Source organism: Acinonyx jubatus, chromosome B2, assembly GCF_027475565.1.
Source record: "Acinonyx jubatus isolate Ajub_Pintada_27869175 chromosome B2, VMU_Ajub_asm_v1.0, whole genome shotgun sequence".
NCBI classification, from domain to species: domain Eukaryota; kingdom Metazoa; phylum Chordata; class Mammalia; order Carnivora; family Felidae; genus Acinonyx; species Acinonyx jubatus.
The window spans coordinates 73,945,250-74,017,338 of NC_069385.1; the positions used below are offsets into that span (position 1 = coordinate 73,945,250).

General features: G+C 39.4%; 1 protein-coding gene, 2 long non-coding RNA genes, 2 other non-coding genes and 1 pseudogene across 13 annotated transcripts in view; 4 read left to right on the forward strand and 2 right to left on the reverse strand.

Moving 5' to 3' along the window:
- Positions 1-8,251: 8,251 nt before the first annotated feature.
- LOC128315584 (uncharacterized) lies at positions 8,252-14,235 on the reverse strand. Its single transcript, XR_008298487.1, has 3 exons — positions 13,569-14,235; positions 12,509-12,602; positions 8,252-8,712 (listed from the first exon to the last, which is right to left on the reverse strand). It is a non-coding gene; the product is annotated as an uncharacterized LOC128315584 (long non-coding RNA).
- A 38-nt stretch (positions 14,236-14,273) lies between these two features.
- LOC106970144 (uncharacterized) lies at positions 14,274-26,175 on the forward strand. Of its 2 annotated transcripts, none has more exons than XR_008298485.1 (5): positions 14,274-14,382; positions 14,925-15,148; positions 15,248-15,313; positions 15,622-15,691; positions 15,907-16,302. It is a non-coding gene; the product is annotated as an uncharacterized LOC106970144 (long non-coding RNA). The 2 variants fall into 2 exon arrangements; XR_008298484.1 differs by lacking the exon at positions 14,274-14,382 and adding an exon at positions 20,658-26,175 and having other exon boundaries at positions 14,389-15,148; positions 15,907-16,972.
- Positions 15,430-15,497, forward strand: LOC113598987 (small nucleolar RNA SNORD50). The gene has a single exon (XR_003419742.1). It is a non-coding gene; the product is annotated as a small nucleolar RNA SNORD50 (small nucleolar RNA).
- Positions 15,745-15,814, forward strand: LOC113598986 (small nucleolar RNA SNORD50). Its single transcript, XR_003419741.1, has one exon. It is a non-coding gene; the product is annotated as a small nucleolar RNA SNORD50 (small nucleolar RNA).
- A 22,525-nt stretch (positions 26,176-48,700) lies between the features above and the next one.
- Positions 48,701-48,814, reverse strand: LOC113598940 (uncharacterized; annotated as a pseudogene).
- Positions 48,815-52,885: 4,071 nt separating this feature from the next.
- Positions 52,886-72,089, forward strand: part of SYNCRIP (synaptotagmin binding cytoplasmic RNA interacting protein) — a 31,240-nt gene continuing 12,036 nt past the window's right edge. For 3 of the 8 annotated variants that reach the window (XM_053222495.1, XM_053222496.1, XM_053222494.1), the window contains exons 1-8: positions 52,886-53,012; positions 55,335-55,494; positions 56,171-56,289; positions 56,406-56,513; positions 58,921-59,034; positions 59,135-59,311; positions 69,538-69,673; positions 70,637-70,842. In XM_053222495.1, the coding sequence (XP_053078470.1) occupies positions 55,347-55,494; positions 56,171-56,289; positions 56,406-56,513; positions 58,921-59,034; positions 59,135-59,311; positions 69,538-69,673; positions 70,637-70,842 (1,008 nt within the window). In that variant the 5' untranslated portion in view covers positions 52,886-53,012; positions 55,335-55,346. Of the gene's footprint in view, positions 53,013-53,756; positions 53,972-55,334; positions 55,495-56,170; positions 56,290-56,405; positions 56,514-58,920; positions 59,035-59,134; positions 59,312-69,537; positions 69,674-70,636; positions 70,843-72,089 lie in introns of those variants that run through there. The other 5 variants (XM_053222498.1, XM_027057303.2, XM_053222497.1 and 2 more) reach the window with 4 other exon arrangements.

Below are 72,089 nucleotides of genomic sequence, written 5' to 3' on the forward strand. Positions count from 1 at the left end.
CACTGACAGCACAGAGCCTGCTTGGGATTCTCTCTCTCTCCTCTCTCTCTCTGCACCGCCCCCCCCCCCCCGCTCATGCTCTTCTTCTCTTTAAAAATAAATAAACTTTAATAAAAAATAAAGAAGCTGGAGGAATTCCTATGAACACAGCACAAGAGATAGTTTTGAAAGAAGAAGAATAAAAGGCAAATATACTAGTAGCAATGGGAAAGAAAGAATAACAAATAGAAATAAGACAAATCATAAGCATTAGGGTCCTCCAGAAAAACCAAACCAATAGGAAATATAGGATATAGATAGATTAGATAGATAGATATGTCTATGTCTATACCTATGTCTATATCTATATGTATATCTATCTACACACACACACACACACACACACACACAGAGGGAGAGAGAGATCTATAGAGTGGGTGAGTAGGTTGGAGACTCAGGGGAGTGGTAGTTCTAGCCCAAAGGCAGTTCTTCTGGCAGAATTAGCAGAATTCATTCTTGTTCTGAAGAGGTCAGTTTTTGTTCTATTAAGGCATTCAACTGATTGGGTAAGATTTATCCACATTATAGAGTGTAATCTGCTTTACTCAAAGTCCACTGATGTAAATGTTAATCTCATCCAAAAAACACTTTCAAAGAAACATCCAGAAGAATGTTTGATGAAACATATCAGCACTATGGCCCAGCCAAGTTGACACATAAAATTAACCATTATATCCCCTGAATGCCAGGGCAATTTCCATTTATCTGTGTAAGAGAACTTCAGTTGTAAATACTTGAGAATCTACTTTAGAGATCACTTGCTATGTAAAACAGAAGAGAAGATGTTAGGTTATTGCAAATATTTTGAAGCAATAGATACATCTATACTTAAGGTTCTAATGCAAAAATTTAAAGGATGAAAAATGAAAAACTTTCAAATAGTGGAAAAATCTGAAAGCTGATTTTAAAAGGATGTATCATATAAAGAGCTTGTGTGAATTATTCAATTTTTCCTAAAACTGAGAACAAGGGGCAAGAATGGAGTCAAGGGACCAGCACAATAGAGGTATTTCTCTCCCACCTCACTCTTTTACCAAAAGCTAACTTGGCCCTCTCTTCTCCTCCTCAGCATCTAGAATCTAAGAGTCAGAGGAAATGAAACTAATTCATTGTACTTTACGAAGGCGGCCCCCCAACTGATATTTGACAAGGGCCTTAGAAATATTCTCTGTTGGGTATCATGAGCCAAAGTACTCTCAACTAAGTCCCCAACAAGTGCAGGTCTTGAAATATGGCAAAAACTTGACATATTAAAAAATATAGTGTGACCTTCACTGGCATTATCACACATCTTTGTTCTACTGAATGACTGTAGACTGAGCCAGTAAACTGGCTCTTATTGTGTGAAATACTCTAAGAAATATCTCCATCAGATTTGTCTCCACATGGCTTCCTTGAACTGCCAAAAGTTATAGCTTATATTATTGTTCTTTAGTTTTTCAATCCAGATTTCAGATTGCTCAAGCATATCTGCTAATTCTTAATCAGAATGATAGGTATGCGTTGAAGATCTTTATCTTCAGAGCATGCAATATATACATAGTCTATTCATAATGTATATCATGGTTAATGAATCTTTGAATTTAATCGAACTCTTTCAAGCTGATTTTCAAAGTGTCTTTCCCAAAGGTTATCTTTCATTTTCTATTCTTATACATAAATATCTCTCAGAAATAAACTCTGAGTATCCTTCCAATTCAATACCCTCATTGTATAATCATTTTACAAAGTTGACAAGTTCTAATTACCTACACAATATGAGTTAGGAAAATTCCTTCTCTGACAGGCCATTAAATAAGATTTCCGAGGGGCACCTGGGTGGCTCAATGGTTAAGCTCAGGTCATGATATCTCGGTTCCTGAGTTTGAGCTCTGTGTCAGGTTCTGTGCTGACAGCTTAGAGCTTGGAGCCAGCTTCAGATTCTGTCTCCTTCTCTCTCTGCCCCTCCCCCATCCATTCCTCTCTCTCTCTCTCTCTCTCTCTCTCTCTCTCTCTCAAAAACAAATAAAACATTTTTTAAAATTTTTAAATGAAAAAATAAAATAAAAAATAAGGTTTCTAAGATAAAGGTTTTTGATCCATGGCCTTGCCCTGCAATAGTATATGCATTTCAGGTTCCTCCATACACCTGAAATACAGAACATCACAGAACATTCAGAACATCACAGGAAAGTAACAGTGTGAGGATAGCAAAGTAAACATGTACATCACATGATGTAACCAATTCCCAACTCTAATTGCTCAACCATTTGTGATATTCATGATATTTAATATTTAATAGTTTAAGTACTTACAAAATATAGTCAATCATCACATTGGTTATATGATAAAAGACAATTGGCAAAACTTAGTAGTATGCTGAGAAATTACTTTAACAGGATACAAAACACAGCTATGATTACATCCTTTTGATATATCTTTAAGAAATCTATACTAGTTTTTTGCCACCTAGCTATTTATCATTTAAAGAATCATTAAATTCTCTAAAACCAGAGTTTAAAATACATAACACATGTTATGATTATAAAGCTAAAGGGTAAAAGGGTTGATATAACATCTTACAAACCTGACTTAGAAAATTTATGATTCTAGGACTTTATGTCCCTGAAGTTATCCTAAAATGATAACTAAGAGCAATTGTATACATTTACTGACAAGGTATGAAATTCAGTTATTATAAGATTTTCCAATCAGTTTCCAGGCAATCATTTGTTTGCAGCCATTATAAACAGGGCTTAAGAATTATCTGAACATCTTATTTAATACTAACTATAATGTATTTGTGAGGAACTATAGTAGAATGGGCAGTTGTAATGTGCTTCTCACAGATGCATTGTAAGACAGCTTTCATTTAAACAGTGTTACATTATCTCGGAGAATAAGGTAAAAGAGAGAGAGAGAGAGAGAGAGAGACTAGCCACCAAGTCAAGCTGGTATGCAGAAACCAAAATATTAATTCACTCTGGCAAAGTTGACAAGACTAGAATATCTTTTATTATACACATGAGTACATGTATACATTTAAATATACTTAATCCTACTTAATTAAACCAGGATTTTATACGTAAATATTATTCAGGGTCCCAACAGAAAACATATGGAAAATCTAAGAAAAGTTCAGTAAGTTTAACAAGATGGCAAGATGTAGGAAAACCAAAAAGAACAGTATCCTGGGCCTAGTTGAGCTTTATTACTCTTAGGTCTGAAGGGACAAGGGAAGAAAGAGAACGGTGAAGTGCGACACTTTAAAAGAAGCTATCCCTTTAGTGGAGGCTAACAGCTACTCTCTCTTCCCTCTGATCTCCTGCTCGCGTTCCCTATTGGCCCAAACCAATGGGAAACCAGAGGACACGGGATTCATTGATGGAATCAATTTAGGTCAGCTTCCCAGAGCATAAAGTAGGTGGAGAAGGTTGAAGCGTGGCTCTAGAGTGAGAAATGTAAGATAGTTTGCATAACAAAAAAAATTTTTTTTGGCAGATTTTTTTTTAATGAGATAAAAAAAAATCTTCTTTGGTCCATGAAGGAGCTTCAAGGAATTTAAGAATTAGTAGAAGTAGGTTGTCATGGATTGTTACAGTAATGGCCCGGGCAAATCACACCTCTCAGTATTCACATCTCTCAGTATCCACATGCTTGTTCACCACCCCTTCCATATTGACCTTGGGCTTGGCCATATGACTTGATACGAACAAGAGAAACATCAGCATACATAATACAAGCAAAAAGTTAATAGGCAAATTCTTGGAATACTGCCCTGATATGTCTAGGCCATGAAGATGCCCAGAATGAAATACCATGTGGGAAGAGATGCCCAGCTGTCTTGGATGTCCCAGCTGAGCCTTGCCCTCAGCAGATCACCTCAGCATGAGTAAGCCCATTCAGAAAAACTCCCCAGTCAACCCACAGAATCATGAGAAATAGTAAATGTTTTTGTTGTAAGCACTGAGTTTGGGGTGGTTTATTATGCAGCAATAGATAAATGAACACAACCTGATTTGACTGAGGAATGGCTAACCTCCAGTGCTACAGAAATCAATCATGTTCAAATGATATTCCTACAACCCAATTCTCTCTGCCCCTCAATTCAGCTCTACTCTTTTCCCTTCTGTGTGTTGACTTAATTCTCAGAGAGGTTCTCCTCTTGTGGTCAAAAAGATGGTTGCGGCAGGATGTGGAGAAAAAGGAGCACTCATGCACTGTTAGTGAGAATGTAAATTGGTGCAGCCACTGTGGAAAACAGTGTGGCGGATCCTCAAAAAATTAAAAATAGAAATACCATACGGTCCTGTAATTCCACTACTAGGTATTTACCCAAAGAAAACAAAAACTCTAAATCAAAAAAAATATATGCACTCCAGTTTATTGCAGCATTATTTACAATAGTCAAGATATGGAAGCAAACCAAGTGTCCATCAATAGACGAATGGATAAAGAAAATATGATACACACACACACACACACACACACACACACACACACACACAATGGAATATTACTCAACCGTTAAAAAGAATGAGGTCTTCCTATTTGTGACAACACGGATGGACCTACAGGGTATTATGTTAAGTAAAATAAGTCAGACAGAGAAAGACAAATACCACACAATTTCACTCATAATATGGAATCTAAAAAACAAAATAAATGAACAAACAAAAAGCAGAAACAGAACCATAAATACAGAGAATAAAGTGACAGTTGCCAGAGGGGAGGAAGTTGGGAGACGGGCAAATGGGTGGAATGGGAAGTACAGGCTTCCAGTTATGGAATGAATAAGTCATGAGGATGAAAGGTAACAGCACAGAGGCTACAGTCAATGTTACTATAATAGTGTATGATGACAGATGGTAGCTACATTTGTAGTGAGCATAGTATAATGTATAGACTTGTTGAATCACTATGTTGTACACCCAAATTAATGTAACATTGTGTGTCAGCTATACTTCATTTTTTTTTTTTAAAGAGAGATCATCAGGGCTCCTGGGTGGCTCATTCAGTTAAGTGTCAGACTTAGACTCAGGTCATGATCTCATGGCTCGTGGATTTGAGCCCCACATCAGACTGCTGTCAACACAGAGTCCATTTCTGATCTTCTGCAACCCCTCTCCCTTTCCCTCCCATGCTGGTTCTCTATCTCAAAAAAAATAAATATATAAACTTTTTAAAAAATAAGAGAGATGGTTGTAGCACTCCCAGATTTCACATCCTCTATGTTCAAATGTAATAGGACTTTTTCTCCACAATTGGATGAGACAAATCTGACTCTCCCTAGCTCAAACTGGATTGTTTCTACCTGCAGACCAATCACTATAGCCAGGAGATGATCTACCTATACCCCTCCTGTGATACAAGTGCAGGATCCCCATCTCTCCCTGCCAGGAACAGATATAATAGTGGGGTTGTCCAGGTGCCCTATGATGCACACATTTTAAGCAGAGGAAAGAAGTACATATCAAATCTGGAATAAGGAAAGATACTTCCAAACAATTTTATATGCCAACACAGGGTATGATGGCTCCTTATCTCCATGTGAGGAAATGAACCAGGTCCAAAGAACTGTTATGCAGCCACACAAGGGTCAACAGACTGTGCATGACTGCCTTTCCCAACAGTCCACCATTGTTCAACAGTCCACCAACCATTGTTCAGCTGCTTAAATAGCAGATAAAGTGCATAAAATCTGGTAGGACCACTGTTTGCCCCAAATTTAGAGATAGAGCTGGGTCTAATGGGGCCCTTGAACAATGTATATAGATGCAGTTTGCCTGCAGAGACCTATCATTTTGAGATAGCACTTCATCAGGATCATTAGGAGAACCAGACCCAGGATGATGATCAAGCCTACGCTTGAGGACAGTCTCTAATTAGGAGACCCAAGGGCTTGGAATAAACCAACTAAGGAGTCTGGTGGGGTACTGCAGGTAGACAGTCAATAATCATCCCATCTGAGCATGGATGTTCTTTAGTTTTTGCCTTATCTGAATTCTTGATATATATACAAGAGTTGTTGGCTGTGGGGAATAAGCTTAGGAATTCCCTGAGCTTGCACCAGATGGGTTAACAAGGCATAAAGAATTAGAAAGCCACAGGATGTACACCCCCAAGTTTGGGTAAACAAGACTAGGTAAATAAGATTAGGTAAATGGTGCAAAGACCCCCAGTATAGGACAAAGGTATAAGAACAGGGTATCTCAGGATGAAAACATCCAAAATGAGGTAAACAAGATTAGGTATTCAGGGCAGAAATGCCCCCCAACTTAGTACAACAGCAGAAAGCTGGTTTCACAGGAAGGAAGGACCAAATTAGGTAAACACGTAAATAGGGCGGTGGGGGAGGGTGCCCAGAGCGGAGCCTTGTTGACCCTGAGGTAGCATGCTGTCTTTCTTGTCCCCTAGGCCAGTTTAGGTAAACAGACATGGGGCCTCAAGTCCTCTGTAAACAACCTTCACCAGGAACCAGGATTTTGTTTTGTACTGACCCAAACCCCTAACACCACACATCTTCAAAACCCCCTTTGCCTCATGCCCATGAGTTAATTAATGTTCACGATTTCATTGTCTCTTTGTGCACGTCCATTACCATGTTTCTAAGCCTTCTTATCCTAATAAAAATGGAGCAAGGACCCTTACTCTGGGCTCTTGTCTCCTCCCAGACATTAGCCTCTCGCATTTTTAAATCCTGCATCCCATTTTCTTGCTGGACAAGACAGAACTCCAGACCCAGAGTCTACAACAGTTGGCAATAATACAAATGCCTCACTGTTCTGCCAACAGATAATCAAGGCTATTCAATTATTCATCACCACCTTAGCTAGTGAGTTTGTTGAGTCTTGTTGGTTTTGGATGGCTTGGAGGTCTGAGTGAGACCTGTACCACTCAGGCTATCACATGGGAATATGGAAGTAGGGCCTTAACCCCCAATTTAGAGGGACTTCTCTCTACCACATAGCATGGGTGGAAGTCTTCTGTAGGAATCTCATTACTTTCGTTTATCTATCCAGTTTTACCAATCAAAGCCATATTGCTCTGCGGATCAACCCTATTCTCCTTTTTCCCCCTTTGTAATCTCTTGAATTCACCTTTTGGCCCTCTGGGCATGGCTTCCCCTTGATTGTTTTCTATCTGTTCAGCCCAAGTTGTTGGAAACCATTGAAATCATTTTGTTTTTATCCCAAGCAAGACTTTTCAGTGGAGCTTTTCCATTGCTTCCCTCACAGTCATTTCAGGGTCAACAGCAGTGATAGCGGGGTCTTCCACTGGGAATGGTGCTGTTGCATGAAGGCCTCCAATACATCATCCATGTACCCAGCCACAGGGTCACATAATCAGGTATGGCTTTTACCTGAAATGTAGTTGTGGCTTTATGAATGGCTTTCCAGGGGGTCTTAGTCCTAGGGAAGTCCTCACAGTTAAGAATATTGTTCTCATACTCCTTGCAATCTAGATCAAGAGTGACATGGACTGAAGGGAACCTAGGTGGCTCAGCCAGTTGAATGTCCAACTTCAGCTCAGGTCATGATCTCACAGTTTGTGAGATCAAGCCCTGCATTGAGCTCTCTGCTGTCAGCACAGGGCCCGCTTTAGATCCTGCCTCCCTCTCTCTCTCTCACCCTCTCCTGCTCTCTCTCTCTCTCTCTCAAAAATAATAAACATTAAAACAAAAAAAAAGAGTGACATGCACACTTCGTCCTGTTGGTTGCCCTACTCAATGTAGATTTTTAAAATGCATTGCAGCAAAAGGTCAGTGGTTAGCTTCGACTGCACCAGCCTGGGACATTTGGGTCTGCAAGGCCTTCTTGTCAAACAGGGGCACCAACCAAGCTGCATGAGAATTCCCTGGCCTCTGCCCAAATCTATCTTTCAGTTTTTGTATTTCACTCTCCAAAAAGGATCTCATTTGATCAGTTTCATGTTCAGCAACATCATTGGTGGTTTGCATTTAGTGAAAACAAGTCTTACTTGGGGCTCTTAAGCAACTCGGATCAAACAGAGCTTCCTACACAGGGGCCTTTGACCCCCCTTGGGTGTCATCTGCAGCTCCTGGCATGTGGAAGTTAGAGGACAGTGTAGAAGTATGAAGATGGCCAGAAGCCAGGTTAACTTCCCAATATTTTTAGGGCCCACCTCTTGATTTCTGCCCTCATCCATCACACCAGTTTATCCTTGATGACAGGGAGACTGCCTACGTTTCACTTATTCCCACTCATCCAGAGACAGCACAGTATCTCAGTCAGGCCCTCCTCCCCCCAGGAAGCTGACATCACTCTAGGATGGCTGGACTGAGGAACGCCATGCATCTGCATCATGTACTAACATGGTTGGTGACCTTGCTCACTGCACTAAACTGTGAGCAATTGACACCTGTTACCAAACACCAGGAAAAGCAGTGGCAAGATGTCAACCTACTGCAAGAGTTTTCAGGTATTGGCACTGCCAAGAAAGACAAGACTCACACAGGCACTGGATGGAATAATACTTTATTCACAGAGATAGAGCAAGATCAGCTTCAATACTGAGTATCAGTCCATCATGGCCAGCGCATCTTGCCCCAAAGTTGGCACAGGGAGATAGTCTCTACTCAATCCTCTTATGTAGCAGGTGAAGAACACTCTTCCCTTCCCACCAGAAACAGATATTGCAGTAGGGCTGGTGTGGTGCCTTATGATGCACATGCTTTAAGCAGAACAAAGAGGGACATATGAAATCCTGAATCAGGAAAGATAATCCCAGATAAGTCCATATGCCCAGCAGGCTATCAGGACTCCTTATCTTTGTGAAAGCAAATGTTCCAGGCCCAAGGCATTATCTTCATCTTCATCTCTTCATCATCACTATTTCACTGAGACCATGTTTACAAGATCACCACTAATCTTCATGTTGCCAAACCCAAAGGTTATTTCTGTTATCGTACTTGTCCTTTCAGGAGCATCCCAAATGAATAAATGAATCTCTCTCCCTGTTTACCTCTTTCAGAGATATCACACTTTCCAGTTTTCCCCTTAGGCGGGTTTCCTTTGCTGTCACTTCCTTCTCTACTAAAACCCTAAAGTTAGCAGGGCACCAATGCTCTGCTCTGTCCTGGGCTTTCTCCTCTTTATTTATACTCTTTCCCTGATGACCTCAGTGTCATGTTTTAAATATCTTACTCATGCCAAAGACACTCAAGCCTTGACCTCTCCTCTGAACTTCGGACTCAAGTATCAAACTGTCCTTGATGTTGCCACATATACAAGGCTTTTCCTCTCATTTAAGTTCTTTAATTTTATTCCATGAACTTAACACTTTACTATTTCAGAGTTTTCACAAGATTTTCTTCAAATTACATTTGTCTGTTCTGCCATCAAACCTAGAATTTACTGACGAGTTCAGTTTAGAAACTAGGAAAACAAAAGAACATTGTACTAAGAGAAGATTCTTTAATTCTAATATTGGAAGTCTGATTTTTTTTTTCTGCTTTGGAATAATTATGCTTGCACTATTTAATATGGTATATATACTTCTACCATGATTTAAGAAAAAGTTATAATAGTGAACTTTATTCTCATGAATTATCTACCCAGATCTTTGTGTGTATTGAAATGTTTTCAAAAGCTGTCTACTGCAGTATATCTGATTACACTATGGTACTGGTTCTAGGCTACTGTTGTTGGTGTTTTTTTTCTTTTCTTCCCACACTTGTCTGTGCACAAAACTTCAATCATCCTCTTTACATTCATTTGCTCAATGAGCCTTCTCCAGCCCTGACTTTTCTCTTGGGCTTCATTTCTACATTTCTGATTATCCACTGGACAAATGGAACTCAATGTTCTACCCCATATTTAGCACAAGCAAAAATGAATCTTCTTTTCACTTCTCCCAAATCAGTAACTTCTGACTTACCTCTTCCTCTCAATGGAGCTGTCATTCTCTTGGCTGCCTGGGCTCCATTGTTTTCTCTCTTCTCCCACATTTCATCATCACATCCTACTTTTTCTTCCTTTAACACAGCAATATCATGCCCTCATGACATTATGAATTCGGGGAAAGACTTGAGAATGTGAGTTCACTGAGATATCTATGCCTCTTTTTTTTTTTTTTTTTACCTCTAATACAAGGTTAAAAATACATACCAGGATTGTTTTGAAGATTACATGATCTAATACACATAAGAACTTGACACCACATAAGTTCTGTGTTCTTCTCTTCCCTGCCTTCCATTTCCATTGCCAACATTATAGTGGTGTCCTTCACAATATCTCATCTAAATGACTGCACTAATTTCTAAACTGTGCTTTTAATCTTTCCTCCAAACACTTCCTAAAACACTATTTGGTTCACATTATGATCTCATCAAAAAGACTTTAATGATTTTAATTTTTAAAGCAGAGATATCTAAAATTAAGTTTACAGACTTCTTATTAAACTATAAACTCTTTCAGGAAGGACAAGGACTTCTGTGTATTTGTATTAGCTTTCCTTGAAGCACACGGCATGCACCAGAAGCTCAATGAATATTTCCTCCAAAAAATTATTAAAATGATAATCTCATCTAAAAGTATGTTAAGAATATGAGAACTATTTTTAGCATGTTAAGTTCTTCAAGGATACTTTTATTTATTTATTTATTTTTTAAATTTATATCCAAGTTAGTTAGCATATAATGCAGTAATGATTTCAGTAGATTCCAGTGATTCATCCCCTTTGTATAACACCCAGTGCTCATCCCAACAAGTGTCTTCCTTAATGCCTCTTACCCATTTAGCCAATCCCCCCACCCACAATCCCTCCAGCAACCCTCAGTTTGTTCTCTGTATTTAAGAGTCTCATGTTTTGTCCCCCTCCTTGTTTTTATATTATTTTTGCTACCCTTCCTTTATGTTCATCTGTTTTGTATCTGAAAGTCCTCATGAGTGAAGTCATATATTTGTCTTTCTCTGACTAATTTCACTTAGCATAATACCCTCTAGTTCCATCCATGTAGTTGCAAATGGCAAGATTTCATTCTTTATGATTGTTGAGTAATACTCCATTGTATATATATACCACATCTTCTTTATCCATTCATCCATCGATGGACATTTGGGCTCTTTCCATACTTTGGCTATTGATGATAGTGCTGCTATAAACATTGGGGTACATGTGCCCCTTTGAAAGAGCACACCTGTATCCCTTCTTCAAGGACACTTAAATTTCAGTTCTGACCTTTATATGGTCTTTCTTTAATCATTTCAAATATTTGGTAGCAATTTGCTTGACTGTTTTAGGTGTAGGAGCAATGACTGATGGCTTCATCCCTGACTGTTTTTCTGTTTCTTGAAGAGATAAACACCTTGAAGGAGTTGTGTAACAGCTTCAGTCATCACTCATGTTCACTGGAGGGCAGTGCTGTCAATAAGCAAGTTCTGGATTCATTTTATTTTGCATTGCATGTGTTAGTTATTAGTTGGAGTCAAAAGCTAATATGGAAAAAAATTTTTTTTCTTTAAAGACTGGAATATGTTTCAGGTATGCTGTACCACACTTACCCTAAAACAGTGATTCTCAAACTTCTATATGTATATGAATCACCATTGACCTGTGCCATCCAATAAAGTACCCACTAACCATATGGCAATGGGGCACTTGAAATGTGGACAGTCAAACCGAGATATGCTGTGACTGTAAAATACACACTGGATTGCAAGGACTGAGTACAAAAAAGGAATGGAAAATATCTCAATAACTTGTGTTGATCAGATGTTGAAATGAAAATATTTTAGTTATATTGGGTTAAATAAAATGCATTAGAATTAATTATATCCAAATCTTTTTATTTTTTACAATGTGGCTACTATAATATTCAAAGTTACATATGCAATTCTCATTTGTGGTTCATGTTATATTCCTGTTGAACAGCATTGGCTCATATGGTTGTTGAAAAATGTTTCCTGGGTTGGGGTGCTTGGGTGGCTCAGTCGGTTGAGCATCCAACTCTTGATTTTGGCTCAGGTCATGATTCCAGGGACGGGATGGAGACCCTGCACTCAGCCCCACATCAAGCTCATGCTCCGCATGGAGACTGCTTAAGATTCTCCCTCTTCTCTCCCTCTCCCCCACTTGTCAGTTGTCTCTCTCATTAAAAAAAAAAAAAAGTTCCCTGGGTCCCATTTTTAGAGATTCTGCTTTGGTTGTTGCACATTAGGGCCCAAAAATCTGATATTTTTTAGCTCTCCAAGTAATTCAATTGATAAGTCATGGTAGGGAATTACTGTTTTGTACTGCTTTTGATGGTCTTCAACACAGCAGTGATTCAAAGATAACACGGAGAAATAGTTTTCAATTTTGATTGTGTAATAACTGCCATCCCATAAAGTAATATGCATGTTTTTCAATTAGCAAAGCACTCTTCAATATATCGTCACAACATGACTATTTTGTGGTAGTGGAAGGATGGTACAAACAATTAAGCAGTATCTATCACAAACTTAAGTGCACATAACCTTTGACTCACCTTTAGAAATTGATCTTGCAGATCTTCCAACAAGATCCCTATAATATATCTGTAATTCACTTCAGCACAATTTGAAATAGTGAAAAACCGGAAACTGAGGAAATAAATTATGATATATCCAACTGAATACTATGCAGGCTATAAACAAGAATAAGTTCATTTATAAGTACTGGTATGAAAAAATGTTTAGATTTATGAGGGGGCAAGAAAGTTGCAGAAAAGTATGCAGATCTTACCTGTACATATAAAATATTAAAAAATATGTATTTGTATTTGCATAGAAATATTTGTATATGCATATACAATTCAAAAGTTTCAAAAACTGTTAATAGTGGTTACTGCTAACAGTGAGGAGATTCCCAGTGATATGGAAAGGATCTTTTTGCTTTTTATATCCTTTTGTACTGTTTTAGTTTTTTTTACTATGACCAACATGTAAATTTACATTTACATTACAAAATACTGTTAAAATATCTATGTAATACCTAGCCAAGTAAATATTTCATCACTTAGGTTCCTGTTACAGAAATTTGATTTACACTGTTATCCTTTAAGCTGCAATTTGGTCTTCATTTTAATTTTCTAAAAGGCCACCACATATATTCATTTATTCATTCAACCAATAGTTACAGACAACCTACTTTATGCTGGACAGAACACTGTTCTAAGGCCGAATAATAAAAAGTGGACACAAAACCATGTGTTCCTTAGACATGGGGAGGACAATAAACAAACCCAGACATAAATAATAATTAGTAATGAGTGCCATAAAGGCCTGAGTTTTCAAATGCTAGAATGTTCAAATGTCATGTGTGCTTGTGTGTGCATACACATGTATTCACTTACACATATTAATACAATCTTGGCTACTGAATTTTTTAAGAGTCGTTTGTATATAGTATTCTGGGATATTTCTCAAACTAAATTTTCTCTCGCATTCATTATAACGAACTCGGCCAAACAAATTAAAAATAGCAAAGCTTTTCAGTTGTGTCAATTTAGACAAATTACTTAGCTGCTTTAGGACTCAATTTTCTCCTCCACCAAACGGGGTATTTACCTCTCGGGTTGGCTGCGTCGGGGAGAACTCTAAGCGCAGACCACGTAACGCAACAGCAGCGCCTGGCACAATGAAGAACAGGGATGGGGTGGGGCGGGTAGGGCGCGGACGCCCGCACTGGGGCGCAACTGGGCCGCGCGCGGCGCGGCGGGCCGGCTGTCCCGCGGAGGCGCGGTATTCTCGCCATGCACCGCAGGAGAAAGGCAGTGCTTTCACATACTTTTTTCACCTAAGCACTTCTGCACGCCAATTTATCTTTCTGTGAGTGCGGAGACCAGTGCCCGCCAGCTCCTGCGGCGCCCGCTGGGCGTCAACTCCCGCCGCGCCAAGTCAGCCCGACTTTTCGAGATGCTCAAATGCTGAGGCCGTCCTGCGCTACAAAACTCAAGCCCACTCCCGGCCCCAAACCGGCCAATCTGTTCAGGGCGCATTTGGCCCGGGGCAGGCGGTAGACTCGCCTCCAACTGCGGCTGTTAGTTTGAATTCTGGCGCCACTCCCACGCCACGTAGAGCTATACTCGGAAGCGACGGATCTTCGAGCGCAGCGGGCGCGCACCGGGGACTGGGCGGGCGTGCAGCGGGCGGGCGACGCGCGCACCACGCCCCGGAAGCAGCCCCCGAAAGAAAAGAGCCGCCGCGCGCGCTCCCTCTCTCTCCCCTCAGGAAACGGCCACGCCCCCGTCATCTCCCGAGTCCAATAGACGCGAGAGGGTGGGGCGGCCTCGGTCTGACTCAGGGGAGGCTATAAAGGGAACTGCTGGCAGCGCAGCTCGGTCTTTTACGTCTGGATTTGGGAGGCGCTGTGTCTATTTCCGTGAGTGGGCGCTGTGGGCGAGGACCCGAGCGGGCCGTATTGGAATAGACTGAGGTTCGCTGCAGTATTGTGAGAAGATTAGAGATTTGAGTTTAGGGTGCTGTGTGTAGAAAACTTGCACGTGGAAAACACGCAGCCGGGCCGCCACGTGTCCTGAGTGTAGTGGTGGCGGCAGGCTTCGAGCTTAGGCGTGTGGAGGCTGGTGCTGATGGCCACGAGCGCTGTGCGCGGCCTGCTTGCTAAACGCCGACATCCGACTGGCCAAGCCTGAGCGGCGGCGGGAAAACCATATTCCCGGTATTTGGGGCAGGGAGTTTTACGTTGAGCAAGAGGCCTTTAATAAGGAGAGTGTCGTTTTCCCGTCGCGGATCAAAAGGTGATTTGAAAATGGGCAGCCCTGACGTTGCCTGAGATTGAGTTGTATTGTGCCCAGGTGGCGCTGTGTGCAAACCAGATTAGTGATTGGGAAGATTTTAGTACTGAAAACCTTCAACTGTCATTCTGTAAGAATGCTTAGTTTTAAATATTTTGGTCCCCTTCAGGAACAATGGCTCTCAGTGGCATAACGGAGCTGTTACCTGGAGATGTTCACGTAAGTACTGTTGAGCTTAGTTTTTAAACTGAAGAAGTAAACCTGTTGATTTACAGGAAAAGATGGTGCATCATTTGAAATTTGCTTCCTACTAGAGACAAAGGAAAACTAGAAAATACGTGAGGGAATATTTCCTGGGAAATTACTTGGTTGGAACCTGACCATTTTACCCAGGTATGTGTTGGGCTAATAATTTGATTGTTGGGCTACTTTGATTCAGTGCGATTAGTCCATATGTAGATTAAAATGAAAATTTTTTTTGTCCTTGAACAGCATCCTGGGAGTTGATGAATACTAACAGACCTACAAATGTCACTGGCTAGCAATGTAATTTTTAAAGTAAGTTGTGTGACTTACAAGATCAACTGTAGTGTTTCTAATACAGTGCTTACCTCTTAAAGTTGCTTTGGCTTACGGTAAATTTCACTGTAACATAATTTAGTGGATTATGGTCTTATCAATGATGAAATCTATCCCGAAGCTGACCACCTGAAGAAAAACATACGGATTCGGCTTCTGAGATAAGACTGAAGTTTTTATAGTCTGGATTTTATAACTGAGAGGGTTCTGTTAGGTTATAAATCTTGTAGGGGGAGAACTGCTACCTCAAAATGTGTTGTGGGTTTTTTTTTTTCCTCTGCCAACAGTGAGGGTTCGCTGTCTTTCCATTGAAAGAGGCCAGTTTGCTGTGACCTTCCTAAGATGTAACCCGTTTCTGTGAGTAGAGATTTTTTCCCTTAACAGTTCATCAGTACTTTGTCCTTGGTCTTAATCCATGATGATCTTATCCCGAACCTGAATATCTGTTGAGAAAACTTATACGGATCTGGCTTCTGAGATAGACCATTATAAGGACAATGATATTTTTAAAAATTCTTTGGCTCTTTTGATGTTGGTAGTCTTGTAAATCTCAAATGTTTTTCCTTTTCTAGGGTTAATACCACCAGATTTACTTGTGAAAAATCGATAAGGAAAAGCTCTTCATTTAACTGACATGGGAAGAAAACCTACAAATCAAGACAATATTTTTTTATTTCTGTAAACAGGTTATGAAACCGCATCAGATTCAGATTAATGTATTTGTAAGATTTAAGCCATTACTTTTTATGTCCTACTGCCCTAGAGAATCCTAACCTGTTAAGCAGATTACTTTGTAGATCTATTTCTATTTTAAATACAGGAATGCAAAGGAAGGTACATATTTTTAATGGAGAAGTCTTTGATTTCAGTTAACCAGACTTGTAATCAGCTTATTGTGAATGTTTCACCTTTGGCCACCTGTTTGAATTTAAAGTCTACGATTGTAATTAAAGCTGAGTGAAAATTTACACTGAATATTGTGGAAAAGTCCTTGGATTTTTATGGAGAGATGACTCATTTTGGCAGTATCACACGGTACAGATCATGTTGGGTTTTGTAGCGTACTGAATATTACTGGATTAGTGGTGAGCAAAACGGAAAGACTGAGTCTATTACTGGGGGAGGGGAAAATACCAGGTATTACTGGTTCTAATTACTGAATTCTGGAATGTTTGGTCCTAATGAATTATAGTTTGAAAGGATGCTTAAGATGGAAAATGTGAGGGACACCTTGGTGGCTCAGTAAAACATCTCAACTCCTCCATGCTGGGCATGAAACCTACTTTAAAAAAAAAAGATGGGAAAATGTGGAATGCTGAAAATGAAGAGAGCACAGCATGACAACGGGTCATGGGGGAAGTTCACTGATAAAACCAAACATTGCATAGAATGGATTTAGTGTAGACAGTAATAGCATCTGATCTAACCAAGATGGTTTGGCCCCATGCATGATCATTTTCCCTAAATAGCTACATGAATAAATTGTTGCTAAGCCTATACTTCAGTGTTAGTCAAAAGAATATTCTTGTCAGCTTATGATTATGAACTACCTTTTTTCCTAAAATGTTTTCTTAGTGAAAATACAACGTTGGACCCATGTAGTTTAAGAGGCTCAGTGACAACCATGCCATTTAGTGGGTAGGTACATAGTAGATTTGCTCACGTATTGCAATGGTGTACAAAATGCACCTTGGAAAATGTATATTGAAGCCATATTAAAATAGGTATTAATGCTGTCAGACTTCAAATAATCTGGGTCTCCACACACTTGTAGGTGCAAGGAATTCCACAGTGGCCATAAGTCATGAGAACGTGTAGAATGAACTGTAAGTCTGCAGGAAATAACCATGCTTTACATGGATTATTCATAGGAAGCAAGAGCTCCCTAAACTGAGACACCAAGGTGTGGTCCCCTTAATGCAAAGGCCTTAAGGCTTGCTAAAATCCAGCAAAGGGAAAAGCCATTTGGTATAACATTACGTGTGTAATGAGATTTTGCTATATTAACAAAAGAAAAGTGATTGGGGTCTGTACAACCTTTTCAAGAAACTGTCTACCCTTTTTGACAAAGCTGGCACCTCACTTCAAAACAAGTTGTGAAATAGATAAAATTTGCTTTGGAGCACTCTGACCTCTTCCTGCAATTTCTATTGTTGCTCCTTACCCTCTCAATTGATTTGGTAGTATGTCACATGTCTTTATTATAATGTGCATTTTATGGATTGCAGTGTTACTGGGCTCTGCTAAGGAGGTTAGAAGTAAAACACTTACTATGTCCTCATTTTGTTAATAGCGACATGAAATGCCAAGAAAACCAGGCTATAAAGAAAGTGAGAGAAAAAATGTCTTGAGATTGAACAAGTGGATTTGAGTCAAAACCATCTCAGATGAGATGTGAGAAAGATAACATTTTTGGCATAAACACTTGGAGCAAAGATTATATGCTCCAGGACCTCAGAATGATGAATTTGAAATTTAGGTATCAGTTGTGTGGTTAGATGTAGGACAAACAAGGTAGAAGATAGGCTGAAATGTTCTGGGGTGACAGAAAAAACCTATGGTTATTTGAATTCCCTAAAACATTTTTTTCAGGGGGAAGGCACATAGCAGAAAATCATTTAGTCCCTTTGACTCTATACAGAGTGTACACTTGAACAAGTAAGTCAGGTCCAAAAAGGTACGCTTTAGTGGAATTAAGCTTGAAAGCTCAACATGTTATAATTGACGTCAGCTGCCATTAAAATTACTAATTGTTTCAAACCTGTAATATACCTAAATGGTATTTTTCATTCATACAACGTGGTGTGGACTGTCATTCTACTAGCCTTCTGTTTTATGAATGTTAACATACCAGGTATTCCTTTCAAGTCCCTGGCTAAGGGACTTAACCCTCTGAGCATATGTGCAATTTAATAGAGAACTTAATGGAGACAAAGCCTTCAAGACCTGAGGAATAAAAGACTACGGCTATAATAGACTGGGGTCTGCTTCATTAGGACTGATACCAGAAGTTGAAAGTAAAACCTACATGTGTCTGGCTTTAGTGGCTTTAACCAATAGGAATGCTTTATGCCTTCCATCACGCTTCCAGGTTATCTTCAAATACAGTAGGCTCAAGCCTACCATTTGGTGCTTTCTAAAATTCTGTTGCCAGAAATCTAGTATCAACTGCACTTCCCAATCAAGTGCTCTCTGAATTGATAATCCACTTCATAAATCCTTAACTGTTTACCCATCCTGTGTGGAATCTTGGTTGTGCTCAGGTTTTTAACACCCAATTTCCCAGTTAGAATATTTATTTGAATTCCAGTCTTCTAGGATAGTCTGCTTATCTTTTGCTGGTCCTTCCTCCCTTTAGGTGGGGACTCTCTTATCTTTCCTCCCAAAAGCTTGGTTCTGGATCCAAGTAGCACTCACAGCATAGTATAGTAATTACAATTGCCTGACTGAATATTGCCACTGCCTCTGGCCTTGCTGCACCTCACTGATTCTACTTATTTGGATATGTATGAAGATCAGATCAAAGCACAAGTTTGCCATGAGGTGCTGGAAGGTTTACGGACCATCTTGGGGTGGAGGAGAGGGTATCTTTTCAAAATGACAATCGAACTCCTTGGTCTCATTCTTACAAGACCTGGCCTCTTCCCCTTATTACTAGTCCACTGCTAGAGTCCTGTCATGCCATGTGGCTGAGTTACAACAAAATGAGTTAATGTCATTTAAGTGAGACGCCTGAGTACACTATAATCGAACCTTTTTGGGAACTTAATTATGCCCATACAGTTGATTCTAATTCTTTTCAAAATAGTATTAATAATGTAAAAAGCATTTAAGAATACTCAGAAATTAGCATTTGAGGAAAATAACATTTACACATATGTGTTACTTAGGTCAGTAAACTTTTGACACATCCTTGCCTCCTAACTATATAAAGTATAATTGTACATTTTTAAATGTACAGTTTGATGAGTTTTTCCTTTGATACACACCCGTGAAAACATAAGTTTTAGAGAAGTACAGAGTTGAGAGATCTGAGCTGGAAAAATAAAATTGGGAATCATCCACATGTGGATGGTGTATTTAAAGCCATAAGGTTACATGAGATCACCAAAGGAGTGAATATAGATAAAAGGAGTGGTCCAAGAGTTGAGTCCTGGAACATCTAAGAGTAGGGGATTCTGGGTTTAGTTAAAATCCCGGAGATTATTTTGTGCCTGGGACAAAAGTTGAGAAGCAGAAATCTATTGTCAAGTCCAACTGCTATATCAAGAAAAGGAACTAGATGGAAAATCAAGGAGTTTTGGAATAAAAGCAAGGGTGAAAACTAAGCAAATAATTGGGCTATAGGGCTGAAGATAGCCTTGATTTAATGCAGAGCCTTAGCATAGAAATTGAAGGAGTTAATATCTGAGAAAGACTTTCTAAATTATCGGGCAAAGTAGTCTTCAGGAAAGAATAAGATAAGGAATTTAGGAAGTATGATAAGGGTTTTCATCAGACACTGCAGACTTAGAGAAGTGGAGTTAGCTACAGACAAGTTAGAGGTTTGTCTTACAGAGCCAAAGTGCCTGCTGAGGCTAAAAACTACCGATTTTAATAGTTAATCAGCATAATTATTCACTGTTCTCCTATGGGACTTATCTGCCTGGGAGCAGGAAGCAGATCAGTGGATTCATCCAAAATTAGGAATAAAGTGGCCAGGAAGAGCAAAACAATAACAAGCCAAGAGAATTGATTTGGTAAAAGTGTTATTAAAATTATTAACCTTGAGATCCAGTCTGATTAGGGAAAAACACAAAACAAGTGAGGGTCCCAAGTGAGACAAAGATCATATGTACCATGAAAACTTACTGTTGAAAACTAGGTAAAATAAGGCCCTCTCCAGTTATACCACAAAATGACCCATAGTGTGTTGTATTCTGATTGTTGGTTTCTCTCTCTCTGGCCCTAGAATGTGAATCCTTTACAAAAATAAACTGTGCCGTTTAATCTCAAGTTTTGCCTAGAACAATGTAATGACTCCCATAAGAAATTGTCTAAATGGAATTCAATTTGTGTATCTAAGGTGGGCAACAATGATGTGATTTAACCTCTCCAAAAGGGGTAAAAGAAATAAAAGTTGGAAGGTGTTTTGGACAAATACTTGTGTTCCCCCAAATCCATATGTTGAAGCCCTAACCCTAGTGTGGCTATATTTGTAGACAGAGCTCAAAAGAAGTTAACTGAGTTTAAATAAGCTCATAAGGGTAAGGCTCTGATCTGGGAGGAGGAGTGTCCTTATAAAAAAAGACACCAGAGAACTCACTCTCTCCCTCTCCCCTAGCACACCCACAAAGAAGAGGTCACATGAGCACACAGTGTGATGGTGACCACCCACAAGCCAAGACAAGAGGCCTCAGAATGTTGAACTTCCAGCCTCCAGAACTGTGAGAGAAAATTCATTTCTATTGTTTAAGCCACCCAGTCTGTGATATTTTGTTATGGCAGCTCTAACAGACTAAGAAGCAGAGGATAAATGGCCACTGCTATAATTTTGGGAGTTTATATTTAGCTAAAGAATTATGAGTAATAACTATGAAAAAAGCCCATGCAATGTAATCTCTCTGGCTTTATACATTTTCCCTTTAGGTTTCTATTTATTACACTGGAACTAAATCTACAATGTACTTTCTTATTGAATATTAGCAAACACAGCTGCTAGTCACAAAGCTTCCTCTCCACTTGTTTCATCATCAAGTTCAATTATTTGAGAAATAGGTAATTTCTCAATAAAAAATACTAGGGAAGAGGGACACCTGGCTGGCTCAGTCAGTAGAGCATGTGACCCTTGATCCTGGGGTCATGAGTTCAAGCCCCATGTTGGGCATAGAGCTTACTTAAAAAATAAAAATAAAAATAAATCAGTAAAGAAACCAGAAATTGAAATGAAACTATCTTGGATAGAAAGTGAATGTTGTCTGAGGTCTTATGCTTCACAGGAAAAACTTTTTAATATAAATGAAATTACTTCTTTCATAATCACCTCATATAACAAATTATTTAGGCTTACTAAATATTTCAGTCTAAAATTTCCTTTTTCTATGGAAACATTAAGATTGCAGTAAGTTTTGGGGTACCTGGGTGGCTCAGTTGGCTAAGCATCTGATTTTTGGTTTTGGCTCAGGCAATGATTCATAGTTTGTGGGATCAAGCCCCATGTAGGTCTCTGTGCTGACAGAGCAGAGCCTGCTTAGGATTTTCTCTCCCTCTCTCTGCACCTCCCTGCTCACGCTCTCTCTCCCTTCCCCTCCCGCTCTCAAAATAAATGAAATAAACTTAAAAAAAAAAAGATTACAATAAGTTTTAACTTAACATTTTTTATAACTGATAGGTCACACCTATCATGATATTGTTCCCTATTTAATGAAAGATGCTTAATATAAAATAATTACACTTTCGTAGCTCTTTTTATTTTTCACAATACTTTGACATATATTATCTTGGGTTCTCCCCCAGAGAAACCCTGGAAGGTAGATAAGGTAGGCATTATTTAGTATTCATTTATTTTATATGTGATAAACTAAGATTGAGATATTTAAAATATAAGCTGGTTAAGTTCCAGGTCAGTGGAAGGAATGATTTCATCATCTAATGTATTTTGTATTGTTTTTTAGTTTTGGTGCGACATTTAAGAAAACAGTGACAAACTAGGAAATATCAAAAAAAAGAAGACAAAGGTTCTAGAAACCATGTCATTTTGGGTGACCTTTTAAGATCTTGGAAATATTTAACCTGAAGAAATGAAAGTCAAGGGAAAACATGATGACTATTTTAGGGGTGCCTGGGTGACTCAGTCAGTTAAGAATCTGACTTTGGCTCAGATCATGATCTCATGGCTTGTGGGTTTGAGCCCTGCATCAGGCTCTGTGCAGACAGCTCAGAGCCTGAAGCCTGCTTCAGATTCTGTGTCCATCTCTCTCTGCCTCTCCACTGCTTGAGCTCTGCACCCACCCCCCCAAATAATTAAACATCAAAAAAATGAAAAACACGGTGACTAGTTTTAGATCTTTGGAAGTGTATCAGATGGGGTAATAGTAATAATAATAATCCGATGTGATAGGTACTATTAATTTTTTTAAGTTTATTTACTTATTTTGAGGGAGAGCACACAAGAACATGAGCAGAGTTGGGGCAGAGAGAGAAGAGAAAGAATCCTAAGCAGGCTCCATGCCATCAGCACAGAGCCCAATATGGGGCTCAGACTCACAAACTGTGAGATTGTGACCTGAGCTGAAATGAAGGATCGGACGCTTAACCAACTGAGCCATCCAGGCATCAGTAGGTACTATTAGTATACACATTTTACAGATGAGGACATTGAAACTTAGAAAGGTAACCTAATGAAGGTCGCATAGGAAGTGAAGGAATTGGAATTTAAAATCTGGCACTCTAAGTCCAGAGATGGTGTTCTTACCCCACTAAATTCCTTCCCCAAAGGAGTAGTTAAATGTTTCTCTAGAAGGCATAAAGGAGATCAATGAAATAAATAAAAAGAGACCATCCACAAATGAGCCTAAAAATGAGTTCCCAATATGAGAATGTGCAGCCTCCATATCATAGTCTCTTGTCAGTGTGAGTTGGAGGAAGGAGGCTGGCCCTAATCAACTTTGAAGACCCTTCTAAGTCTAAGTTCAGATTTTTGATTTGCCCAAGGTAACCCAGCTACTTAATGTCCAAAATGACAACCAATATCTTCTATCCCTTTTTGAGTCCAGTATTCAGTCCAATAAGTGTAATGTCCCAGTTTTTTCCAGTGGTAATATAAATTTCCTCAAAATTCATTAATCCGTGAGAGTGGGTAAAATCACATTATGTTGTACTGGCTCACTGCCCATCTGTTAACACAGGACCTCTAGCCCGTATAAAATTCCTTCAGAGAGGCCCATTAGAGTATCTCACATGTATTCACAAATAAGTCTCCCAATGCTCTTCCTGATATTCTGCCTATTACTATGGCCCCTTTATTGGGTACCCCCATACATCCAGTGCCTCCCACTAAGCATCAAAGTCTCCTTTCTTGCTGACACTATCATGGTCCAGAGAGTTGTTGTATTCTCATATCCTTCTCCTACTGCTATGCCTCATAAAAGAGAAATCTGTGCAGTTCTTCTTGTTCCTTCTGTCTCACAAAGCCCCTCAAAAAACAGTCCCTTCAGCATTTTTTCATAGATGTTTTTCCATGAGGGGCACCTGGCTGGCTCAGTCTGTAGAGCATGCAACTCTTGGTCACGAGGTCATGAGTTTAAGCCCCACATTGGGAGTAGAGCCTACTTTAAAAAACAAAATAAAAAATAAAAACGTATCCTAGATATTTTTCCATGGCACTAAGACCTGGTGCCTGTAGTCAGGCTTGGGTTTAGAACTTCCCTATCTTTCTCTGCCACATCTCTAATCTCTTCTTAGCAGACTCTCACCCTGCAATTCATCCTAAGAATCTGGAAGGTTCAGCCTCATGAGTCCAGACAAATCTGAATCTCAGATTAAGCTTAACCCTGCTATATCAATAGTAGCCTGAAATCCATATTGTTTTTTTTTTTAATTTAATGTTAATTTAGTTTTGAGAAAGAAAGAAAGAGAAAGAGTGTGAGAGGCAGAGAGGGGGAGATACAGAATCCAAAGCAGGCTCCAGGCTGTGAGCTGTCAGCGCAGAGCCTGATGCGGAGCTCGAACCCACAAACCACATGATCATGACCTGAACTGAAGTCAGATACTTAAACAACTGAGCCACCCAGGCGCCCTTGAAATCCATATTTTTTTAAAGATTTTATTTACTTTTGAAGTAAACTCTATACCCATTGTCGGGCTCAAACTTAAGACCCTGAGATCAAGAGACATGCTCCACCAACTGAGCCATCCAGGCACCCCCAAGTCACTTTAATAAACCATTTTTACAAAAATGTTGCCAATAGTTGATCAATTTAATTACATTAGAACATAGACATTAAGCTCACTAAACTTCTCTGAGGCAATAGTAAGCTATATTCTTTGGTACATCTCAATTCTCATCTTTTAGTTTCATCACTGATGAAGACTTTCAGCTTATATTACATTTCTTTTTCAAAAATGAATGCAATAACATTGCTCAGAGTCTGATCATATACCCAGAAATGTTAGGCTAGTTTTGAAATCAATGGACCTGCCTCTCATGTGGAATCTTATGGATCATTGAAAAGATTTTACTCTAGGGGCGCCTGGGTGGCTCAGTCGGTTAAGTGTCTGACTTTGACTCAGGTCACAATCTCGCAGTTTGTGAGTTCGAGCCCCGCATCAGGCTCTGTGCTGACAGCTCAGAGCCTGGAGCCTGCTTCGGATTCTGTATCTCCTCCTCTCTCTGCCCCTCCCATGCTCATGCTCTGTCTCTCAATAATAAATATATGTTAAAAATTTCAAAAAAAAAAAAAAAAGAAAAGATTTTACTCTGAGTAAATTGGGAACAACTGCAAAAGAAAACAGAGGGGTGCCTGGGTGGCTCAGTCAATTAAGCATCTGACTCTTGATTTCAGCTCAGGTCATGATCCAGGGTTGTAGGATCAAGCCCTGTGATGAGCATGGAGCCTGCAGCCTGCTTGAGATTCTCTCTCTCCCTCCGCCCCTTCCCCTCCCCCCCCCACACTCTCTCTCTCTAAAATAAAGAAGAAAAAAAAAAAAAGGAAACAGAAACTCAAAGGGTGATTCATAGCATCAAAACATGTGAACCCCACCCCCTAGGGCCCAGATTGTAGTCTCTATCATTTACCATTAAAAGGAAACAAGGCGCATTGGAGAAATGACTGATTGCAGATCTGAGGCAAGAAATGTATAAGATGAACCTGGTACACCTTTGCTATAGCAGAGAGCATGAAAGCTGTCAAAGACTGCTAAGATTGTATTAAAAGAACTAAGGAGCCAATCTGGAGTATCTTCTACCATCCGAAGATGTAATGTAGACTATTACAAAGGATAATAACTACAATAGATAGAAACACATAAAATATGTTCAAATCTATGAATTCATAATGATACCAAAACAAAACAAAACTGATTTTGATGCTGTTAGAGGATGTTGGTAAACCAATTTATCAATTTCAGAACTGGCAAATCAAGAGACTTTCCAACACCAACTCTAGTAACAGATAATCAAATAGAAGGTAAGAAAGTTTCTCTTTATTGATGTCTTCTAGTTAATAAATGAAAAAGATTGACATAGTTAGAATGTCACCACTTTGCAAACATCTAATGAGTTAATGTATCTAAGCGATGATCATCAATGGCTGCTAACATCAAGAAAAAGAGAAGCAAACTGAATATAAGTAGTTGATTGGATGTTTTGAGGCATGTCAATGATATACTGATACTTAAAGAGCCACTTTCCACAGGAAATATGCTTTAAATTTTTTTTCCATTAAAAGTGATATATTTACCCTAAGATATTAGCACTCTCCATTCTTTGCAATAATGTCACACATCTGCAAGATGTCTCACCAGTCTCCCCAAAAAGAGTTCCTTGAATGAGTCTAACAAAACTCTAGAAAACTGGTTATTAACATGAATAAAATAGCATGAGATTTATCACTTCAGCTTCAGTTGCATCTTGGGGAGATGAGTTTGTTTCATACACTTTAAACTCTTCTGTCAACTAGTGATAACAGTCCTGACTATAGTATCATTGTCTACCTCAATAAACAGCCATATCTCAGGAAGGGAAATATGCTCAATACCATGGTAATGTTTACTCTAGATAAATGTTTCATAGATGATTCATATTATAGTACCCCAAATTTCTTTGAACATTCTTCTTAATATAGAATAAATACAACCTCTTAAATTTAGATCCAGTGAAATCCAAATATAAGAAACCATCTCCTGGGGCACCTGGGTGGCTCAGTCACTTGAGCATCTGACACTTGATTTCAGCTCAGTTCATGATCCTGGAGTCATGGAACTGAGCCCCACATTGGGCTCTGCACTGAGCATGGAACCTGCTTAAGATTCTCTCTTTCAAAAATTAAAATAAATAAATATCTAAAAATTTAAAAAAATAAACTGTCTCCTATGCAATTTTCTGTTTGCCATTTACTAGAAATTTAAATTACTTATCAATTTTTAACTTGAATGAAGAATGGAGGTGCCTGGGTGGCTCAGTTGGTTGAGCGTCTGACTCTGGATTTTGGCTCAGGTCATGATCCCAGGGTTGTGAGATCAAGCACCACATTGGGCTCTGCACTGAGCGAGGACCCTCCTTGGGGTTCTTTCTTTCTTTCTTTCTTTCTTTCTTTCTTTCTTTCTTTCTTTCTTTCTCTCTCTCTCTCTCTCTCCCTCTGTCCTCTCTCCCACTTCTCCCCTGTATGTGCTCTCATGCCACTTGCTCTCTCTAAAAAAAGAAGAAGAAAAAAAAAGAATGATGTACAGAACACGAACTTCCAGAGTAAGTAAAATATACATTTTCAACTTTAGGCACAGATTCTGGAGTATTTAAATGTATCTAATTTCCTAAAAGTTATATTTTTTTTGTTTTTTACCTATTAAAAAATTATAAAAAGAAAAAATTATAAAATATATAAAAATGTAAAAAGAAGGAAGGTATTAAGAGTAAAATGAAAATAACTAATAATTCCACAAATCCGAGATAACCACTGTAAAAAATGTTTTATTTATTTCTGTATGCAGATATAAATTTTAATAAAATTTGAATTATGCTGTATATGGTTTGTTATCCTAATTTAAAAAAATTTTTTTAATGTTTATTTGTTTTTGAGAGACAGAGAGAGACAGAGTGTGAGTGGGGAAGGGGCAGAGAGAGAGAGAGAAAGACACAGAATCTGAAGAAGCTCCAGGCTCTGAGCTGTCAGCACAGAGCCTGACACCGGGCTTGAACTCACAAGCCATGAGATCATGACCTGAGCCGAAGTCGGACGCTCAACAGACTGAGCCACCCAGGGGTCCCCCTAATTTTTTTTTTTACTTAATATTCTATAGTGACAATTTTCTTTTTTTTTTCTTTTTTTCTTTTTAACGTTTTATTTATTTTTGAGACAGAGAGAGACAGAGCATGAACAGGGGAGGGTCAGAGAGAGAGGGAGACACAGAATCTGAAACAGGCTCCAGGCTCTGAGCAGTCAGCACAGAGCCCGACGCGGGGCTCAAACTCACGGACAGTGAGATCGTGACCTGAGCCGAAGTCGGACGCTTAACCGACTGAACCACCCAGGTGCCCCTATAGTGACAATTTTCAGTGCCTCTAAAAATTCTTCTACTCATTGTTCTCATTGGCAACGTCTAGGAAACTTCATTTTTATGGATATTCAATAACTAACCAATTCCCTAAGACTGAAAATTTCGATTGCTTTGAATTTTGTCATGATGACAAATTTTACAGCAATAAATATTCCGAACAATAATGCTACACTGGTTATTTCTGGATAGTGGGTTTATATTACCATCCATGAATTAAACATTTCTGATAATGTATCTTCTCACATCCATTTGCAGCCATTCTAGTCCATACTGCACCCCATCATGTACCCTCTCTCCCAGTCTTTTACACTGCGCAGTCTATGGGGGTAAGAAACTACCTAACATCCTTAACCATGTTTTTATACATACCTTCCAGCTCCTTGCCTTAAGTAAATTGTGCTTCTCTCCTGAGGGCACCACTTCCCCTTGCATCCTTTTTTTTTTTTTTAAGTAGCCTCCATACCCAAATGGGGCTCAAACTCACAACCCCAAGATCAAGAGTCAAATGCTCTACTACCTGAGCCAGCTAGGTGCCCCCCTTTGCAGACTTCTGAAGCCATATCCCTCATGTGTGGAAGTTAAAATCCAATATCTTCCTTGCACCCTACTGCCACTTCTTGACAATTATTTCTCCATCTTTATGTACAACCCCCTGATTTTTTTCATGTTCATTCCACCTGACTGGCCACCCTGTGTCCTGCCTTAAGGCTATTATTTTCCAACTGTCTAGTTACTTACCCTTATTAAATTTTGAGGAGTTGAGGACCAGCTTTGCTGTGCTATTCTGTATCATCTGTTTCCAATGTCTGCACATCAATGTCTTAACAATTTGGTTTCTCAGTTCTTTGATTTCTTCCATTTTCTCCTCTCTACACCCAGCACTCTTACCTGGGATCTACTGGCCTTCAAGCCATGATGGAAATCAAGGGGTCTATGAACTTGGGTAGGGAAAAAGCTATTATCTTCAGTTTCATGAAGCATCAACTGAAATGTAATGTTTATTTCAATAACAAAAGTAGGCAATATACCAGAGAACTATTAGCAGTATCTATGAATTTATCACCAATAGAAAACACAGCTATTTTTATACACATTGCATTTCAGTTACTATCATATACAAAAAATTTAAAAAAATTTATTTATGCTTATTTCTACCTAGGAATTATGGTCCTTTTTAAGCCTGCCACTAGATCTTGTTTAATGCAAAGAAGCACATTATCTTAGTCCATTCCGGCTGCTATAACAATATACCACATACTAGGTAGCTTATTAACAACAGAAATTTATTTCTCACAGTTATAGGGGCTGGAAGTGCAAGATCCAGTATGCCAGCATGGGTGGGTGAGAGCACTCTTCTGGGTCACAGTTTCTCATTATATCCTCACATAATGGATGGGAGTGAGGGAGCTCTTTGGGGTCTCTCTCTCTCTCTCTCTCTCTCTCTCTCTGTCTCTCTTTTAACATTTATTTATTTTTGAGAGAGTGCACATGAGAGTGGGGGAGGGACAGAGAGAGGCATGAATCCCAAGCAGGCTCTGCACTGTCAGTGCAGAGCCCAATGCGGGGTTTGAACCCATGAACCAAACTGTGAGATCATGACCTGAGCAGAAATCAAGAGATGGACGCTTTGGGAAAGGGTCTATTCATTTCTTCTGCCCATTTCATCACTGGCTTATTTGTTTTGTGTGTACTGGATTTTGGATACTAATCCTTTATCTGATATGTCATTTGCAAATATCTTCTCCCATTCCATTGGTTGCCTTTTAGTTTTGATGATTGTTTCCTTCACTGTGCAGAAGCTTTTTATCTTGATGAGATCCCAATAGTTCATTTTTGCTTTTATTTCCCTTGCCTTCAGAGACATGTCAAATAAATTGCTGTGGCTGAGGTTAAAGAAGTTGCTGCCTGTTTTCTCCTATAGGATTTTGATGGTTTCTTCTCTCACATTTAGGTCCTTCATCCACTTTGAATTTATTTTTGTGTATGGCATAAGAAAGTAGTCCAGGTTCATTCTTCTGAATGTTGCTGGTCTTGACATCACTACATCGTCTGCCACCACCATCAAAATGAGTTTTCTGTGGTCCCTGCTTCATTGCGTCAGTTTCTCCCAATTCAATATTCAGAGCAAATGCATCCAAATGTCAATTCTGAGATTCTTAAAGTGGGAAATCCCCCCAAATAAAGGATTGGGTTTCTGATGCACATAAGTCATGATAATCAAATAATCAAATCTTAAGCAAAATCCCATAATCAAATCTTTTCATTCAGTGTTCTAATTTTACTAACAGCATTATTAATAGCATTGACAACAATATTCTTAATTGGTAGTGATCAGTCTTGAGAAAAAGAGCAGGTTAGGGGCGCCTGGGTGGCTCAGTTGGTTAAGTGTCCAACTTTGGCTCAGGTCATGATCTCACAGTTCGTGGGTTCAAGCCCCGGGACAGGCTCTGTGCTGACAGCTCAGAGCCTGGAGCCTGCTTCGGATTCTGTATCTCCCTCTCTCTCTGCCCTCTCCCCCTACTCGTGTTCTGTCTCTCTGTCTCTTAAAAATAAATAAATGTGAGAAAAATTTATTAAAAGAGAAGGTTAAAAATCATGTTGTCAGTTACTCTTCAATTTGAAAGTAAACTATATATTCATTCACTTTATCCAGATTATGACTCTTTCTGTGATGACGAATTTTCCTCCATGAATAAAAATAAAACTACAGTTCGAAGTGTAAAATTTCTGACCAATGTCTTCTAGTTGCCAAGTTAGCATACATCTGTGTGGTAGAGATAACTTCAAAGATTTTTCCCCATTTCATTAAAAATTGTCCTTAAAAATGAAAACAAGAAAAAAGTTGAATGCCTAACTGATTGAGCCACCCAGGTGCCCCTGGGTCTCTTTTATAAGAGGGGGCTCCACCCTTATGACCTAATCATCTCCCAGAGGTTCAACCTCCTAACACCATCATATTGGTGTGACGATTATAACATTTGGGTTCTGGGGGAACACTAACATTCAGGCCATGGCACACCTACATTACTATAGCATACATTTAATTTGTTTAAATAGTTTTATAACTGTATTTTAATGTAAGACTTTATATGTAATCCTATGTAATTTGTTGTATGCCCTTAAAAATATTTTTTTCAAAAGGGGTCCATAGGCTTCACCAGAGTGGCAAGTAGTCCACGGCACAAATAATTAAGAACCTCTTCATTATACAATAGTCTCCCTGTATCTGCAGAGGGTACTTTCCAAGACCCCCAGTGGATGTCTAAAACCGTGGATAGTACCAAACCCTATATATGCTATGTTTTTTTCTCATACATACATACCTATGTTAAGGTTTAATTTATGAACCAGGCACATTAAGAGATTAACAACAATAACTAAGGGGCGCCTGGCTGGTTCAGTCAGTAAAGCGTGCAACTCTTGATCTTGGGGTTGTGAGTTCGAACCCCACATTGGGTATAGAAATTAGTAAAACTAAAATCTTTTTCAAAATTTTAAAATAACAATAACTAATAATGAAATAGAATAATTATAACAAATACTATGATAAAATTTCTGTGAACATGTTCTTTCTTAAAATATCTTATTGTACTCTATGCACCCTTCTCATGATGATGTGAGATGAAGTGAAGTGAATGATGTAGGCATTGTAAATGAGCCCACAGAAAGTGAAACTGTGGATAAGGGGGAGCTACGGTATATCAAATATACAGTATTTGATGCACCAAATGGCTGACTTGCCCCAGCCATTTGTCCTGCTGCAAAAAATCGCATAGCAGGGCTGGGGACTCTCCCAGGGCACCTGGGTGGCTCAGTCGACTAAGCATCTCACTCTTGATTTTGGCTCAGGTCAAGATCTCACGGTTCATGGGGTCCCATAGGATTCTGAGGACAGTGCAGAGCCTGCTTGAAATTCTCTCTCTCCCTCTCTCTGCCCCACTCCACTGTTCGTGCATGTTCTCTCTCAAAATAAATAAATAAACATTTTTTTTTAAAAAATGATACAGCCAGGCAGATTTATGCCATTATATGTTCATGGCCTTTACTCTCAACCAGCCCCTCAGTGATTCTAGGCAGTCACCCTTTCCCTTGTTAGTTTTCTCCCCCATTTCAGACTTACTTTTTCCTCCAAACCTCCCAACTCCTCACTCCCCTACCTCAACTGTCCCTTCACCTCAGAGATTTCAGCCCTCTCTTCAAGACTTCAGCTGACACGATTTCCTTATGCCAGGCACTGTATGTAGCCAGTTTTTCCTTCCATCTCATTATAATGGAATGGTGTCCCCCTCTGGTCTAAGGCAAATTCTGCCTCCAGTTCTACAAATCACATTCATTCTTGCAATAAATATTGAATCAACACTTCCTATATTTGTTATAAGTTATATCCCTGCCCCCCCAAAAAAGAGACACGTTGAAGACCTAAACCCCAGTACCTCAGAATGTGACCTCACTTGGAAATAGGGTCATTGTAGATGTAATTAGTTAAGATGGGGTGATACTGGAGTAGGGTAGACCCCCTGATCCAATATGACTGGTGTCCTCATAAGAAGATGATCATGTGAAAGCAGAGACACAGAGTGAATGTCATGTTGCAATGAAGGCAGTGATTTAAGTTCTGCAGCTGCAAGCCAAGGAAAGCCAAAGATTATCTGCATACTACCAGAAGCTAGGAAGAGGCAAGGAAAGTTCCAGAGGGAGCATAACCCTGAAAATATCTTGATTTCACACTTCGAGCCTCCAGAGCTGTAAGACATTAAATTTCTATTGTTTTGAGCCACCCAGCTTGCAGTACTTTGTTACATCAGTCCGAGGAAACAAATATACTGCCGTAGGCACAAAACAGTGAACAAAGCAACAATCCCTGGCCTGTTTGTGGAGCTTACCTGCCTTCTTAACAACCTGTATATTAGGGCACCTGGGTGGCTCAGTCGGTTGAACATCCGACTTCGGCTCAGGTCATGATCTCACCATCTGTGAGTTCAAGCCCCGCGTTGGGCTCTGTGCTGACAGCTCAGATCCTGGAGCCTGCTTCCGATTCTGTGTCTCCCTCTCTCTCTGCCCCTCCACCACTCATGCTCTGTCTCTCTGTCTCAGAAAGAAATAAACATTCAAAACCTGCATATCAAAATAATCCCTTCTTTCTCCTCTATCTTTGACTTCTCCCTCTCTCCTGGCTCCTCCCAACTTTAAGTGTCCAGTATCTTTTTATGCAGAAATTAAAATATCCCTGGCCTTTGCGTTCCTTTCTAACTGACCAGTTATTCCTTGCTCCTTGTTTACAGCCAAATTTCTTGAAATAGTCATCTATACTTGCTTTATATATTGATCTTCTACTCACACTTCACCCTTTGTATTCTCACCTTTCTCCTCCCCATTCCACTGAAATTCCCTTTGCCAAGGTCCCCAGATGAACTTGTCATTAAAGCCAGGGGAACCTTAAATCCCTCCTTGCTTGATTTGTCAGCAGTATCTGACCATGTTGACCATTCTATCTTCCTGAAATTCTCTTTTCATTCGGTGTCTGAAAAGCTATTCTTTCCTATATTTTCTCCACATTTTGTGACTGTTCCTTCTCAGATTCTTTTTTTTAATTTTTTTTAATGTTTACTTATTTTTGAAAGAGAGACAGAGCACAAGTGGGGGAGGGGCAGAGAGAGAGGGAGACAGAGAATGGGAAGCAGGCTCCACGCTTTGAGCTGTTGGCACAGAGCCCAATGCAGGGTTCGTCCTTCTCAGATTCTTTTGAAGATGTTTCTTCCATATATATACATGTTGATGTCCCTCAAGATAGTATGCTGGGTCCTTTTCTTTTCTTACTTTGCACACTCTTCCTAAGCAAATCAATAACTATAGTTCCAAGTCAATAACTCTGGTTCATATCTCTCTCCAGAGATTCAGATCTGAATATCCTGTCTATAAACATCACTACCATATGATACATGTACCTCAGACTAACATTTTTAACCTCCTTCCCATCCCTCCATTCCAGTTCTTTCTCTAACATTCCCAGAAAACAACATTTCCATTCTTCCCATTGCCAAAACCATACCATGAACTTATTCCTCACTTCCCTTTCCCTTATCCCTCTACCACCAAGCAATCTACACATGCTACTGGTCTGGGTGTCCAAATATTTCTTGAAACTCTGCTTTCCCTCATTTTCAAGGCTACTCCTTAGGATCAGCCACAATCCTCTCTCATCTCAATTATTACACCATCCTCTTTATTTGTCTCCTTCCTCTGTCGTTGCTCTTAGGGCCAGTGTCGGGGCAGATGACTTGTGCAGTCATGCAGAACCTTCACTCAAAAGAGCCCTTCACTTGGTTTTATGTTCTGAAGTTGCCATCTTGAAATTCTTTTTTTTATGTTTATTTATTTTTGAGAGAAAGGAAGAAAGAAAGAAAGAAAGAAAGAAAGAAAGAAAGAAAGAAAGAAAGAAAGAAAATGGGGGAGGGGCAGAGAGAGAGAGGAACAGAGGATCCAATGTGGGCTTTATGCTGACAGCAGAAACCCCGATGGGGGGCTTGAACTCACAAACTGTGAGATCATGACCTAAGCCGAAGTTGGACACAACCAACTGAACCACCCAGGTGCCCTGCCATCTTGAAATTCTTAATATTTTTATCTTTGAATTTATATTTTATAAGTGAAGTCCAATGGGACAATACAACATGTGTGTGAGCAGAGGAGAAAAAGGCAATATACATGTCTGCCTTTTCTTGTCACTCTCTTTCTATATTGTGGCCACAGTGCCTCATGAGCACAGAATTCCAGTAGACCCACGATGTGTGGGAATTCAGTGAGGCTCAAATGAGTACAAGGCAAGAGTGTTAAGTGTATGTCAGTAGAAGAAAGCCATGGTTTCCACTGGGGAATCAACTTGTTTTGAGGTTAAAAAGAAGGTAATGGTATTCTAAGAAATGCTTGGGATTCTCTCTCTCCCCCTCTCTCTGCCCCTCCCGCTGTTCACACTCCTTTTCTCTCTCTCTCAAAATAAATAAATAAATAAATATTTAAAAGAAAGAAGCAAGAAAGAAAGAAAGAAAGAAAGAAAGAAAGAAAGAAAGAAAGAAAGAAAGAAAGAAAAAGAAAGGAAGGAGGGAAAACCCATACTTACTTTTCCTTCAAGGCCCTCCTGACACAACAGCATGCAAAAGAGTATTGGTAGAAAATGCACCTATCAAAAAGTTAAAGAAAAAGTTGAGCTGGTTTGTACAATGTTTCCACTGTTCTGAAAGAACAAAATACATATGCATGTATCAGTTATGAAATACAAATTATAAAATTTCAACGATTCTTCATGAGTTGACTGTCCTTATATTTGCATCTAAAACTGACTTTGCACAATATAAAGATGAATGGTAAAATTTATGCTAATAATTTAAATTTTTAATTTTTCTCTAGTTAGAATGTTAAATAACAAATAGAAAGTACCATGACAAATGAAGAAAAAGACTGCAAAAGAATGAAAAAAGGTTTATACTTTAGTACCTATAACACATTTCTCCTGCTTTTTTCAACAAGAAGCCCTACATATATATTTTGTCCTAGACCCAGCAAATTATGTAGCCAGCTCAGGTTGCTCTTCACCAATCCATCCTACAGCAAGTATGAACTAAATTATAAACATTATTAAGTCATTTTCTTGTTTAAAGCCTTTCTGAAATTTGTCAAAACCTTACCCTACAGTTGCACTCTACACAAGGATGCTCAAGGAAGAGAAAAGGATCTGAAATCCAGCTTACACCCTACCTGCCCTGCTTTGCCCTGCATACCACACTCTGGCCTGCTTGCTTTGTAGTAGTGTTAAATTTAAAGTGCATGCAAATCAATGGGAGGTCTTGTTAAACCGCAGATTCTGATTTTGTTGGTCTAGGATAAGGCCCAAGATTCTGCATTTAAAAAAAAATTATTTTATTTTATTTTTATTTTAAGTTTTATATTTTTATTTGGGGGGGCAGGTGAGGGAGGGACAGAGAGAGAGGGAGAGACTGAGGATCTGAAGCAGGCTCTGCTCTGACAGCAGAGACCCTGATAAAGGGCTCTAACTCACAAACCGTGAGATCATGACCTGAGCTTAAGTTGGATGCTTAACAGACTGAGCCACCAGGCACCCCAAAGATTTTATTTAAGTAATCTGTACACTCAATGTGGGGCTCAAACTCACAACCCCTAGATAAGAGTTACATACTCTACTGACTGAGTCAGCCAGGTGCCAACCAATATTCTGGATTTTTGCAAGCTTTCATGTGATACTCATGCTGCTGGTGCATGGACCACATTTTGAGTAGCAAGGCTTTAGAGAACCCTACTGTTGGGCTCCTCAGGCAATGCCACTTTCATATAAAAACCCCATTTTGGCTCAGATACCCAGAATTATAGAATTCCCTGTCCAAACAATTCTGAAATTATTTCTAACTGTTTGCTGGGGGATAGGGAAATAGTGAATAGAACTAAGACAAGTGGATCAAGAAGTCCACATGTATACGAATGAGGCCCTTTTTGGTATAGGATGGACTTGGAAGTAGGAAGAGAAGAGGACCAGGATTGAAGTCATATGCCAACATTGAACTCTGATTCTAAGAATTTTGAATTTGAACTTGGTCTTTTAGGTCATTATGAAGTTATAAGTGTCAGGTTAGAAGAATAGAACACATTTAGAATAGAACAACACAATAGTAAATTAGAGTGATCTACAACTTTAAGATGTGGACCTCTAATTGTACTCTTGCCCTAAGCTCTGCAAATGTTAGGGGCAAGTCTGTGGAGTTTCATCCACCATGAGGAAGTGGCATCTTCTTTAGATAATGACACCCTCCACTGCCCTTTTCACTCTCCAAGGCCAGGCCTGGAGTCTCCAAGTTGCAACTGCCCAGAGTGAATGCTTATTTCTAATTCACACAAAGGCTTAGTGTAAGTTCATGGGATGCAAACAGCATTTTTTAAAAGTAAAATTGAGCATGAAATAGAAAATATAGGAGTGTTTGCACATAGTAAAAATATTATCATGAAATATGATTCATGTATACATATCTATGAAATTTGTAAACTGGTGGCATTGTGAATTATATCTTTTTCTTTTAAAAAATTTTTTTCCTCTTTATAATATTCCAGTACTGACAATTTTATTTTTTTTAATTTGTTAGTGTTTATTCATTTTTGAGAGAGAGAGAGAGAGACAGAGAGACAGTTTCAGTGGGGGAGGGGCAGAGAGAGAGGGAGACACAGAATCTGAAGCAGGTTCCAGGCTCTGAGCTGTCAGCATAGAACATGACGCTGGGCTTGAACCCACGAATGGTGAGATCATGAGCTGAAGTCGGACGCTTAACCACATGAGCCACCCAGGCACCCCTCTATCTTTTTCTTTAAGTCATAGTCAAAAAAGTGTGAAAGCCTCAGTTCTAGATGGTAAAGGACTTCATAATCAGGTTGTGGATTATCTCTTCACTATCACATCTTACAATATTAATTTTCCTTTCCCAGACCTGCCTTCTGCCTATCTAAGCACTTTGCTTTTTTTTTAGTTTATTTATAGCTGGAACAGGGGATGGGCAGAGACAGAGACAGAGAGAGAAAATCCCAAGCAGGCTCTGTGCTGTTAGCACAGAGCCCCATGTGGGGCTCGATCTCATGAACAGTGAGATCATGACTTGAACTGAAATCAAGAGTGAGACGCTTAACCGACTGAGCCCCCCAGGTGCCCCAGCACTTTGCATTCTAACTGCAATGAACTTTTCTCAATTTCTAGAAGGCACCATGTTTCTCTTACCCTTGAGTGCTTGCATATGCCTTCTTTCAGCCTGTAATCTTCTTTCTTTATCTCTTCACTTAGATAACACCTACTCAGTCTTGAAGATCTAGTATAGACATCACCTTTTTGGGAATCCTTCTCTGACCCCTAAGTTCAGGTGAGTCACTCTTCTAAGGGCTCCAGTATAATCCTTTCTCCTAGCATTGAATTCATCACCATATTGTATAACTGCTCAACTGACTTTGGTCTTGTGAGGGAAGTGACAATGACTATTTTATTTATCTGATCCTCTATTGTTGAGCACAGAATCTGGCATATAGGAAGTGGTCAATAAATAATGTTGCATTGAATTAAAAACACATTTCCTATTTCCTTTCCTTCCCCTTCCCTTTCTTTTCTTTTCTTTTCTTTTCTTTTCTTTTCTTTTCTTTTCTTTTCTTTTCTTTTCTTTTCTTTTCTTTTCTTTTCTTTTCTTTTCTTTTCTTTTCCTTTAAGTAATATCTACACCCAACATGAGACTCAAACTCACAACCTGTAGATCAAGAGTCAAATGCTCTAGGGCACCTGGGTGGCCGAGTTGGTTAAGCAACCGACTCTTGATCTCAGCTCATGTCATGATCTCATGGTTTGTGAGTTTGAGCCCTGCATTGAGCTCTGCACAAATGGCATGGAGCCTGCTTGGGATTCTGTCTCTCCTTCTCTCTGCCCTTCCCCAGCTCGTGCGCTCTCTCTCTCTCTCTCTCAAAGTAAATAAGTAAACATAAAAAAAATTTGAGGGTTGCCTGCATGGCTCAGTCAGTTAAGCGTCCAACTTCGGCTTGGGTCATGATCTCACAGTTCATGGGTTCGAGCCCCACGTTGGGCCCAGTGCTGACAGACCGGAGCCTGCTTCAGATTCTGTGTCTGCCCCTCTCCTGCTCACGCTCTGTCTCTCTCTCTCAAAAATAAAATAAACATTAAAAAAATTTTTTAATAAAAAATTTTGAGGGGCGCCTAGGTGGCTCAGGTGGTTAAGCGTCTGGCTTCGGCTCAGGTCATGATCTCGAGGTTTGTGAGTTCGAGCCCCGCATTGGGCTCTGTACTGACAGCTCAGAGCCTGGAGCCTGTTTCCAATTCCTGTCTCTCTCTCTCTCTCTGCCCCTTTCCCATTCATAATCTGTCTCTCTCTCAAAAATAAATAAACATTTAAAAAAATTTTTTTTGAAAAAAAAATCAGATGCTCTACTGACTAAGCCAGCCAGGTGCCCCACATATTTTCTATTTTCTAAGTAAAATATATTACACTATTATATATGCATCTCATTGTACTTAAATCTTTTTCAAGGTCTGTGATTATTTTCTTCAGATAAAGCCCTAGAAGCAAAATTGTTACTGGATTAAATAACATACTCCTTTTAAAATCCTCGACATATATTAACTTCATTTCCAGAGGCTTATTGTCCCAAATCTATTTAGGAACTACTGATAATTTTTACAACAGTCGACCTCATTTAGAATATATATCTCTATATCTCTCCATTCATACAAGTCTTATTTTTAGAGCACTGAATATAAGTTTTATAATTTTCCTGATATATGATCTTCACAATCCCTTTAAAGGGATTTTTGTATGTTTTTAAAGGGATGTTTATATGTTTTTATATGTTTTATATTTTTATATGCATTTTATATATGTTTGTGTATGTGTGTGTGAATACACACACATGTGTAAAGTTTTATTATTGTGAATCTGAAGTCTTTCCCACCATATTTTTATTACCAGGTATTGCTGGCATATAGGAAATCTAATAGAATTGGTGATGGCTTTCTTATCTGGCTGCTGTATTGATCTTTTAGTTATAGATGTGCAACCTTATATGTAAATAATAATGTATGTATTTTCTCTTTTCTACAGTTATGCTTCTTGTTTGTTTCACATCTCACTTTATTGCTAGAATTTCCAGAACTTGTTTTTTTCTTTAATTTTTCTTTATTTATTTTGAGAGAGAAATTGAAAGTGCACACACAAGCAGGGAGAGGGGCAGAGAGAGAGGAGAGAGAAAACTGCAAGCAGGCTGTCAGCACAAAATCCGATGTGGGGCTCAAACCCACCAACCTTGAGATCATGACCTGAGCTGAGATCAAGAGTCACGCTCAACCGACTGAGCCACCAAGGCAACCCTCCTAAACTTGTTAAATACTGGTAAGGGCAGGATCCCCTTTGTATTCTGTACTTTAACAGAAACACTAGTATTTCAGTGTTAACTGATATTTCTTATATTTCATGAAAGTATTTTTTATTATCTTAAGGAATTTCTATTCACTTTCTGGTTTATTATTATTAAAACTCAAAAGGCGCCCACTCTGTTAAGCATCTGACTGGCTCAGATCATGATCTCCTAGTTCATAAGTTCGAGCCCCACATCAGGCTCTATGCTGTCAGAGTGGAGTCCCGTTGGGATTCTCTGTCTCCCTTGTCTGTCCCTCCCCTGTGCATGGTCCATCTCTCTCCCTCCCTCTCTCTCTCTCTCTCTCAAATAAACAAACTTTAAAAAGAATTTAAGGAGCATCTGGGTGGCTCAGTTGGTGAAGTGTCTGACTTCGGCTCAGGTCATGATCTCACAACTTGTGAGTTCGAACTCTGCATCAGGCTCTGTGCTTACAGCTCAGAGCCTGGAGCCTGCTTCAGTTTCTGTGTCTCCCTCTCTCTCTGCCACCCCCCCCCCAACTCATGCTCTGTCCCTCTCTCTCTCTCTCTCTCTCTCTCTGTTTCTTTCTCTCTCTCAAAAATAAACATTAAAGCAAATTTTAAAAAAAGAATTTAAAAATAAAAAATAAAACTCAAATATAGGGGGCTCCTGGCTGGCTCAGTTGGTAGTGTGCAACTATTGATCTTGGGGTTGTGACTCTGAACCCCACCCTGGGTACAGAGATTACTTTTTAAAAAGACTCAGGGGCACCTGGGTGGCTCAGTAAGTTAAGCGTCCAACTCTTGATTTCAGCTCAGGTCATGATCTCACAGTTTGGACAATTCCAGCCCCACATGAGGCTCTGCACACTGACTTTGTGGAGCCTGCTTGGGATTCTGTCCCCCTCTCTCTCTTCTCCTCCTCTGCTCATGCTCTCTCTCTTTCTCGCTCAAACCAAACAAAACAAAACTCGAAAGTAGGTTTTATTTTTATCATATGCCTTTTTTAAATGTTAATTTATTTTGAGAGGGAGGGGCAGAAAAAGGGGGACAGGATCCGAAGCAATGGAGCCCAATGCAGGGCTCAAACTTACAAACCGTGAGATCACGACCAGAGCCAAAGTTGGATGCTCAACCAACTGAGCCACCCAGGTGCCCCTTCATATGCCTTTTAGGCATCTGTCGCAATGATCTATTTGACCTCTTGATGTGATGTATTAGATCAGGTGTTTGAGGATAAACTTGACCATGTTTCTAACCAATTGGAGAATTTAACTTGCAAGTACTTGTTTTATTTAGGATTTTTACATTTCTTTAATGGTGGAAATTGTTCTGAATTTGTGTGTGTGTGCTTTGTCAGGTTTTATATCAAAGTTTATGCTGATTTTATAAAATGAACTAAGAGACTTTCTTTTTCCATTCTATGTAACCATTTCTATAACGTATAATTATATTTTTCATGAAAGAATCCACTCTTCAAACTATCTAGGCCCAAAACCCTTTGAGGAGTTAATTCTTTATCTTTTTAATTTCTCCTGTTGTATTTTTTTTAATGTTTATTTGTTTTGAGAAAGAGAGCGAATGCACACTTGAAGGGCAGGGAGGGGAGAAAGAGAGAATCCCATGCAGGCTCGATGCCCATCATGGAGCCTGATGCGGGACTCAATCTGTCCACTGTGCAATCATGACCTGAGCAGAAATCAACTGACTGAGCCACCCAGGCACCCTTCCCTTAGTTTTTAATTCTTTTCTGTCTTCTACTTCACTTATTTGATAACACATTTTCCTAGGAAATGTTCAATTTTATCAAATTTCCAGACTTACAGCGCAGCATTATGTAGTAGTACATAAAGTATTCATGATTAAAAACAAAATCTTGTAAATGTAATTGCATTATCATTCTTAATTTTCTGAATTGTGTTTTTACCCTCTTTCCTCAATTAAGCTGCCTGACTTTAGTCTGTATTACTGGTTCTTTAGAAGGGGTATATAAATGAATTACATTCTTCTCCTATTTTTCAATGAATTTTTTCTGTTTTTCTTCATTTTTCCTTTTTATTTTTTTAATTTTTATTTATGTATTTATTTTTTTAATATGAAATTTATTGCCAAATTGATTTCCATACAACACCCAGTGCTCATCCCAATAGGTGCCCTCCTCAGTGCCCATCACCCTCATTTTTCCTTTTTAAATTTTACCTTATGTTATTTCATAGTTCTTTATTTCTTATTTTATTTTACTTATTTTGAGAGAGAGCACACCAGCAAGAGAGAGCAAGCAGGGGAGGGGCAGAGAGAGAGAGAGAGAGAGAGAAAGAATCCCAACGAAGCAGGCTCTGTGCTGCCAGAATGGAGCTGGACGTGGGGCTCAATCTCATGAACTGTAAGATTGTGACCTAAGCCAAAATCAAGAGTGAGATGCTTAACGAACTGAGCCACCTAGGTGCCCCCATAGTTCTCTATTTCTGATTGGAATGTTATGCTTAGTTCATTTATTATCGTTCTGTATTTTCCCACAGTGGAAATACGTAACATCATAAATTTGCCTATAAGTGAAGCTTTGGCTGCAGCCTACACATTTTGCTATGAATATTACACTGAAATTTGGCTTTGGCTTTGGAATGAGGCTAAAATCTGCTGTTACACTATTACATTTGACCTTTAGCCTGTGGAAGACTAAATTGTCAAATGCTGACTTCAAAAAAATTCAAGACAGCTCTGAACTTGTGTGAAACTAATGACCATGCGGTCATGTATATTACTATGATTTTTAATCAGATTTGGTACATCAGTAATGTGTACGAGGGTCATTTGGATATGTTTTGAATATTTGTTTATAGGACAAGCATTTTAGAGGTTCCTGTAGGAAAAAACCATATGCTTTATATATGGAAATCCTATCAGTCAGCTGAAGTATAATAGTATATTTATTATTGTAAGAGTATAATATTGCAATAATTAGTGATGATGTGAAAAGTAGGTAAAATACACATATTAAGTGAAAAAAGCACTTTATATCAGTTATATATATATATATATATACACACACATACATGGTATGAGACAATTATTGTCAAATATATGAATATAATATTAGTATCTGGAGAGATAAAAATCAGAAAATTGTATTTTTATACAGTAATTGTCCCTGAAAATGAGGTTCTGGACATTTTTAGTTCTATTTTATGTATTTATTTAATGCTTGAATTCTCATTAAGAGCATATATTATTTTTTATAAAAAAAAATAATAAATATATTTAAAATGCAAACAAACCTGAAGATATACAAGTTAGTAGTCTGATAAACTATATGATGATCTTTCTCTTATTGGAAGATTCTGTGACCCAGTTACCTAGGACTTTTATTTCCTCATGCTTCTTTTTTTTTTTTTTAATGTTTATTTATTTATTTTGAGAGAGAGGGAGAGAGAGAATCCCACGCAGGCCCCACACTATTAGCGCAGAGCTGGACTCAGGGCTCCAACTCACAAATCATGAGATCATGATCTGAGCTGAAATTCAGTCAGACGCTCAACGGGCTGACCCACCCAGGCACCCCATATTTCCTCACACTTTTCTTGCTGGCCTTTCTACCACTTCACTAATCACTATGCACAGACAAGGAGAAAAACAACTAGTAAATTATGTCATATTTTACCAGCTATGATGAAGAAATAGACAAAGTAATGCAACGGATTCATATAAAGTGTTAAATCTTAGATAGTATTCAAATAGGGCCCTTTTGTGCTTGATCAAGGAACTCAGTTTAGCCAAATAGATTGTTACATGAAGGATACATGGGAGGGGAATGAGCATTGGGGGCACGGGGTGGAACTGAAGAATCTGAGACTCAGTGATAGACTGATTGTCCAGTCAGCACTCACAAGAAATGGACCTGGGGAGACAACAGGACCCGGAGGCTCAAGGGACTGACAACTCTGTGTCTTCTCTCTTGCTGTGTATGGTCTTTCTTTCTCAGAGTATCTTTTGTCCATCTCTGAATTTTTGGTCTCTTTTCCTCCTGCTTCCCATTGGCCTAATCCCTCCCTTTCTACTATTTATATCTACTGTTTTCACTCTTGTTTTCTCAAAAACCTTACTCCTTTGTTAACTCTTCTCTCTCCTGTATCCTCCATCTTTTTCTTTCTACTGAATTCTATCCACAGGTATATAAATATGCTTCTGCCATCTTAAAAACCAAAACAGGGGCACCTGGGTGGCACAGACTGTGTGTCAGCACAGAGCCCACTTTAGATCTTCTGTCTCCCTCTCACTCTGCCCCTCCCGCACTCTCTCTGTCTCTGTCTCTCTCAAAAATAAATAAACATTTAAAAAGCAAACAAACAAACAAAGGCAAGGGCACCTGGGTGGCTCAGTTGGTTAAGTATCCAACTCTTGATTTCAGCTCAGGTCATGATCTCACAGTTCATGAGATCAAGCTCCACATCAGGCTCTTTGCTGTCAGCGCAGACCTTGCTTCAGATCCTCTGTCCCATTCTCTCTCTGCCCTTCCCCCACTTGCTTTCTCTCTCTCTCTCTCAAAAATAAATAAACATTAAAAGAAAATAAATACTCTTATAACAAGATAATTGAAAATGCGAGTGATTGCTCATAGATTAGTGCTGTCTGATAGAACTTTCTGCAGTGATGGAAATGCTCTGTATCAGTGCTACCCAATATCATAGTCACCAGCCACAAGTAGCTATTGAGCACTTGATAGGAGGCTAGTGTGACTCAGGAACTGAACTTTGGATTTTATTCAATGTTAATTAAGTTGAATAGTCACATGCGGCTAGTAGCTATGGTATTGGACAGTTTTGTTCTAGGTGAAAAGAAACAAAAGAGGGGCACTTGGCTGGCTCAGTCAGTAGAACATGTGACTCTTGATCTTGGGGTAGATTACTTAAAAAAATTTTAGTTGAAAGAAATAAAAAAGCAATAAAATGCAATGTGTGAATTTTGTTAAATGTAGTGAAAAACAGATGCAAAGGTTCTGTTTGGTTTCAGTTTAGTCTCTGCCTCCCCTGGTCTGCATCCAACTCTTTTTCCCAACTGTTAATCCTACTAACCAACAGTGACTCCAGGCCTGCCACAGGCCACAGAACATCCTTCCCTATAGCTCTCCACTAGTTCTCCTTCATGACCCCACTCCAGCAACTGGATGTGCCCAGCTTCCTGTATTCCCCTTCAATGTCTCCCTTATTCACCCAGGCTTCAGGAGGGCTGGTTAGTGACTCAGCCCTCATCCTCCAACTTTCCCTTTTGAACCATTGCTTCCTATTCTTCTCCCATCATATTAATTCTTATTCCTATAATAAACTCCTTACTCCATAATACTCATAGTGCTTCTGCTTCCCTGGTTGATTCTTAACTGATACTCTCCTGAAATCTTATTCTCTCAGAATTCCTCAACTCAGGAAATGGCATCAACATCCATCAATTTTCCCCTTAACTCCCTACTTTCAGTCTACTACTTGGTCCTTGGCAAACTAGTTTCAAAATACACTGTTGAATATGTCCCACCTCTTTCTACTTCTTCTGCAATACCTTCATCCAAGTAACTTCATCCTTAGCTGGTTCCACCTCTATCATCATCCCCCAATATCTATTTTGTTCCTAAACATGTGAAAAAATTTAATGGTGTCCCATTGCACTTACATAGTCCTGCATAATTTAGCTCTGCTCCTATCAACTTCTCAAAATTCATCTTGAGCCATTATCTTCTTTACCAAATATGCTTGGCCACACTGGCTTCCTTTCAGGAAAGACCAAGCTCTTTCTTCTCTCAGAGTTTTCGCACATGCTATTCATTGAAATATTCTTCCAGCTCCCTTTTATTCCTCACTTCCCTTGGTTTACTCTTTCAGATCTTGGTTTATACGTCACTTCCTCTGAAAGGCCTTCCTTGACCAGCCTAAGTAGGTCCTCCTTCCTGTCATTCTGTAACACTATATTATGTTAATTTCTTCTTTGCATTTATCATATTTTATAAATATTTTGTTTCCTTATTTATTCTGTATTTTTCTCACTTAGCTGTGATTTCCATGAAGGCAAGAGGTATATTTCTGCTTTATTCTCCTAGTGCTTAATTTAGTGCCTGGCACATAATTGGTGCCGAAAATGTGTTCGTGGAATGATGAATGTAGTAAGTGGATTCCTCCTACCTTCTGCTTATTTATGGTTTCTGTTTCCTTATAATTTTAGTTTGACATGATCTCCTATAGTTCAGCTCTAACTTCCTCCTCAAGATACTGACTCTATCTTTGGTTTTTCTCTAGAAATGTTCTGGTACCTGATGCTGGTTTAATAAACTGTGGCAAGGCAAGGATGAGTGGTAATACAGAGTAAAACTCTGACAGCCTAGATTGCTCCCTTAGCAGGGACTTTGGGCAAAGTTACCCTTGGAAAGAGCTTTCAGACATACCATGATGGACATGTTCAGTATAAGATTATTACTATATTTTCCTCTTTTGTGCCATGATTCATCATGAAAATCTGAGCCACCAAAGATTGCTTGTATTCTGGGAGTCCATTCAGAATAGAATGGGAATATTTTGATAAAACCATTATGGTTTATGTTTACATAATCCTTGTTCTTTTTGTAGTTACCTGTATAAAGTTTGTGACTTCTTATAATTTAATCAGTCACCTTTCATTGTACAAGTTAAATGCAAACAGCCAAAATGACACTGGGCTCTTTTTTTCTTTAAAGTTTGTTTGTTTGTTTATGTAATATCTATACCCAATGTGGGGCTCGAACTCACACCCCTGAGATCAAGTGTTGCATGTTCTTCCAACTGAGCCAGCCAAGTGCCCCTGAGATTGGACTTCAAATTTAAAAACAAGAAAAAAAGAAAAGGAAGCTAAAGCAATAGAAAGAGGGGCACCTTGGTGACTCAGTTAGTTGAGTGTCCAACTCTTCGTTTCAGCTCAGGTCATGATCCCAGGTCGTGAGATTGAGCCCTGTGTTGGGCGCTAAGCATGGAGCCTTTTTAGGATTCTCTCTCTCTCTCTCTCTCTCTCTCTCTCTCTCTCTTTCACCCCTTCTCCCCTATTCTCACTCTCTCTCTTCCTAAAAAGATTTTTTTAAAGATTTTTAAAAAGCAATGGAAGGAGTGTCTACCATTTCAAATATATTTAAAACATTAGCATTTGGGGGGCGCCTAGGTGGCTCAGTCAGGTAAGTGGCCAAGTTCGACTCAGATCATCATCTCACAGCTTGTAAGTCTGAGCCCCTTGTTGGGCTCTGTGCTGACAGCTCAGAGCCTGGAGCCTGCTTCAGATTCTATGTCTTCCTCTCTCTCTGCCCTTCCCCTGCTAACACTCTGTATCTCTCTCAAAAATAAACACGGAAAAAATTTTTTTAAATACATTAGCATTTTTTAAATTAATAGATTTTTTAAAGAGCATTTTTAGGTTTAAGAAAACTGAGCAGAAAATATAGTTTCCATATACTCCTTTCCCCAGGCCTCCTCTACCCCAGTGTCCCCTATTATTAACATTGTGTGTTAGTTGGTATGTTTGTTACAACTGACAAGTGAATATTGATACATTATTATTAACTAAAGTCCACAGTTTACATTAGTGTTCATTCTTTAGGTAGTTCATTCTGAGTTTTGACAAATGTATAATGACATGTATCCACCATTATAGTATCATAATAGTGTCATTTCACTGCCCTAAAAATTCCCTGTGTTCTACCCGTTTATCTATCCTTCCCTCCCTCTCAACTCCTGACAACCATTGACCTTTTTCTATAGCTTTGCATTTTCTGGAATGTCATACCGTTGAAATCATACAGTTTGCAGCCCTTTCAAATTGGTTTCTTTCACTTAACAAAATGTATTTAAGATTCCTCTGTGTCTTTTCATGGCTTCATAGCTTATTTCTTTATAGCACAGAATAATATTCCATTATATGAATACCAAAGTATGTTTATCCATTCACCTATTGAAGGGCATCTCAGTTCCTTTCAAGATTGCCAATTATAAATAAAGTTGCTGTAAACACCCAGTACATTTTTGGTTTTGGTATGGACTTAAGTTTTCAATTCATTTGAGTAAATACCAAGGAATGCAACTGCTGAATCATATAGCAAGAGTATGTTTAATTTTGTAAGAAACTGCCAAACTGTCTTCCAAAGTGGCTATACCATTTTGCATTCTCACTAGCAATGATTGAAAGTTCCTGTTGCTCTACATCCTTGCCAGCATTTAGTGTCGGTATTTTGGATTTTGGCTCTAATAGGTGTGTGGTAGTATTTCCCTATTTTAATTTGCAACTCCCTAATGATATGTGGTGTTGAGCATCTTTTCATATGTTTAATTGCCATCTGTATAGCTTCTTTGGTGAGGTATTTATTCAGAACTTTTGTTCATCTTTTAATAGAGTTCTTTGCTTTCTTATTGTTGAGTTTTAAATATTCTTTTCACATATGTTTTTAAGATTTTTAATTTTTTTAAAGTAATCTCTACACCTAGTCTGGGGCTCTAACTCACAGCCCTGAGATCAAGAGTCACATGCTCCACTGACTGAGCCAGCCAGGCACTCCAGAGTTCTTTGCATACTTTGGATATTAGTCCTTTAACAAATAACGTGCTTTGCAAAGATTTTCTCCCAGTCTGTAGATTTTCTTTTCATTCTTTTAGCAGTGTCTTTGCAAAGCAGGAATTAATTTTATCACATCAACTCTTTAATTACCATAAAGATAAGATGTCATGGATGTTGCAAAATACTTTCTTTTTTTTAAGGCAAAAATTCTTTTTTAAGGAAAAAATCTATTTTAAGGAAAAAAGCTCCACTTTTTTTTCCAAAAAATTTCTTGATTACTAGGAAGATGGAATTGAATGACTTCCAGTCTCTTTTGGTTCTAGGTTTTTATGGTTCTGTGGAAAGAATGATGGTGTATTGTGGATTTTTCCTATGTTAATTCTGGGATCCCCTCTCCATTAGCACAGTAATATATGGCAATTGAAGGAAGTTTAGAAAATGTAGAAAAAAGAAAATATGATTTTTTTCTAAACAGTGTGGCACTAAATGGAAGAATTTTGGATGACAAAAAATTCAAACAGGCATGCCTATATGCCTGCATTTCATTAACTGTAGTGAAATTAACCCTTTCACTACTTCATGGATAAAAAGACACTCATGAGGCACATAAATAATTAATTTTTAATTTTTAATTTTTTTAATTAAAAAAAATTTTTTTAATATGGGAGCTTCACACATTTGCAGGTCATCCTTGTGCTGGGGCCGTGCTAATCTTCCCTGTATCTTTCCAGTTTAATATATGTGCTGCTGAAGCAAGCACAATGATTAACTCTTTAAAAGCACATATTTGGGGCATCTGGGTGGCTCAGTCAGTTAAGTGTCCAACTTCAGCTCAGGTCATAATTTCACAATTCACGAGTTCAAATCCTGTGTCAGTCTCTGTGCTGACAGCTCAGAGCCTGGAGCCTGCTTTGGATTCTGTGTCTGCCTCTCTTTCCCTGCCCCTCGCCTGCTCATGCTCTGTCTGTCTCTCTCTCTCTCAAAAAGTAAACATTAAAAAAATTAAAAATAAATAAAAATACATATTTATCATAAAAAGTATAACCAAAGTGTATGAAGTAAAAAGTGATGGTCTCCCTCCACCCCATCCTTATCTCTAATTGTAATTATTTTCTATAGAAGCAAAAATCTTTATAGCCATGCTTACCTGGTTATACACATACATACAGACCTGCAAGCTTCATGAGTCAGGGATCACCTATGACTATATCTTGACATACATCATTATAATCCTCATGCATACAATGGAGCTTAGTACAAAGAAGGTGCTCAATTGAATGAATAAATGTCACACTCTACATTATTCTATAGGTGACTTTTTTTTAAGTTTATTTATTTTGAAAGAGAGAGAGAGAGTATGCAAGTGGGGAAGGGGCAGAGAGAGGAGAGAGAGAATCCCAAGCAGGCTCACACCATCAGCGCAGAGCCTGATGTGGCGCTCAAACTCACGAACTGGGGAGATCACTAGGAGAGTGGAAGTCAGATGCTTCACTCACTGAGCCACCCAGGCGCCCTGACTTTTTTTTTTTTTAATTTAAGAATGTAACCTGAATATCTTTACATGTTTGGACATCCATAGCTATTTCATTATTTTCAGTGGCTCCAGAATAATGCACTATGTGAATGCACTACAATTTATTCTGTCAGTCCCCTATTACTGGATGTTTAGGTTATATATATAATAATACACACACACACACACACTTATGTACAGGATTAAAAACAATAGTGCAATAAGCATTATAGGCAAATTACTTTCTATAAGTTATATCAATTTGTCTTCTCACTAACAGTGAGTGTGTTGAGTTCTCCACATCTACAGTAGGGATGATATTCCAATCAGATATTATCAATCTTTGTTGTCTTTGCTGTTTATTTTGTTTGGAAAAGGGGTCCATATAAGAGGAGTAGCAGGCTATTTTGCTATAAAGGGAAGTTGGGATTCAAATGGGGAAGATCCTAAATGGCAGATAGGACATGTGAATATTTTTAAAGCAGTGAGAAGTCAGAGAAAGAGTTTGAGAATTTAAAAAAAGAATTTTTTTAATGTTTATTTTTGAGAGAGACAGAGCATGAGTGGGGTGGGGCAGAGACTGAGACACAGAATCTGAAGCAGTTTCCAGGCTGTGAACTGTCAGCACAGAGCCCAATGTGGGGCTCGAACTCACGAACCAACTGTGAGATCATGAACTGAGCCTAAGTCAGACACTCAACTGCCTGAGCCACCCAGGTGCCCTGGAAATTTTTTTTTTTTATACATTATAAAATGTTTGAGCTAGAAGAGATCTTAAAAAGTATCTGTTTCAATGAACTTCTTTTAATTTTTTTAAATGTTTTATTTATTTTGAGAGAGAGAGAGAGAGAGAGAGAGGAAGCATGCATGAGATGGGGAGGATCAGAGAGACAGGGAGACAGAGAATCCCAAGCAGGCTCTGTGCTGTCAGTTCAGAGCCTGACATGGGGCTGGGTCTCACAAACTTATGAGATCATGGTCTGAGCCTAAATCAAGAGTCAGATGCTTAACTGATGCCACCCAGGTGCCCCTCAATGAACTTCTTTAATAGATGGGGAAATAGAAATTCTGAGAAGTAAAATGATTTATTCAACCTCACTCTCCATGAGTAGCAGATCTGATATTGGAATCAAGGTTGTTTGGGTCTCAGCTTTTATTGTTCTTTGGTTTTATTCAGCAAATATTTAGTAAACATTCTGTGCTAAGTACTAGAGAAGATTCAGCAAGTAGGGAGACATACTTATTGAGCACTTTCTTGTGGCAGATCTTTCATATACATTTTAATCTAGCCCCATGTATCTACTATACCAAATCAATCTAGTAGGTTTTTTGTTTTGCTTTGTTTTATTGTGTTATTTGGTATTATTAGGGATTCCTATGTTTCAGTAGTAGTAATTCTTGGAGTCAAGCCTGGAATAAGTTCTGTAGATCAGGAAGAAAATTACACTATTGCTTCACTGAAAAAGGTGTCAAATGGAGAGCATGGCTGATTGCTTTTTTCTCAGGCCTGGTTAGGGGATCAGTCACTTCTCTGTGTAGGTCCTCAGTGTGTACAAACCTGAAAAGTGTCAGAATCGAAAGAAGGCCAGCCAAAGCTGGAAGAGTGGCTGAAATGTGGCTGAGGAGACAGGTTGAACAGATCATAGAGGGCTTTGTTGATCTAGTTAAAGATTTTTGCTTTTGTTCTAAGTGTAATGGGAAACTAATGAAGGGTTTTAAGCAGATGCTCCACAGGGTCTTATTTGCAATGAAAAGAGAAGTGAGGGTGGGGGAAGACACTTGGGCTTTGAATAGATTAGGAGAGCTGCAAGGTGGATGAACGGATCAAGAAGCTATAGATCATTAGTCCAGGTGGTAGTTGATGGTGACTTGTCCTCTGGATGCAATATATAGAGAAGTGGAGATACATTAGAATACAAAACTGGCAAGATTTTGGTTAACTGACAAGGCTTTGAGAGGGAGAAAGTGGTGTCTTGGATTTCTCTTTAGTTTCCAGCTAATGCTGCTGGATGCAAATGATCGATGTTCATGAAGATGGGAACTCTGGAGATAGAAGATTGGGTGGGTGGCTGGGGGGAGAACATGTGCTCAGTTTTGAAATGTTTTGGAGGGCCTGAAAACCCACATAAAGGTCCAGGGGTGGTTAGACAAAGTAATCAGAGGTCAGAGAAGAGCTAGAGATTTTAATTTGGGCGTCTTGGTTATTTGGTAGAGCACATTGCCTAGGTAAAGGCTTTTTTTTTTTTTTTTTTTAAGGACTGTCCATCACCAGGAAGGTCTAAAAAAAGCGTTGGATGGTTCAGATGCATTATTTTCATTCTTTAATTCCTAAGATTACTCATTTTTTTATTTTTGTAGTAAATATGTGGGTTGTTTTTCATTTATAAGATTATCTACCTTTGGATTAGGAGCTAAAATCCTTGTTGCTGAATTAGCTGCATACCATAGCAGATATGTTTAATAGTAAGGGATTTTTAGGTAGCGGAGATGTCAGATCCTTGCTGAACAGATAGGCTAGATAGTACTTTGGTCAAATATTTACTATTTCCAGCTACCTATGGAAAATAATCTAGCATTTTATGTGCTTAATCACTTTGAGGAGTATTCATCTAACTTTTCCTCGAACCACTGATTTGTTGTCACAGCATAGAGCTTATTTCGGGAACCAGTGAGCTCTTAAAAAGCTTTTCAATAAAAAGGACACTATTAGATTACAGTTGAATTGGATAAAGTTAGTATCCATACCGCGACTGAAATTCTAACGTCTTTGTCTTGTCTTTCTTGTACTAGTAAACGGCTACAAAGGAAATGTCACTCCACGTAACATTTAGTTGCTAAGATTTTTAAAAAGAAACACAGATATGTTCCTCACAGTTGCCCTAACCACACAGCTTTGTGCTACTTCAAGTTGCTCAAACTGTGCTATGAGGAAGCCCTTAACTGCTTAAAAGGCCAGGGACTGAAACAGACTATTGCACAACTCTTCACCACCGGGCGGTTTCGCTTCCAAATCTGGCCTTCGTATCATCCCACGGCCGGAGTCGCTTCTGGGTCCGCTGGAACGAGCCCCGTTCCTCCTAAAAGCAGCCAGGGTTTCCTCCTCCGAGCCACGGGAACCCCTCCCTCCGCCCAAGGTTTTCGCGAAAGTGAAGCTGCGCGGGCGCGGGGCCCCGGGAGGTCCCATTGTCCGGCCAGGGAGAGAACCGCTCTCCCCGCAGCGACTCCCGTACTCGAGTCCCACCGGCTAGGTTAACCAGAGGTCTGCGGGTCTCGGCGCCACTCCCCTCCCCCCGCCGCCCCATTGTCTGCCTCGCCCCGCCCCGGGGGACACGTGCGCCTGCAGCTTCCCGAGCGAGAAGAGCGCCGGGCGGCGGCGGCGTGGACACCGCCGCGAACGGCTACGCGGCCGCGGCGCCGGGGGCGGCGGCCGGGCGCGCACGGATCGGTGGGTGTCCTCAAGCAGCTGCGGTAGCGTTCCGCGCCCCTCGCCCCGTGCCTCGCGGGCCCGGGACGGGGCGGGGGTTGGGACGGGCAGGAGCTCGGTGGGGGTGGCGTGCGCGTGGTGCTGCGGTGGGGGTGGGGTGGGGCGGGGTGGGGAGATGCCTGTCTCCTGACAAAGGAGAACGAGTGGGACACGCTGAGCCGGCCCGCCCCGCCTGGAGGAGAGCGGGAGGGGGAGTGTCGGGAAGGGAAGGGGCGGGTCTTTCATTCACTCTCGGCCCCTCCGTCGCCGCCGGAGCGGAAGGGCGGGGTCTTGCGTCCCCCTCCCCCGGGAGGTGAGGAGCAAGGGAGGTGGCGGGGCGTGGGGGCGGAGCCCGCGGGCGCGCGTCCCGAGGCGTAGGCTACGTCGTCACGTCAGCGCGGGAGAGAGAAAGAGAGGAGCCGACTCGGCTGGGACTGGGGGACGGAGTCGAGAGAGCGAGCGAGGGAGGGTGTGAGCGAGCGTTCGAGCGAGGAGGGGAAAGGCGGTCACTCGTGCCTGAGCGGCCGCGGACGGGACTGGGAGTGGTGGGGCAAAGGAGCAGGGAAGGGAAGAAGAAAGACCGAGAGAAGGAGGCGGACGGAGGCTGCTGGTGGTGGTGGTGGTGGTGGTGGTGGTGGCGGTGGCGGTGGTGGTAGGGGGAGAAGGAGGAGCTGGAGGAGGGCAGGGGCAGAGGGAGTGAGAGAAGCGGACGCGCGAGGGAGGGGAGGGAAAGGGGGGGGGGGTCACGCGGGCGCGCGCGCGCGCACCGGGAGCGCGCTCGGAGGCGAGTGGAACTGGATCGGGTTTGCTGCCAGCGGCGTGAGCTTCGGCCGCCATTTTACAACAGCTCCACTCGCGCCGGACACAGGGAGCAGCGAGCACGCGTTTCCCGCAACCCGATCTCCTCGGACAGGATTCTTCCGCCGCAGCCCAACGGGGAGGTAACGACCGCCAGGACCCGGGTCTGGGAGGGGAGCACCGTGACATTGTGGAGTGAGCTGGGCGAGGGAGGTGTGGGGAGAACCCGGCTTTTCTGGAAAATGGATTCCAAGGGGGAGAGGAGCACGTTGACTGGGGCTGCTTGAGAGTAGGCCGCAGCCCGCGCCGCCACTTCCTTCTATTCTCCATGTGCTGCCGCCGTTCGGGCTTTGTCTGCGGCGCTCCAGGGAGGAGGCGGCCCCATGGCCCGCGCGGACCGCGAGCGGCGGCGGAGTTGGTGCTGTCGTGGCCGTCACCGCGGCGCGGGAGTGGGCGGAGAGGAGCTGGTCCCGTCCCGCAGCCGCGCGGCGAGCTTGGGTGGTGCTCGCGGTCCGGCGGGCGTTAGGCAGTTCGCGGAACGCCCTCACTCCGCCGGGTTACTGGCCTCTGTCTGGGGGTGGGACAGCTTGCTCCGGCGCCGCAGTCCGTGCACGGACGGGAGAGGGGTGGGGGCTTGCACCATGCGCCGCGGCTCAGGTCTCGGCGGTGCGGGCGGGCGGCCGGGGGTCGCCGGCGCCCGGGGCGGAGAGAGCCATGTGTCACGGCGGAGACGGCGGCGCTGGGGGGGGGGGCGGGGAGAGCCTGTGGCCTGGCGCCGCCGCGGCCTCGGTGTGGAGGGGCGAGGTTGTGCTGCTGCTGCTTTTTGGGGGCTCCGATCTTGGCTTCAGGTTGACGTTGGGAGTCGGTGATGGTCGTCTTGGCCTGGGACTCTGGGTTTCCGTTGGAGGAAGTTGTAGGACATTTGAAGGCGCAGAGCACGTGTTTCTAATGGGCTCCTGGTGGCCGCAGCGGTGAGGCTGCCGCTTTGGGTGCGGAGTTGGGGGCGGGCTTTGGGTGCGGGGGTGAAGGGTGGAGAAATTGGGTGGTAGGAAGGTAGCTTGTGTGAGCGCTTTGTTCTTCGCTGGCTGTTGTTACAGATCTATAAGCGGCAGGCGGGAAAAGCGCGCACTTTGGGGGTTTACCTTTGAGAGAGAAAAGCCCAGCTTTGCTTTCTCCACACACCTCATTCTCTGTACTGCCACAGCTGCATGTGGCACGCTGGCTTGTCCTCTTGCTGATTGGGCTCCATTTGTAATATGGTTTTTCCTAGGGAGTGTTAGCAGGTGAGTCAGGGGTGGTGCTAAGGAAAAACATAGTGAATCTGTCCTCCTCTGCCCCGCGCTCCAAATCTGGCTTGTCAGGCGATAGTGACTGTAAGGCTTCTTTAAAGGGAGGCTCAGGCTGGCTGGTGTAGAAATTGGTAGAGAAAGTAAAGATTGGGGCTCTTATATTTCCTCTACCCTTTTTGAAGATCCTAGTTTAATTTTGCTTATTGCGTTTGAACAGATCTCTGGAAACATGGCTACAGAACATGTTAATGGAAATGGTACTGAAGAGCCCATGGATACTACTTCTGCAGTTATCCATTCAGAAAATTTTCAGACATTGCTTGATGCTGGTTTACCACAGAAAGTTGCTGAAAAACTAGATGAAATTTACGTTGCAGGTAAGAACTAACACTTGCAAAATTATATTATGAAATTTTTCTATTGGATTTCTGGCTTTGAGCTAAAATAGCAACTTTTTGTGGTTTCCAATAAGTGTGGGAACTAGAGTTTTGCCTTGTTGTGATAGTTGTGAACTAGAGGTTAAGGTGTAGAGGGAGGGAAGAAGGAAGGGTTAGGAGGTAAAGGCTGGCTGGCCAGATGGATAAGTATATGATGGTAGCAACAGCTGCTAAATGTTGGGAGCAGGCCATGTGACTTTTTGGGGTATTTTTATAGTAGGATTCTTGTTAAATAACTGGTAACTATAGACTTGTCTGTCTTGGTGTGGGTGTTGCTTTTTTCCTAGTGGTATTTGAAATCGTGTAGAGGTTCAGTTGTCATGCTTGGTACTTTGTTGGTTGATTTTAGGATTTACATATTTACTGTAGAAATACTTAGCGTTTAGAAACTATGTGACTTAGAAGAAGATGTAAAAGAAGTTGATTCATTGTAAGTGTGGTTGAGAGGTTTTATTTAGTTCAGAATGATTAAAGCATGTGTGTTTCTCATATAGGTAAGGGAAATGGAAGAATTCTTACTTGGCAAGCATGTACCTGTATTGGCAAATATGGTTTCTTAAAAAAAGTTTCTAAAGGTATTAAAAGTTGACAACTAATTCAGTTTTCTCTTCTCCAGGGCTGGTTGCACATAGTGACTTAGATGAAAGAGCTATCGAGGCTTTAAAAGAATTCAATGAAGACGGCGCATTGGCAGTTCTTCAGCAGTTTAAAGACAGTGATCTCTCTCATGTTCAGGTAATGTTGATGTCAGTGTAACTAGAAAAAACATGAGTAATTTTGATATAGTTTGTTTTATTGAATTAGATGCAGATAAGACCGTTGTTAAATGTGATTGAAAAATTTTTTTATAGAACAAAAGTGCCTTTTTATGTGGAGTCATGAAGACTTATAGGCAGAGAGAAAAACAAGGGACCAAAGTAGCGGATTCTAGCAAAGGACCAGATGAGGCAAAAATTAAGGTATGTCTTTAAAAACTTTTCTTTTTAATCCCCCCCCCCCTCGTTTTTAAGTTCTTTCAAGGATTTTTTTTTTTCTTTAAGCTTTGGTGTAAATATTCTTTGGATGTGAAATGTGGGTGTGCATCTTTAAGATGTTGAGAGTTAATAACCTGAGATAATTTAATCTTTTCTAATTACTGCCTTTTGAAGTTTCCTGCCTTTAGTTATTTCTGTTTTTAGAACAACTCACTTTTAAATTTTTCTTGTTATTAATTTATGCATTAAATCAGTGTTTTTTGGTATTCTAAAGCAAAGACCTAAATACCATCTACCATATTTCTAAACATTTTTTGAAAAGCTGGAAGTCCAGATTAGTGACAGTAGAACAAAAATGGGAGGGAATCCGTTCATCCCATACTGGGTGAGGAGTGTACATTTAACAGTTGACTTATCTTAGAATTCACAAACTCCCAAGTTAAATGGATTTAGAATTTTTAACACAACCTTCTTCTTTTCTATTACTGTTGATTTTAAGGCTGATTTGTTCATTTCTAAAGGCAGCTTTTATCAGTAATATTGAGGAGTGTAGAAATGCAAGTGAAGAAACTGAGGTTGGGAGTGGAAGTTATTTTTTTTTAAGGTCATGTAGAGCAATAAATGTCCTCAAATGCAACTAGGTTGTTTTGGTTTTTAGTTGTGTTGAGGTTTCAGTTTATAGAAAATGTGATCATGCTAGTTTTAATCTGGTGCTATTATTACAGTGTGCTGATGCTCTTTGAACCAAGAGTTATGGTTTAAGAAAGTTAATTATGAGTGTTAAGTGATGTTTTAATGGTATGGGAGGAGGGAAGCTTGGAATAAGGAGTTAACTGTTAATGTCATTCATATATTTGAGGCTTTTACAGGTCAGGCTGTGAGTGAATTGTGTTTAAACCATAAATCCAGTTTTTTCCATAGAAATGGAGTGTAGATGTCTTTATTATATCAGTTGTGATTAAATTTACATTTTGGGAGTTAGGGTTATTAAATTTTTGTTAAAAATGTAAAGTTTATTTTGACTTTTCTGTCTGGGAGGGAGTGGCTTGAAGCTTTAGTGTCTCTTAAATTGCAACAAGAAGACATAGTGACACTTTTATAGGATGTTTGAAGAATAAGTTTTTTTCTATTTTTTAGGGATTGATATAAAAAGTAAGTCATATAAAGATGAAGGTGAAAAGTGCAGGGATTACATATGGGAAAAAGGGAAGATGAGACATTTAGTGGTTTAGTTTATGTTCTAGTAATAGATTTCAGTTTATTTTTGTTGCCCAATGTTGCATCCGTAAATAAACATTGGGGTATGATAGAAAAAGGCTGCTTCAAAATAACGTAGCACTTTGTGGGCCTTTTTGTTAGAGTTTAGTAATAGAGGAGTTTTTTTATCATAGTATTTTTTCACAGATATTTAATGTTCTTTGGGTAGAAAGTGTTTGAAATCTGTCTAGTCATTTTCGTTTCTAGAGACTGAGGTGACCCCAGGTCATTTGACAGCATTTTGATAAAATTTGTCATTGTGCTTGGTGTTAGCTTGTTTTTGTTCTTTTCAGAATTTATTAGCCAATTACTAGATTTTATTATTTAGAAAGCAGGTTTTGTACTTTGGTTGAGATGGCAGAGGAGAATAATTCTTGGGTTTTTTTGTTTGTTTGTTTAGGCTAATTATAGACAACTTTCTAGTACTTTTGCCTTATACCAAGGGATAGGAGAAACTACCACTGATTAGTAAATAGGAACTGTTTAAATTTTAACAGTTCACTTTTAGGGGAGATAAGACCTAGAAGTTATTTCACATTGTTGCAATTACATAAAGTTTTCAAAGTCATTTTGGCTCTCATTTGTTCTGAATGAACCATGCCATCTGGGGAAGCATGGTGCTTGAATGTCAGATGAATTAAGTTGTTATATTTCCTGTAACTCCTAGGTTAAGGGGCATTCTCAGGGAATGTAATTTCTACAAAGGTTGGTGCCCAGAATTGCTGGCAGTGTGTATTAGAAGTGTGGGATACAGGGAGTTTATTAAGGAGCTTTACCCAGTTCCTCCTTTGGGAGAGAATTAAACTCAAGCAAATTAGGTACAGTTAGGAGAAATTAGCAGAACAGGTACAGACCCTGGCTTGAAAGATGTTGATGAATCAATATTAGTTGTTTGTTTGCTAAACACTAGTTAATTGGAAACCAGAAATAATTTGAGTAGGGCCCTGAAATTTTCATTAAAAATTAGAGCTACTACAAGGGTACATTAAAGGAGAAATTCTAAAACATACCAGAAAACTGTAGGGATTGTTGCCAAGGTAAATGGAATGCTTTGAACAAGATTGATTTTTAACTGTGAAATGCATGGGTGTGGTCTTGTGAATTAAATGTATTAATGACATTTGAACTTTTCAAGGCACTATTGGAAAGAACAGGCTACACACTTGATGTGACCACTGGACAGAGGAAGTATGGGGGACCGCCTCCAGATTCCGTTTATTCAGGTCAGCAGCCTTCTGTTGGCACTGAGGTAAAGAAACTAAAAACTTGTACCTTTTGTGGTAAATGCGCAGGTATCTGGTTTCCTAAAGAAACTCTCCATGGTTTTTTACTTCATGTTTAATTTACAGATATTTGTGGGGAAGATCCCAAGAGATCTGTTTGAGGATGAACTTGTTCCATTATTTGAGAAAGCTGGACCGATATGGGATCTTCGTCTAATGATGGATCCACTCACTGGTCTCAATAGAGGTTATGCGTTTGTCACTTTTTGTACAAAAGAAGCCGCTCAGGAGGCTGTTAAACTGGTAAGTTTTTTTCTTCCAGTCTTCACATTCACTGTCTTTAATAAAGTCAAGTTTTTTCTTATTTTGCCTAACAGTTAACCAAATGTTTTTTGAAGTGCTGATTAGGCACTTTTACATTCTTTGTTGTAGTTATTGTAGCAGTATTCTTTATATGTAGTTGACTGGACTGAGGATCTATATATAAGGCACAGTGTCAGAATTCTGAGTTACTTGTTCTTTGAAACATGTAGCTTAGTGATTTTTTTACTCTTTAATAGGAATGTTAAAAGATTTAAGGAAGTAACTAATAGGTAGGGCTTTCTTATTTTCTGGCTGTACCTGACTGAGGATCTATATATAAGGCACTGTATCAGAATTCTGAGTTATTCTTTGAAACATCTGGTTTGGTGATTTTTTTTTTTTTAATAGGAATGTTAAAAGATTTAAGAAAGTGACTGTAATAGGTAGGCCTTCCTTACTTTGTGGCTGTACCTGGGCCATTCCTCTTTCTATAAAATATAAAGACATTGTGATGACAAATTTCTAGTTCATGAAATAAAAGATTTCATGCTGAGTGGCAATATTTGATTTAAAGTACCAGATGTAAGGTGTGAAGACCTAGTTACATTGCCAACTTTAAAAAAAGAGCTTTAATCAAATTATGGCTTAGCTCTTCTTTAAACTAGTTTTATTAAATTTTGTGGCTCACATGGATTCTACATTTTATAATTGAAGAGGTCAAGGGTTAATTTCAACCCAAGAAATGTATCAAAAAGTAAACTGGGGAGGAACTTTTGTAAAATTGTCCACTATGGCAGATATTTGTTAAATTTGCCTTATTGGCTTACATATTTTGTAGGGGATACTAAACAATCTTAAAATTCTTGGATTGATTTTTCCTGAATTTTTCCTTTCCTCACCATCAGATGGTCTACATTTTAAAACATACCTTAAGGGTTGAAAAGCCAACTATACTTTGTTTTGCTTTCCATGGTGATTGAATTTCTCATTTGGTGTATGTAATTGACTGTGATAAAAACTTAACATTAGAATAGTGCTGCTTGAAAGATTATAGGTGGTGTCTCTAAAAAAGAATTTGGGAGTTTAGGTACTTTTAAATCATGGGTGATTTTTCCCTCATTTAAAGAATGCTTCCTATTTCAGAGCAGCTATAGTTCTATAGGGAACCATTCACTTGTAACCTTTGGGCTGTCAAAATTTTAGTTTTGAGCAGTTCATGTAAAATTAAGGACTTTTTAGAGTTCTGGAAAGATAACTTTAGAAATCATCTGGTTTAATCTATAAACAAATAGAACATTTTTGCCAGGTAGCAATAGAGTAGCAGTAAATTTTAATACGGAAATGTGAATGAGAAGGCAGCAAACTATCTTAATACAGCAAGCTAGTACAGAATTTACCATTAATTTCAGACCCATTTTATATACTAGGTATTACATAAAGCTTTTATTGTTTAACAAGGGTGGTTACTTAGTGTATAAGTGGTGATTTGTGTATTAACATTTTTAAAAGGAATCATTAAACCAACATTTGTAGGCCACTTAATTCTTGCTACCAAAATGCACTATTTATGGCAGGTCCTCACTGCAGTATTTGTAGACAATGTCCAAAATCCATAAAAAATACTTCATTAGAGGAAGATGATCTATAATCCTATTGTAACATGACGATTTTGAGTGCCAGTAAATAGTCATTATGAAATAATGTTTCAGTTTGGGCAGTTGCCTTGGCTTAACAAATAATACAGTCCAAAATTGCATTGCTGTGGGCTTAGGATGTAGTCTCATTAATATAGTTAAGTTTTCAGTTATAATTCAGAAAGTTCCATAGGTAGCTAGCCAGCCATTTTAATTTATCCAGGAACTAATAATAATTCTTGTTCTTTTTTACATTTTTTCTGGTTTTGTGATTGGAGTCCTTATCTGGGAACATGTTTATTTTTTCCTATCTGATAAATTAGGAAGTTTTGCATTTTGTAATGGTTTTACCACTATATCCACTAGGGTGAAATGGGTATATCATCGTTGCTTTTTTAAAAATTTTTTATTTTATTTTTAAATTTTTAAGTATTTTTGAGAATGAGAGAGACAAGTGTAAGCTGGGGAGGGGCAGAGAGAGAGGGAGGGAGACAGAATCTGAAGCAGGCTCCAGGCTGTGAGCTGTCAGCACAGACCCTGATGTGGGGCTCGAACCGCGAGATCGTAACCTGAACCGAAGTTGGACACTTAACCGACTGAGCCACCCAGGTGCCCCACATCGTTGCTTTTTTTTAAAGGGTGTTTTACTGTGGTAGGATTATGTTGATAACAGAATTGGGAGGCTTGCCGTAATGTAACAGTAAAAAGGGAGGACTAGACTTTTGAGGAAATGAAATATTCTAGAGAAATAAATCAAGTTAACGAGGACGTCCTTTGCTACTTAGTATTGTGGAAATGAGTACTCTTCTAAATGTGTTCTTTAAGGGAGCATATTTTGAAAACTGTCCCTTCTTGTGTCATGTCATGAGAGTCTACTTGAATTACACCAATATCCAAGGTGAATTTTTATAGAAGATTAATAGAATGGTCATTCTAGTTGTAGATAATAAGTTTTAAAAAAATGTCTATTTGGGATTATTTATAGATCAGACAAGATGGAAGCAGGAAGACCATTTCTTTTTGCTTTCCTGTCCTTTGAGTGTCCTGAGTACCTTTAGATCGAGATAGTCTGGCTGGCTCAGTTGGTAGAGTATGTGACTCTTCGTCTCTGGGTCATGAGTTCAGACCCCATGTTGAGTGTAGAACTTACTTTGAAAAAAAGATTATGTATTTGGCCTTATTTTTGGTATGATCCAGGAATAATCCCTCCCCTCCCTGTCCCCCAGATTAAAAACTATTGTGGATTCTGGGGTGCCTGGCTGGCTCAGTTGCTAGAGCATGTGACTCTTGATCACAGGGCCGTGAGTTTGAGCCCCACTTTGGAGGTAGAGTTTACTTTAAAAAATTTTTGTGGATTTTAAATTTGCATCTGAATTACTTATAAAAATAGGTTAATTGATAATAACAGCTGAAAAAGAGGCATGAAGTTAAGCACCTGTAGACTTTTTAAATGACTGGTTTTCACCCAACGTTTGCTTCGTATTTTGGGCAATAAATTTATTGCCAAATGATGAAAATCTTGCCAGGGAAGCAGGAGCTAAGTTTGTGAAAGGTGAATAATAGTTACCTGTTGAGTGCTTGTTAAGACACAGGAGCTGTGCTAGGGTGTTACATTATTACCTTTAAATACTACCTATTTTTTAAAGCAACTGGAATTATCTTCATTCTGTAGAAGAGTAAATAGCCTGGGTGACTTATAGGAGGCCATATAGCTTTAGTTCGATACCGGGTTTGTTTAGTTTGAGTTCTTATCGTTGACCAGACCTACCAGTTTAAAGCCAGCAATATAAATTATGTCATCAGGTAGCCTAATTCTTTAATTATGTAGGCACTTAGGTAGTGTTAAAAAGGAGCACAGGAAATAAGTTCTGTTTCTGCTGCCAGAATATTTTTGGCATCTATCTACATTGCTACCACATTAGTCTAAAGTACCATTCAAAGAGTGCTTCTATCTAGTCACTGCTTTCCATTGCCCCTTTACAGTGTTACCATTCAACAGCATAGGTTAGTTCACAACATTCCCATGCTGAAAACTTTAATAATGGCTCCCAAACAAGGCCCTATCTGATCAAGTTTCTGCTTACATTTCTTTTTTTCTTTATTACTCCTCCGTCCATACTTTGCCTCCCACATAAGCTGTGACCATTTCCATCTCAAGGCCACCTTCTGCTCTTCCGCTTTTGAACACTCCCCTAGCTACCATGGCTACTGCCTTCTTATAGATCAGGTCTTCCTAGAAGGCCTTTCCTGACTTTGAGCAACTTACCACCCAGTTGCTCTGTGACTGTATCATGAACACAATAAAACAGAATGCTCAGATGTACTTAAAATTATTTCTTGGCTTTGTAAAGTATTTGCTTATCTCTCTCCTCCAGCATACAAGCTCTTTTTTCCTGTATCCCTGACATTTACAACAGTGCCACTATGTAATAACTCAGTAGGTGCTAGATAAATACCCTGACTGGCTGACTAGTGTCATCTAATCTATTATTTATGACCCAAGAACTTATATTTCCCATATTAGCTATAGTCACATATTAGTATTTAAAGGTTTTCTGATTTCCGTTTGTAATTATGTATTCCGTGTCAACTTTGAATTAATGTACATTTATAGGGGGTAATGCTTTCCCCCTCATCCCCAGGGGGATATTTGGAAATATCCAATGTGTAGTGTTTGTTGTTGTCCCAAAGACCGGGAAGAAGGGCAGGCAAGTGTGTATATGTATTTCTGTGGTGTGCTGCTCGAATTGGAGCTCAGGGCCACTGGCATTTTAGTGTCCATTGCAGTCCTAGATAATAGAAATAAATACCCTGCTGAAAATGCTAATAGTGCCTATATTACAAATACTGGAATAGTTGATCTCTATTTGCATATTAAAAGTTATGGTTTTGGGGCACGTGGGTGGCTCAGTCGGTTAAGCTTCCCACTTTGGCTCAGGTCATGATCTCACAGTTCATGAGTTCGAGCCCCGCGTCGGGCTCTATGCTGACAACTTAGAGCCTGGAGCCTGTTTCAGATTCTGTGTCTCCTTCTGTCTCTGCCCCTCCCCCACTTGTGCTCTGTCTCTCAAAAATAAATGTAAAAAAAAAAAACCAAAACAGTTATGGTTTTGATAGGCACTGATGGGTTTTATTCACTGAAGTGGTTGATGTACACTGGTGTAGCATGTATAAAACCATTTTGATGAATGCAGTTGACAAGATAGGTCCACGACATACTTTGTAGCACTTTAGCAAATAGTGTGTTTAACATGAAGACTTTGGACCTACATGGTAGTTTGATTGAGTTCATGATTTTATAGGACACAGATGCATCGTTCAGAGGGTAACAGGGATGCAAATGCCTTTTTCAGATGCTAACAGGGATGAAGGCATAGATTGTGTTGGGGTTATTTTGGAAGGCTTTGTGATAAAGAAGTTTGAGCAGGACAGTGAAAGGAAATAGGTAATCTGGTTGAAGCAGTGTATTGTTGAAGGAAATGGGAGATGAAACTAGTATAGTATAAAGTCAGTGCCAGAAGGTAGTAGTCATGACTATGGGGCTAAGTTTCCATGGTGCCATTAAACTTTCGAGTGTTAATGTGGGTAGCATGGTATAAAAAACAGAATAATGAAGAATGTTTGGATGAAGAGAAGAAAGACCAGGAAAGTGGCAGCTATATAGAAAGGAGAGAGGCTAGAGATTTTCAAAGGAGAAATAATAGGCGATGGTAAGCTATATGTTCCATTCTAATTTTTATCAATGTTTATAAATCAGGGCATAGCTGGACTGCTGTCATATGTCTGGTGACTTGACTCTTCATGTAGTGAGTGATAAATGCCCTGGATGACAAAAATCAGAATCTTAAAAGATTGTGATAGCCTGAAACAGATAGTTAACACCAGCAAGATGGAATTGAGTCAGGACAAACGTCAAGTCCTATATACAACTGATTTCACAAGTAAGCTGTAGTGTAAGTAAGCAGTGTGGTGTGGTTGCCAAATAAGCTCAGGTAATCATGGACTGTTGTGTTACAGAAAAATGTTTAGAAGTGGAAGATTAGCAGTAGTCTCCAATTTATTCTAGATTCCTCAATCTCAGTCTGTGTCTACAGTATTATGTTATGGATATCACTATTTGGTGACACTCTTGGGAGGCACATTAGTTTGCCAGTATCAGAGAAGGAATGATTAGCCAGGTTTAGAGAACAGCTAAATCCTGAGCATTGTGTGGAGTATATGAAGTGCTGTCATCTGGGGAAGAAAATCTATAGTTATTGTAGAATTTTTAGGGAAGTAGATTTTGGCTTCAGTATTTTCTACTTAAGAAATGTTTAAGAATAAAGTAGGCTGAGGAGGTAGTGGCTTTGCTGCTGTGGGAAGAGTTAGGACTGAAAAACCACTTGTGAGTTAGATTCCAAATCTGAGATTGCTAAATTTGGGGGCATTTGGTGACTGACTGGCTACGACGGCAGGAAAAAGTGACTTGAGATTTTAAGCCTAGATGGTGGGAATATTCTGTACTGTACAACTCCAGTATTGGTGTTCTGAAAGAGTGAAACTGTATTGATTCATGTTCAAAGTTCATCTTTGTTTTATTTGGTCACCTCACTATGATACTGAATCTGGAAGATAGATTCTTTAAAAATGTTTATCTTATTTATATATTTTAAAGTTTATTTATTTTGAGAGAGACAGCAAGCAGGGGAGAGGCAGAGAGAGGGAGACAGAGAATCCCAAGCAGGCTCCATGCTGTCAGCACACAGCCTGTTGGAGGGCCCAGACTTAGAAACAGTGAAATCCTGACCTGAGCCTAAACCCAAGAGTTGGGACGCTTAACCAACTGACTGAGCCACTCCATCGACCTTAATGTTTATTTTTGAGAGAGACGGAGCACGTGCCGGAGCTGGGGAGGGGCAGAGAGAGGGAGACAGAGGATCTGACTGACATCAGATCTTGGCTGATCTTGGCTGACAGCCCAATTTGGGGCTCGAACTCACGAACTGTGAGATCATGACCTGAGCCCAATTCGGACCCTTAACCAACTGAGCCACCCAAGTGTCCCTGAAAGCTAGATTTTTTAAATATCTTAACATCACCGCCCAACTTCTTTGTTGGAAGGCATCACGTTTTTGTTGTTGTTGTTAATTTTGATACTGTGATAGTGTCCTGATGTATTACCTGTTGAGGGTTAGACGGTTTATCAGCATTACATTAGAATCTGTGTTAAGGTTCAGAACAGTTTCAACATGCCCTTCTGCCACTCATCTCACTGTTACCCACCTGCTGGGGTGCAACGTTTGTGAATTTATGGTGATAGATTGGTCTTAAAATTACTAAAGAGTGAGAACCGTTAAATAATTCAGATGCACATAAAAATGCATGTTTAATAGGGCACTGCTTCAAGAAATGCTTATTGCTGGGTATTGTGTACTTTCCCCCCCTCTCTTAAGTAGTCTCTACACCAGATGTGGGCGTAAGCCCCCGACCCTGAGATCAAGAGTTGGATGCTGTGCCTTACTGAGCCAGCCATGCGCCCCTCTGGGTACTTTTGCTTTTTTGGACAATATGCCCAGAGGGTCTCCTTTGCCCCTTTAATGATTTATTTTAATTGAAGAGCCAGTTTACTCTCTGTGTTAGCTCTAATTGTTTTATCTTTTTTTAATTAAAAAAAATGTGGATAAAGCATTATAGTTTAGTTTAGAAGTCCCAATAAATCTTCATGTCACTTATACTGTTTAGAGACCACAGTCATCCTAAATAACCTTCTATCTATCCAGGATTGGTAAACCTTATTAGCAGGGCAAGTGATGATGAATTAGAAGTGAAGAAGCTTTTCTTCTGTAAATAATAACAGAAACAGTCATTACTACTTTGAAGCAGAATTGTTAAATGTTGATGGACGTGTTATAACTAAGAATTCTATTTTTTTAACAAGTTTGTTTTTTTGTTTTTTTTTTTGAGAGAGGGAGACAATGCGTGCAAGCAGGGGAGGGGCAGAGGAAGAGAGAATCTTAAGCAACACACACCCAAGTGCAGATCTCATAACTGTAAGATCATGACCTGAGCTGAAATCAAGTCAGATGTGTAACCAGCTGAGCCACCCAGGTGCCCCACAACTTTTTTTTTTCTAAGTTTTTTAAAACTTAGATTTAGATGTTTCCTTATAGTAAACAGGTCTAGCTCTTAGAACTTTTGGAAAATGAAAACACAGAAGGAAAACTATGCCAAGTTCTGTCATCCTCAGAATAACTCTTATTTTCACCTTTGAATATTATGTATTTTTTTCTGTTTTTCTGATATCTTAGTTTTTGTCAACTCCTGGGGTTACAGATTAGATCAAATTGAAAGCCATTGATTTGTCATTAAGGTTGTGTTCTGATGCTAGATTATAAAAATCTAGGGAATGCACGTGTCTTAAAAGTAATTTGTGTTTCTTAGATTAATTTATTTGTTATAAGGTATTGTAGTCTACTTGTTCATAATCCCATACAATGATGGATTCAGCCATAGCACTACTGTTTGCAGGTAATCTATATATTTCTAGTTTTAAGAGGTTTTTGGTCTTAATATAAATGCCATGGGGGAAAAAGTTGTGGCAGGCTTTTTCAGCCTCAGTACTGTTGATATTTTAGATCTGATAATTCTGTTTTACTGGGCTATCCTCTGAATTGTAGGATATTTAGTATCATCTCTGGCCTTCGTACCCACTAAATAACCAGCAGTAAGCCCACATCCCTAATTGACAACCAAAAATGTCTCTAGACATTGTCAAATGTCCCCTGGGGAGCAAAATCACTCCTTTTAGAACTGTTGGTTTGTGTTAAGCGTGGAAGGGTGTTTTGTTGACCTGTTTTTTAGGATGTAGGTATTGCACAGTGAGCTCAAATCTGGAGTTTGGATGATGGAAGTTTCAGAGAAAGCATTTTATTCAGAGGCTTAGCAGTCTAAAAGCTGTTTGAGAGCTCAGGTGTAAGTAGCTAAGATTTTAGTGTTGTGGAGAGAAGGGGGACATACTAGGAATTTTAGGATAAACTTATGTGATGTCCAAGTATTTGAACTTTATCTAGTGGTGATGGGGAGTCATTGAGTTTGTTTTCAATAGGCAAAAACTGTCATCTCTTTTTTTGTTTGTTTTGTAAGTAGGCTCCATGCCCAGTTGTGGGGCTCGAACTTATGACTGTGAGATCATGAGTTGCATGCTCCACTGACAGAGCCAGCTGTGCACCCTTGTCCTCTTTCCTTTTTTTTTTTTTTTTTTTTTTTTAAAGTCTCTGGCATAAGTGTAGAGAATATAAATAATCCTGGGATCATGATGACCAGAGACTTTGATAGCACGAATTGAATCAGTGAGGTAGAAAGTACAAAGCCGTTTTGAACTGGAGGAAGGACATTTGAATTTCATGTTAGATTTTGAGTATCTGGAGATGGAGAAAGGGACAGGGAGGAATTGATTTTCTGACTTACTGTATGCTTTCTTGTCTTGCACCTGATGTACCTTTAATGCAAGAATGGAAGAGGAGAGGTGCCTGGCTGGCTGAGTCAATGGAGCATGCAACTAGATCTCAGGGTTGTGAGTTCAAGCCCCACATGGGGTATAAAGCTTACTTCCAAAATGGGAGAGGAATGGTTTCACTTTGGCTATAAGGCTGGCCTATAAATTGTATGGAAATTTATGTTGATTCTTTAGTGTTTATAGCTCCACTTGCACATACTCAAAACAGATTTTGAGGCCAGGTGTGGGGGATTAATCAAATTGTAACTGCTGCTACCATTATTGCTAACATGAAATTTTGAGGTAGTTTTAACTGTATAATATAAATAATTCACTTTCCCTGATAACTTGAATATTTTTGAACTTCGGTTTGTAAATCATACTGATTAGTAGATTTGTGACTTTGACAGATTGGGTTTTGCCTGTATAATAAATATCTCATCCTTCTATGGGGTATGGGTTACATGAAGACTTGACTTTTTACTGTAGTTTTATAGTTGCTTCTATATGTGCACCCTAATCAGTCCACTTATTTTTTTTCAACCTTGTTGTAGGTTTGTTGAAAATGAAATGGGGAAAAAAGTAGGGTTGGATTCAGGAAAAGAAGGTTCTCTCCTTTTAGACTTATATTTGAAGCTGAAAATCCCTTATTGCAACTTTTTACAAGAGTGAAAGGGAGATGGAAAAAAATAGATTTGATGCTGGTTAACAGAAAGGCAGAAAGCTTGTTGGTATTTGAATCCCATTTCTCTTGCATGAGGATAACTGGTTGCCAGGATGAATTTAAGTAGAAATTAAGTATTGTGGAATCAGCAGTTTTGAATTTAAGCTGCTCATAGACCTGATTCCTAACTTACCAAGTTTCCTAAGTTTCAAGGATTTAACAAATTTTTGCATTAATTTAATTCATAAACTTTTTAAGTGTTTTGTCAGTGTAATCTTCATATCTGTCGCAGATTACAGTTTCCTCTTACGTATGCTAACTATATTTTTAAAGGATAAAAATACTTGATAAACATAGCATTGAAATTTGCCTAAAAAGTTGCATCTATGTTTATAATCATTTATAATAAAATGTTTTGTATTTTAAAAATATGGTACACTTCTTCCCCTTTCAGTATAATAATCATGAAATTCGTTCTGGAAAACACATTGGTGTCTGCATCTCAGTGGCCAACAATAGGCTTTTTGTGGGCTCTATTCCTAAGAGTAAAACCAAGGAACAGATTCTTGAAGAATTTAGCAAAGTAACAGGTAAGTTGGATTTTTGTGGAAGGAGATGCACTTCTAATACTGAAGGTAATTGCATACTTCTGCATGTCAAGCACTGTTACAAACACTACATTTATTGACTGGCATTCTTACTCCCAACTGTGGGAGATAGGTAGCTCCATTCTGTAAGTATTTTGTAAGTAAGATCAGGAAAACAGGTACTGAGGGTTTTGGGAAATAACTTGCTGAATGCTGTGTAGTTCTTAAGGAATGCAGTTGAGATTTGAACTATCTGCAGAATCTGTGCATCTCGTTTTGGAATCTGTGTGTTCTATGCATTTTTAGGTGCTAGCTTGACATTCTTAGTGGGATTGTTTCCATGATTAGATTTTCTAAATTATTGGAATGGTAAGTATTTTTATAAGCAAGAGATTATATAATCAATGTCAGTATGGTGTAATTTCTTTGAAATCTAAAGCATTTTTTAGAATAGTGACCAAATCAAGCTGCTTTTATTACTTTATTGTTTTGTCTGCCTAGAATATTTAGCAGATTATCAGACTGTTACCAGTCTCCAGGAACATTCAAAATCTTACGTGATACTAATATCTCATTTGAAATAGTTACTGATATCTGAGGCCAGGAAAGTGCCATCAGAAGGAATTTTAATGTTTATTTACATAATGAGAAAAGTGTCTAACCATATGTGACTTACACTGCCATTTTTGTAATTGTTATGTAAAAATTTTATGCCCCTTGTCATTTAATGGAAGAATAGTCCTTGGGTCTAATTAAAAAGAATACATTTTTTTTCATGGGGATATTTGTGTTGAGAACACTTGGAAGGTGTGTGTATTAGGTCAGTTATCTGGACCAATGTTTTTGAGAGTCCTCTTCAAAGAAAAGAGATTATTTTTCATTTTTATATTCAAGTATTAGAAAAATCCTTTGATCTTCTTTTTTCTTATTTTACCTAATTTTTCTGGAATGGTTGCTTATTTTCAGAGGGTCTCACAGACGTCATTTTATACCACCAACCAGATGACAAGAAAAAAAACAGAGGCTTTTGCTTCCTTGAATATGAAGATCACAAAACAGCTGCCCAGGCAAGGCGTAGGTTAATGAGTGGTAAAGTCAAGGTCTGGGGAAATGTTGGAACTGTTGAATGGGCTGATCCTATAGAAGATCCTGATCCTGAAGTGATGGCAAAGGTAATGACAGTCAGTTTTTTTTTGATGGGTTGGTGGCAAAAGGGATTCGGGAGGCTTTAGAGAAGTAAGAAACTTATAAAATGAATTGTATACTTTTCACAAAACCACGTTTTTGAAAGTGAGAGAAGTGTTCTTTATTAAGGCCACACATCAGAAATAAAACCAAGTGCATAGAGAGTAAATACAAAAATTTATTTGTGGACACTCGATCATAATTGTGTAGCTGTCATTCTCATGATGATGAGTAGTTAGCCTACATGCTGTGGAAGTAATAATTCACCATCAGTTTTGTGTGTATTCTAAGAGCAATTTTTGCATTTTTGAGAATGGCGCCATTAGCTTTCATGGTTTTTGTGTTAAAAGTCCTACTCCTAAAAATAGTGAACTGTATTGGCCTCAGCAGAGTTGCTGCAGTTACAAGGTTTAGCTATTATTAGGTATCCTGCTTCAGCAGTCAGTTGAGACATCCTATGAGAACAAACATCTCTTGAGTCAACACTTTACTCACTAGTGCAGTTCTAGTTAAGTTATTCTACTCTTTGTCATTTAAGAAACCCTTTTAATGGTGATAGGCTAGCAAATACAACTCATTCACTTAAATCAAGAAAGTAGTGTGAATGCCAGAACTATGAATATTACTAAAGGATAAGTAGTCTTGAGGACAGAAAATACTTCATACTATTTTTTCCATTGGCCTATTAAGTTCTTACTGGATTTTTAAATTCAGGTGTTATTTCAGGTATTTTAGGAGGAAATGATGTTTCCTAATAAAGGGTCAACTTTTATAACGGTACTTTGAGGCGATTTCTGGATTGAAAGAATTTGTCAGTATTTTGAATGCTCCCTCCCTTCTTTATCCACCTTTCAGAAGCAGATTCTAACTAGTTTTGACCACCTGTGTTAAGTGTTCAACAACTATCTCAAGGCATGGAATTCACATTAGTAGGAAATGACCACCTCCATCTTTGATTACATTGATTACAAAGTAATTACTAATTTAATAAAAACTGTTAAGCGTTGTTTGCTTTATTTTGAAAAACTTACAGAGTTCTTATATACTCTCAAGTCCATAGTTCGTGTTAGGATTTATTCTATTGTACATTCTATGGGTTTGACAAATGTATGATATGCATTCATTATAGCATCATACAGAATAGTTTTACTACCCTAGGAATCCTCCCTGATTCCCCCATCCCTACCATCCCCACCATCCCCTCTAACCCCTGACAACTATTGATTTTTTATTG